The sequence below is a fragment of the Squalius cephalus genome (assembly GCF_949319135.1).
Source record: "Squalius cephalus genome assembly, chromosome: 8".
In the NCBI taxonomy this organism is placed as follows: domain Eukaryota; kingdom Metazoa; phylum Chordata; class Actinopteri; order Cypriniformes; family Leuciscidae; genus Squalius; species Squalius cephalus.
Genome location: NC_137129.1, coordinates 39070752 through 39142840, shown reverse-complemented (window position 1 = coordinate 39142840; position 72089 = coordinate 39070752). Strand labels below are relative to the sequence as shown.

The 72089-nt window shown below is 38.0% G+C and overlaps 1 protein-coding gene and 1 long non-coding RNA gene across 3 annotated transcripts; both read right to left on the bottom strand.

Annotated features, from left to right (window-relative positions):
- Positions 1–38311: 38311 nt before the first annotated feature.
- LOC307163623 (vitelline membrane outer layer protein 1 homolog) lies at positions 38312–40245 on the bottom strand. 2 transcript variants are annotated; one of them, XM_079879748.1, is made up of 6 exons: positions 39887–40245; positions 39360–39484; positions 39107–39220; positions 38660–38841; positions 38555–38590; positions 38312–38386 (listed from the first exon to the last, which is right to left on the bottom strand). In XM_079879748.1, exons 1-4 carry the CDS (start codon positions 40025–40027, stop codon positions 38661–38663), a joined length of 561 nt encoding a protein of 186 aa, XP_079735874.1. In that variant the 5' UTR covers positions 40028–40245; the 3' UTR covers positions 38312–38386; positions 38555–38590; position 38660. The 2 variants fall into 2 exon arrangements, with proteins under 2 accessions (XP_079735874.1, XP_079735875.1); XM_079879749.1 differs by lacking the exon at positions 38555–38590 and having other exon boundaries at positions 38315–38386; positions 39887–40059.
- A 28-nt stretch (positions 40246–40273) lies between these two features.
- LOC307163628 lies at positions 40274–61925 on the bottom strand. The gene is made up of 3 exons (XR_013822116.1): positions 61782–61925; positions 47683–47784; positions 40274–40321 (listed from the first exon to the last, which is right to left on the bottom strand). It is a non-coding gene; the product is annotated as an uncharacterized lncRNA (long non-coding RNA).
- Positions 61926–72089: the final 10164 nt, after the last annotated feature.

Below are 72089 nucleotides of genomic sequence, written 5' to 3'. Positions count from 1 at the left end.
CATTGAAATGCAGTTTAGTGTGATAGTGTAATGTTAGACCAAGTAATAAACTGACCTGTGAGTTGTAATTCTGCTCTTGCGTGTAGTTCGGTAGAATGAAATGTCCATATTCCTTTTATATCCGCGGGACTCGCGTCGCGTGTGGAGCTGATAGCTGTCTCTTAGCAATCCCGAACTGCTTCATATCACAGTCATGATAAAAACATCGATGTATTTACTCATCCATAAACATTATTAGATCGGTCGGCTTGACGTTGACGACAAGATCCATAATTCTTCGCAAATGTTGCGTCATCAAACTACACCTTTGTTATTGTAAGAGGTTAGCGACCCCTGGTGGCGAAAAAAATTGCATACTGTACGTTTAAGTTGATTTAGGATTCTTATCCTATCTTACAAGATTTCATCTTATCTGTAGTTAGGAAATCTTAAACCCCTCCATCGAGTTCGGTAATCAACTCTCAGGTCTGTTACCAGGCTAACAGCTGCTGTGAAGTAAAATTAAAAACTGGAGAATGGAGAAACAAAATAAGTGGTGCTTTTCATTAAGTAAAGTTTTGGAAAAGGCAAAGCCTAATCCTTTTATTTCAGAGTCTGTCATTATTTTTCAGAGTTTTGTCGTCAAAGTGCAGCACATAATTTGGGTGTTCACAAAGTCTTTCATCTTGTATCATTAATAAATGTGACACCATTCTCAGACAGGACTATTATTATGTGATTTTTATAGTTGGCTTTCAAATAATTTTGAAGTTAGGACACCATTGGGGTTGTCCTAAAGTTAAGACAGTTTTTAGGATTTTTTTGTGGAGTTGGGCTTCTGTAATGCCATTTTCCTATCTGTAGTAAAGTTAAGATTATGCACTAAAATAAATGTCATTTTGGAATAGCTTTTGACCTTAAATGAGGTCCTAACTGAAATTACCATGGTTACCAAATAGATAAGATATGATTCTTAAGTTAGGATCTTTCTGTAATGCGCCCCCAGAGCAACATTATGACAGAGCACAATGAATAAGAGGTATAAATGATAAGGAGACATCAGTCACTAAGACAGAGAATTCATGAGTCTTCATGAGTCAGATTTTCGCTCACCCTCTGCAATTCCTTCTTAAACAATTCCAGAACAGTTTCCATACCAGATGGAAAAAGTGAGTGTACTCTCCACCCCACACCAGTAAAAAAGCTAACACAACCGGAGTGCTGAGACCAGCCCTTTTCAACCTCCTAAGAAAATAAAGGCGTCGTTGGGCCTTTGCTGGCTGTGTTGATGACCTATGTTAAATCACTGAAAATGTGTATCCCAAGATACTTGAAAATGAAGACCATTTCCACATCTGCTCCTCCGATGAAGAAGGGAGAGGGGGTGTATCCTCTCCTCCTGAAGTCCACGACCATTACCTTCGTCTTCCCACATTAATGCAGAGGTTGTTTGCTCTGCACCAGTCTTCAAGTTCTCGTTGTTGTGGGATATCGATCCTACCACAGCCGTATCATCAGCAAACTTCACAATATGACTGCCCGAATATTTGCTGTCATATGTTAATAGCGTGTACAGCTCAGGACACATCCCTGGGGGGAGCTGATGTTAAGGATGATAGACGAAGATGAAATGCCATGGACTTTGACAGTCTGTGGCCTGTTCGATAAAAAGTTAAAAATGTCATACTGTAATGTCATTATTTTACTTATTATACTCAAATCTATTTTAAGGCTAATAATAATAATATGCTACTGTATAGAATAAAACTGCCATATACTGTATATTGAACTATTACATCTGTCCTAATATTACGCTTATATTTCATGCAATTTATACTGTACTGTAGTTGTACAATTTTCATCCACCATGTCACATAATTGTCAAACGGTTGTATGAAATATAATAAAACATTATGCATATTTCATGTACATTAAATTATATTATATTAGGGACATCTCTACAATTATTAACCTTGAAAAACAAACAAAAACAATGCTTGACACACATGAGTTTTCACAATTCCTAATTAATAGGAACAACCTTTTCAAAGTTTTCCGTACGTTATCGCTCCCGTTTATTTGTTTATAGAGCGGTCTTGCCCTGATCAATATGGTGGACTCGTTGACGTATCGCAGCAATGGTCAAAGGAGGCCAATGGGACGTCTATGTATTTATTAAGTCTATGGTAACAACATTGCGAGCACGTAGACAGTGACATTTCCATAGTAGAAATGCGACGTGCCACAGACATTGCCACAATGTACAGTAAATGTGTTTGCTGGGAGGTTGCATCATGTATACTGTGCAAGCTTTTGAATGTTTGTCTGAGGTGAGACATGCAGTTATTCTTGTGGATATGTCACTAGGCATTGTTTAGTGCCAGGTTTGCTGCTAGCACCAGTTTAAGTTGCATCAAGTTTGTATTTTTTTTTTTTTTTTTATTACTTTATGTGGAATGCACCTTGTGAAATGCAGATTGTAAAATAAACCGCAGCTGACTTTGGGAAAACTACTCCATTGTACTGAGCCTTCTTAAATTCTCCCATGCATGCCTCTCGACAACATTCTACATGACACTGGCCACGTTGTAATTACTTTTTTGTTATTGTTAATTTTGCTTATCTTAAGTAGAGTTTACTAAATAACATTTGTGAAATTGAATTAAATAATATGCGTGCAAAAACGTGCAAAATTAAGAAAATTTTACTTATTGTTTTTTTGTTTTGTTTTTCAGGGAAGGCCTGAATTAAAACTTCTTTGCAACCATTGAGGACATTTTAGAAATCAAAATGTTAAGCTGGAAAAATCATGAAACCCTTTTTACTTCCATAACGCACCATATTTCTGAGTTAAACTGAATGAAAGGCAGGAATTTCTGCATCTGCAAATGATTTATTCGTTTAGAAAACACTTTTATCCAAAGTTACTTAGAAATGAGTGACCTAACAAACATTTTGTTATAAGAATTAACAATATTTGCAGCACGTAATGCCAAGTCTCAAGTATAAGCTAGATTATAAGATAAAGCAGAAGTTAAATGCAGAGAAGAGAATTATAGGAAGTTTAGTTGATTATGGTTTTGGTTTAGTTTTCTCAAGAAATGTAACTTCAGCATTGTTTGAGAGCTGTTTTTATGTTGACCTTTTATAGTTTAATTCTCTGCTCTGAACCATGTGTGTCTTACATCTGATCTCACTGTTAAAATGGGTCAAATATGGGCAAACACAGCTGTTGGGTTAAATGTTGTACATTTAAGGACATCTTCAGATCTCACTCATATGATGAAAAGGCATCATGTCTCAGACTAAAAGGCTTCAGTCATTGGACAAAACAGCTTCGTGCCTCAGAGTGAAACAAAGTTGTAAAACAAAGTTGGAAGTATATGCAGGGTAATACAATGTTAGTGAACATCCTGACACCGTCCACGCTGCTGAAAGCTGCATTTATCAAGTGTAGCGTTAGTTCTGGCAGGTCACGTTAGTCAAGCTCGCATCAGCTGATCCACGGGAATATGAAGCCTATCACCCTATTCATATATAAGCTCCTTCAGTATTATCAGCAGCTATCGCGTTTCTCAGGAGCTGATTACCCTCCTCCATCCCCAGCTCCTCCTCTCGCCCAGTCAGGATTTGGCATTCTGATTCCCCTTGAATCAGAATAAATTCTCGAATTATGTTGTACTTTAAAATATTGAATTAAATATATTTGCAAACATTCATGTTGGTTCTGTTCTGTTTACCCCTAGGGGGGTTATTGCTGCTCTCCCTGCTCTTGTCCATGCTAGGATGCATGGATGCACAGGGAGTTCTCGCCCAGAACGGAATCATACCGCTAATCCAAACTGTATGCTAACTGTCAATCGTATTTGACGGTAGTGGTCCTGACAGAACTCTAAATATGAGCACACAACAAAAATGACTGCAGTTCAGAAAGCATCTGATCGTAGTTAGTGATGTGGATATATTCGCACCAGCTCTGCAATTCAGCACTCCAGTCTATTCACGTCACGTTTTATTTTAGGTAATTTATTATACACGTGTGTGTGTGTGTGTGTGTGTGTGTGTGTGTGTTAATGTAGAATCTATAGCTATATATATGATCCCTTGGCAATGTTCTGTATGTAGGCTAATTGTCATTCAAGAACAAAAAAAAAAGCAGAGAAAGAGAGAGACCGAAGTTATGTACTTGATATTTTATTCTTAGTTTTAATTAAATAGCCTAACAGTTACACTGGTCAGCAGAAATAAACCAGTTTCCCCAGTAACATACACAAAACAACAACAACAGGTCTCGAAAGATTTGCCAACATAAAAGCTAGCTAGTAGCAATAGTCCTAAAATATACACAGTGGTACGGTTGCATTTTTTTAACACAACAGTTGGGTTTGTCCATCTTTGACCCCAATTTTGGGCTAAAACTACCCTGCATTTTTTAGAGTGCTATAAGATTTGTGTGCTATAGCTAAAGGAATACTGTAAATGTAATGTGTGCTACTCTTTTGAGGCCATATTATAGGTTTGTGTGAAAAACAGAATGGAATTAAATCACTAATAATCTGATAATTTAGCATTTTTAGACCATGCAACTTTTGCCTGTTCTGTCACTTTGTATTTCTCTGTTCTTTTCTCCACAATACTTCCCTAATGAAATGTCTTCTATCTGCTTTATTGAAGGCTCTAGTATGATACATTGCTTGTGAAGTTCATAATTTGTAATTTACTTTAATGATAAAAGAGTGTAAATGTTTAATAGTCTGATATTGTTATGATTGTGTGAGACATCTGAAGGGATGAAAACAGGGAAAAGTCTTGTAGAAACATAAAGAACAACACAGCAGGGTCTGTAGTCTTTATATACCATTATGTTATATTATGTTACAGAAAACTAAAAATCTGCTGAATCGTTTTCAATTATTTCAGTCTTTTTACAGCCCTAACATTGAGGTCTAGGTTTAACAAAACAAAGCAAAGTTGGTTTGTTCACCCTAAGATGAAAATGCTCATTATTTACTCACCCTGGTGTTGTTATAATGCAGTATATTGTTCTTTCTTTTTCAGACCACAAAATATATATGTATTTTTTTAAATGTTCAGCTCCTGCTCGTCTATCTATATGGCAGTGAATAATTACCAGCATCAAGCTTTAAAAAAAAGATACAAAAGTATCTCAGAATGATCCTATGCAGCATGTGTCATGTATGAACTTATATACTATACATATACTGAAGTGCAATATCATCCAATCCACAATGTGGCTTGAAATTATGTTGAAATTTATTTTAGAAAGTTTCAAAATCTGCTGCAGCAAAATCTAAATGCCAACAATATGAGATTTTATGCTTAATGTTGGGGTTGTAAATCAATATTAATCAGCCTCATTCTTCACTTTTGGAGAACACAAACATATAATTATACCTTATTTTTTAGAGGTAGTCAAACATGTAGTTGCCCAATTTGTTAGTCAGCATCATAACTTCATTACTTAGTCTGTATTAATAAGGATGACATTGAATGTGGCTTCCTTATTCTGAACAAACTCGAGCAGCACTGAAGTCTCAGCGGACACGTCTTCTGTCAGGCTCATGAAATGGATTCAGTCTATGAAAATACTGATTTCACACTTTCACCAGTTGCTTCGGGTGAAAACTGCTCTCAACACGAAGGTAAGGGTGGGATGTTTTCAGTATGCATTCATTTCTATTTTAATGATTTAGCACTAGTAATGGTGTATAAGGTTTTTTTTTATTTTATTTTATTAACAATTACACATTTGGCGGGTGCTTTTGTCCAAAGCAACATCAAGTTATACATTTTATCCATTCACACGTTCCCTGGGAATCAAACGCTGTCAACACTGTCATTTAAATAAAAAAGCTAAGTCTAAGTCATGATGATATCAACACCAACCATGCTGAAAAATCCAGCATAAACTAGCATGGGTTCCTGGTATAGTGCTGGTTTATGCTGGTTTATGCTGGTTTGGCTGGTGGACTAACATATTCATTCTGTTCTCAAGTAAAATGGAGCTGGTGAAGCTGGTTTATCAGCATGGTCTTGTAGGGTAGAGTGTGATTAGGTCGCAGTCTTTATGAAAGCAGTGTTTTGGGGAGAAGCATTGTGTCAGGGTCCTGCCCCGACAGACTTGTCTGTTTTCCATTACGAAAAAGAAGTTTATTCAAGTGTTCTATTAGTATACTTCTTTTAAACTAAAAATAAAAAGTATACTTTCAGTCTACTTTTTATATACTTCTCAGAAATATACTTCAAATTGCACTTAAGTATACTTGACTTATACTGACAGAAAAGTCTAAGTATATTTGGCCTATACTTGTTGATCGAGATATACTTAAAAGTATAATTAAGTATTCTAAGTATTCTTGGCTTGTACTTGTGTTTACTATTTTGATTGAGTAGCTTATTAAATACTTTTTTAAAAAACATAATATTACATACCGTCTTATAAACTAACATGTTCAGCTTTATATAGTAACAAACTTTCGGGTGGAATAGCTTATAGAGTAAATAAAATTGTAATGTTGCGGAGGAAGACAGACGAAGACGAGGATCTAAATGCAGGGTGATTTAATAAAGTAACACAAAACAGAGAACACAGAGCTCAAAGAACAAAAGAACAAAACCTTGGGAATCACAGAAAGATACAACCATTACACGTACAACAACTACGGCAAGACGGGAGGCCAGGGCGAAGCAGGCGAAGCAGGCAGTGCAGGCGGCCAGGGCGAAGCAGGCGGCCAGGGCGGAGCAGGCTGTGCAGGCGGCCAGGGCGGAGCAGGCAGTGCAGGCGGCCAGGGCGGATCAGGCAGTGCAGGCGGCCAGGGAGGAGACGACCCTTCAGGCGCCCAGGGAGGAGACGACCCTTCAGGCGGCCAGGGCGGATCAGGCAGTGCAGGCGGCCAGGGAGGAGACGACCCTTCAGGCGCCCAGGGAGGAGACGACCCTTCAGGCGGCCAGGGCGGATCAGGCAGTGCAGGCGCCCAGGGAGGAGACGACCCTTCAGGCGCCCAGGGAGGAGACAACCCTTCAGGCGGCCAGGGCGGAGACAACCCTTCAGACAGCCAGGGCGGAGACAACCCTTCAGGCGTGGAGTCGGCCATCTCGTCCGAAGACACAGGCGTGGAGTCGGCCATCTTGTCCGAAGACACAGGCGTGTAGTCGCCCATCTTGTCCGAAGACACAACCGTGGGGTCGGCCATTTTGTCCGAAGACACAACCGTGGGGTCGGCCATCTTGTCCGAAGACACAGGCGTGGAGTCGGCCATCTTGTCCGAAGACACAGGCGTGGAGTCGGCCATCTTGTCCGAAGACACAGGCGTGGAGTCGGCCATCTTGTCCGAAGACACAGGCGTGGAGTCGGCCATCTTGTCCGAAGACACAGGCGTGGACGGCGTGGTGTACACAGTCTCTGGCTCTGGCTGGGCAGGACTGACATGAAGCTCTGGCTCTGGCTCGGCAGGACTGACGTGAAGCTCTGGCTCTGGCTCGGCAGGACTGACGTGAAGCTCTGGCTCAGGATCAGCACGCTCTGAGCTTGACGGGACCAGCGGCGGCGAGGGCTTTGAGCTGGGTAGGACCAGCGGCGAAGAGGACTCTGAGCTGGTTAGGACCAGCGATGAAGAGGGCTCTGAACTGGACGGAACCAGTGGCGAAGAGGGCTCTGAGCAGGGCAGGACCAGCGGCGAAGAGGGCTCTGAGCTGGGCAGGACCAGCGGCGAAGAGGGCTCTGAGCTGGACGGAACCAGCGATGAAGAGGGCTCTGAGCTGGGCAGGACCAGCGGCGAAGAGGGCTCTGAGCTGGACGGAACCAGCGATGAAGAGGGCTCTGAACTGGACCGGACCAGCGGTGAAGAGGACTCTGAACTGGACGGAACCAGCGATGAAGAGGGCTCTGAACTGGACGGGACCAGCGGTGAAGAGGGCTCTGTGCTGCCGTGAAGTGCAAGCTCGGCTGGACTGGTGTGAAGCTCTGGATCGGCAGAAGTGACGTGAACAGTCTCTGGATCAGCAGACGCGACGTGAACAGTCTCTGGATCAGCAGTCTCGGCGGAACGAGATTCTGGCATGGGGGCCTGGGGAATTGAGAGCGCTGAGACCAGTGAAAATCTCGGGATATCGGCTGCTCGGGCAGATGTCAGTGGCAGATCAGCCAGCTTGGACACCAGTCCTCTCCACCCTCGGACGGGTCCAGTGGACGCAATTGTGCTGGCTGATGGTGCGATCTGCGGTTGACCACGCTCCATGGCCGACGGAGCTTCTGCTGTACAGCCCCCCCCCAAAAAAAGTCTTAAGGGTGAATCCTCCTCCACTTCGTCCACGGTGAAGGGAGATCCACACAACCGCAGAGCCAGATTTATATATTGGGCCAGGGTCCAGCCAGGATATTCTTCCATCATCATTTGGGCAATGTTCTCGTCCAGCCCGCTCCAAAAAAGGTCCATAAGCTGGGATTCATCTAATGGTGCTAGATGACAGCAAGTCAAAAACTTCTCCACATACCCTTCAATAGGCTGACCGTCCTGAAAAACGGAGCATAGCACCTTTAAAGGATCCTCTTTACCTCCTGCTAGATCCATATTTAGGTCAGTTGTTCTGTAATGTTGCGGAGGAAGACAGACGAAGACGAGGATCTAAACGCAGGGTGATTTAATAAAGTAACACAAAACAGAGAACACAGAACTCAAAGAACAAAAGAACAAAACCTTGGGAATCACAGAAAGATACAACCATTACACGTACAACAACTGACAAAGTAACAAGTGAAACACAAGGGCTATAAATACACTGGGACCAACAAGCTAAACAAGATAACAAGGGGGTGTGGCTAATTAGAAACACCTGGGAAGACTAATAAACTAGAAAACTACAGAGGACTACAAAACATGGCACAGAACAGGAAATAAGTCCACACAAGACAAGGGGAACACAAGACAAGAATCATGACAAAAATAAGCATGGAAAATAAGTTTATTCAAGTTTTCTATTAGTATACTTCTTTTCATCTAAAAAGAACAAGTCTACATTTTATATACTTCTCAAAAATATACTTAATTACACTTAAGTGTACTTGACTTATACTGAGAGAAAAGTCCGAGTCCAAGTCCAACTTTTCCCCACCATTGACTGAATTTTCCAGCTATCCATGTTTTCACTGGTATACGGTAGGGGGCGCTATGACACATCTTCTAGTACAGAATCTCTGGATCAAAACACAGGAGAAGAAGAAGCTGAACCATGTGATAGAAGATTGCTCACTCAAATGTAAAATAATGTGATCATCAAACATTAACACTACCCAACCCAAAACATCCCATACACACACACACACACAAAAAATATATATAATAAAAAAATTATAGATATATATAATGAAAAACAAAAATCAAATCTCCAATGAAGGTACAGTCTCAACAAAGGAGATAATAGGATTCCACACTTTATAAAATGAGTCAACAGAGTCCCTGATGGAGTGTTTAATTTTTTCCAGGTGTAGAAAGGACATTAAGTCTTTCAGCCAAGAAGAATTAGAAGGGGGGCATGAAGATTTCCAATGCAACAATATTCGTCTTCTGGCTACCAATGAAGCAAAAGCAATAATATCAGCATGACGTTTGTTGTACAAGCCATCAACTGGTGTTATTCCAAAAATTGCAATTATTGGACAGGGTTTCACAGAGACATTGAGAGCCTTTGACAGTGTATCAAAAAAAGAAGACCAGTATGAATACAATTTAGGACAGGTATAAAATGTATGAGTGTGATCTGCTGGGGAGAGCGAACATCTATTGCACCTATCATCTTCTATTAAAGAAAGTTTCTTCAATTTAGCTTTGGTGAAGTGAATTCTGTGAACAACTTTAAACTGAATAAGATTCAAGCGAACACAAATGCAGACAGAGTTAATTTTAGCTAGAGCATTATTCCACAGCTCCACGTCAAGCTCCAGACCCAGCTCACTCTCCCAGGTTCCCTTGAGTGCAAAGAGAGGAGGGAATTGCGAAGATCGTAACAAGCCATAGATCGAGGAGATATGGCTATGCGATTTCGGGAGAGACATTATATTTTCAATTAAAGTTTTCATTGGCTGGTGAGGGAAGGTATTAAAGTGTGTTTTAGCAAAGTCACGCAATTGAAAGTAGCGGAACAAATTGAATCTAGATATTTTGAATCTACTCATCAAGTCGTTGAATGACGCAAATACATGATCATCAAGAAACAAATCATGAAATAGAACAAGGCCCTTCTCTCTGAGCTGGGCAAAAGTTGAATCTAAAGTAGAAGGAACAAAAAGATGGTTACCGCAAATAGGCATTAAGGTGGACAATGACGACAAAACTGTTTCCAAATTTTGAGTGATGAGAGCACAAATGGATTGGTGGTGTATTTAGAAGGCCGTTTCAAATTGGGATCCAAAACTAATGCCGATAATGAGGATGATAAGCAGGAGTTAGCTTCTATTATATACCAATCAATATTCTGAGAATTACACCATGCATATAATTTCTGAATATTAGCTGCCCAATAATAGAAAAGAAAATTTGGAAGAGCGAGACCCCCATCCTGTTTGGTTCTTTGAAGAGTTGACTTGTTTACACGCGGAGGCTTACCAGCCCAAATGTATGTGGATATAATGGAATCGAATGATTTAAAAAAAGATTTAGGAAGAAAAACAGGAATATTCTGAAATAAAAAAAGTATTCTTGGTAGAATATTCATTTTAATTGATTCAATCCTGCCTACTAGAGAAAGTGGAAGATTGTTCCAACGCTGAAGATCTACTTTAATGCGGTCCATTAATTTAGTAAAATTTTCTTTGCGCAATGACTTGAATGAATTTGAAATATGAACCCCTAGATAACGGAAACCTGTAGAGGACATGTGAAAAGGGAGCATAGCTGGAGGAATTTGTTTCGCCAAATCATCTATGGGAAAACACTCACTTTTAGCAAAATTCAACTTATAACCTGAAATTAATCCGAACTCATTCAGAAGGTACATTATATTATCTATGCAGTTTAGAGGGTCTGAGACATATAACAGGAGGTCGTCTGCATACAGTGATACACGATGCTCCCTTCCTCCTCTATAAATACCTGAAAACACTGAAGACGATTTTAATGCTATAGAGAGAGGCTCTATAGCTAAGGCAAAGAGGAGAGGCGAAAGTGTGCATCCCTGACGGGTGCCACGAGAAAGAGAGAAATAAGGGGACGTTTCAGAATTCGTTTTCACACAAGCTGATGGAGTGGAATATAATAGACGAATCAATGATATTATTTTAGGTCCAAACCCAAATTTTTGTAAAACCATGAATAAATAATCCCACTCCACCCGGTCAAAAGCCTTCTCCGCATCTAGCGAGATAACCATTTCTGGCTTTGATGACTTAGATGGAGTAAAGACAACATTTAGGAGTCTACGTATATTAGAAGACAACTGACGACCAAGTATAAAGCCAGTTTGATCATCTGATATAATTGACTGGAGATGAGCTTCCAAGCGTTTGGCCAATACTTTAGCTAGTAATTTAATGTCATTATTAATTAGGCTAATAGGTCTGTAACTGCCACAAAGTTTAGCATCTTTGTCTTTCTTTAATATTAAGGAAATCAAAACTTGGTTTAAGGATGATGATAGGAAGCCTTGATCTAGGGAGTGATTGTACAAATCTAATAATAAGGGGGATAATTGAATGGAAAACTTTTTTAAAAATTCAGCAGGAAAGCCGTCAGGACCAGGAGCTTTATTATTTTTCATGGTTAGGATACAGGAGGCTATCTCTTCCAGGCTAATAGGCTCGTCGAGGCTGTTGGCTATATCAGGACTAATCTTAGGTATCTCTAATTGGGAGAGGAAAGACTGAATAGCAGCAATGTCTACGTTAGCTTCTGATTTGTAAAGATTAGAATAGAAAGAAGAAAACTCTGAGTTTATTTTAACCGGATCATTAATAAGGTTATTTGAGGAGTCATACACCTGTGTGATTAACTGAGAAGCAGTTTGATGTCTGAGCTGAGATGCTAACAGACGGCCAGCTCTATCGCCATGTTCATAGTAGGTTGCTCTTGTGCGTTTTAGCAGAAACTCTGCCTTGTTGGTTGTCAATAAGTCAAATTCAGTTTGTAATTTTAGCCGTTGTGTCTCTAAAACAGGGTTTGGTGACCTAGCATTTAGCCTATCTATCTCTAAGATTTTATCAACGAGTTTCTGTTGTTTTAATTTCCTAGCTTTAGTCCAATATGCATTAAAGGAAATTATCCTCCCACGTATAAAAGCTTTAAATGTCTCCCATAGAAGCGATGGCGAAACCAAATCTGATTTGTTGGTTTCCAAGAAAAAATCTATGTTCTTAGAAATATAATCGCAAAATTCTTTATCAGCTAACAACCCAGTATTGAGCTTCCAGCCTCCAGCATGTCTACACAAGTTTTGTGGGAAAGAGAGGTCTAAAATGTGTGGGGCATGGTCTGAGATAATTATCGCTGAATATTCTGTAGATTTAACTTGAGATAAGAGAGCCTTGTCAATATAAAAATAATCAATACGTGAATAAACACGATGAACATTTGAAAAAAAAGAAAACTCTTTTGCAGTTGGATTAAGAAAGCGCCAAGGGTCTACGCATCCCATCTGATCTGCTAGAGATGAGAAGGATCTAGACATTGACGTAGGAGCTGATGACTTGGGCTGTGAGCGGTCCAAACTTGGGTTGATTGTGCAATTAAGATCCCCACCTAAAATAATGTGATGGGTATCCAGATTTGGAAGATGGGAAAAGAGCGAGGTCATAAAAGCAGGGTTATCAAAGTTAGGGGCATAAACGCTAACTAATATAACAGGTGTTTGGTACAAAATTCCGGATACTATTACGTAGCGCCCATCAGGATCAGATATTACGTGGGACAAACTTTATACGTTTGTGTATTACAATTGCGGTGCCTCTAGATTTACTATTAAAGTTTGAATGAAAAACCTGACCAATCCATGGTTTACGTAGTCTTACATGATCACTAACCCTGAGGTGAGTCTCCTGTAAAAAAACAATATCCGAAGACAGGCTCTTTAAGTGTGAGAACACCCTTGACCGTTTAATTTGACCACCTAGACCCCTAACATTCCAAGTAACAAATTTGACATTATGACCAGCCAACCCCTCTATGTTCACTTTAGGACTAATCATTTGTTATTGTGAGGATAAAAGAGAGAAAAAAAGTCTGAGACGAATAAATAAAAGGTGTGGAAAGGGGGAGAAAGAAAAAAACAAAAACAAAACAAAACAAAACAAAGGAAACTTATACTTACAACTCTGATGCTCGTCTTTTTTAACATGACGAGTAGCCAGAACAACGATTCACACAACCGATTAACCACGTAGAACTGTCAACTCCTGAAAGTTAGATATACACCTAAAGCAGCTATCAAGTCTTAGATATCTGCCGAGAAACAATATATATATATATAAATAAATAATAATAAAAAATAAACAAACAAATAGATGATAAAAAAACATTAGATTAAAAAAAAAAAAAGTTAAAGTTGGCAAGTTATATAAGCGATCCGCCACAAGACGGCATTACCAACATGGATCAGGTGGTATGACATTTAAAATCATCAACCGAATAACTTGTGCAGTCCATAAAATATATAATTTGGAGATGCGTGAATAACAACTAAATAAAGCAGACAAATGCACTCGTAGTGAGGCAGACTAATTTTCCTTCAAGGGCAAGGCTAATCGAAAGTACAGTGAGAGCTTAATGCTGTCCTTAAATTATTACAGCAGCTTGTACTTGTTGAATTTACCATCCCAATTCGGACACGGGTATAGTCCACGATCTAATTAGGAAAGTTTTGATGGTAAAACGACTCCGCTGCCTCAGGGGAATCAAAGATCCGTTCCACGCCGTTACGACTCACTCGAAGGCGAGCAGGTATAGCATTCCAAAGCGCACTCCTTTCTGATAAAGTAGGCTCTTGACCTTGTTGAAAGCCGCTCGTTTCTTCGCCACCTCGGCGCTGAAGTCCTCGTACATCTTGATTTTGTGGCCCTTGTAAGACATGTCTTTGTGGGATTTAGCCCAACTCATGACAGTTTCCTTCACGATGTATCGATGAAATCTGATAATCAGCGGACGTGGAGATTCCTCTGCGCGAGGTCTGGGTCGCAGGCTACGGTGGGCGCGATCCAGCTCAGGTGGTTCTGTAAGGGAGTCACCGAGGAGTTCAGAAAGCAGGTTAGTCATGAACTCTCTTGCGTTTTTTCCCTCAAGGCCCTCAGGAAGGCCTACCACTCGTATGTTATGGCGCTTCGAGCGAGAAATCAGATCTTCTACGCTAGCTTTGAGCGCCGTGTTTTCCTTTTCCATTGTCGTCAGTTTTGATTGAACAGCGCTTACATCATGCTCGAGCTGAGCTATTCGGTCGCTATGGTCTGAGAGACCCGATTCCATCTCGCTTATGGTCACTGCCTGTGTTGTCAAGGTCGTACCGATCGATTCAATTGAAGATCGAATTGGTTCCAGAGAACTATTTAGAAGTGCAACAAACTCCCCGGTCATGTCTTTTCTGAATCTTTCAAGCTCTTTGACTAGAGATTTGATTGTGAGATGTGCAGGTACGGGCTTGTTTTCCGCCATTTTGCTACTTTCTTGAGAGGCCTGTGCATGTTGAACTTGAGACTGTTGTTTACCTCCCGTCCTCGTAGACTTGCTCATTTTAAGTGAAATATTCCGAAGGCGGAATTTTTCAAACATACAAAAAGGATTAAATGAATACGAAGTGCTGATAAAATAGGGTGTATTCTGAAGAGATTACATGAAATAATGCGGAGCTTCGACACCGTGCGTCTCAACACCACATTACCAAACCGGAAGTCCTAGTCGTGACATTGATTTTATACAACAGTTTCAACAAACGAAAGGTTTTAATATTAAGAGATGTTAATTTTAAACAGTATTGTCAGTATTTTTTGCAACAAAATAATAGCTCCAACGAAAGCCGCAGCAGTGTTGGTGAACGAGTCTGCAGCTTTGAACAAATCGTGAGAGTCAGTGATTCATTCATAATTACAGCCACTTGCTTGATCATTACTGAATGAATGAATGACTCCATGACTCACTCATGAAGACTGTGACTTGACGCCACCTACTGGTGGTTTTAATTTAAAATTTAAAGGGGTGGTTGATTATGATTTCACTTTTCTAACTTTAATTAGTGTGTAATGTTGCTGTTTGAGCATAAACAACATCTGCAAAGTTACAAAGCTCAAAGTTCAAAGCAAAGGGAGATATTTTCTTTTAAATAAATTGCTTTTTTGAGGACTACAGCAAAAAGGGCTGGTAGGGTGGGACATCAGGCGGACCTTTCACAAGAGGGGATTCTGACTGCGCAAGGTCAAGAGGCGGACGCGATCGCTGATCACTTCTGGGTGAGATTGCGAGACCTCAGTTTACTAAAATCTCTGCGAGTTTGCATGTGTTATTATAGTTTATGAACTGTTTTGATTTCTATAATTGCATCTAGAAAGGTAAAAGCATCAATGGCATTGATAAAAGCAATCTTTGGAAGTGCAACTGGTTTCTAAATGGACGATTTGGAGAAGAGAGCGCACAGTTTTGGGTGCGCCTTTGTGCGTTTGCGTATATACTGTATAATCTTACTGCATTACAGCATTTACAATGTTTATACACATTTTTTGATATAGTTATTGTTAGTTTGAAATGTGAAAGCACAGCAACCAATCTGATAAACTATTATTTGAAAATAAATGTCAAACGTTTTGTAGCCTATATGGCAAGGATGATTGCACAAAAGTTGCATAAGTTGGTCATTTCAATAAATCTACATTTTGATATTGTGAAATGGATATTATTACAGTGCAGAAACTATGTATAAACAGTGATTTCTTCGTTTCAGGTTCTGTTGAAAATGTAAGATTGGCACTGTGGGCACTGTTGGCACAGCTGGCATCAGATCACCAGGAGGCTGTTATTACAGGGGGGTTATTACAGCTCAGACAACATATACTTAAAGGGATACTTCACCTCTGGAAAGATGAATGTGTATTTAAAATGGGTCATTTATATAGAAGAAATGTGAAATTATTTTTGAATTTGGAGCTTTCAAGACTGAGAAAAGCCAGAAAATGTATTTTTGGCTTATGTGGATGAAAGACAACAACTCCCAGAATGCACTTGCTTCGCTGCCCTAGGAGGCCACTCCTAAGCCACACCTACCGGTAAGAGAGTGTAGTAAACAACAAGGCTAGGCTACTAGTGAGTCTCCATGACGAGTCTTCTCTGCCCGGGATTTCGAGATCGTCCAAAACGGTGTGAGGCCAGTGGCGTGATTACTGATGACCGACACTGAGACGCACCAGTCTCGTATCTCTCATGGAGGATGTCGTAGAAATTTTAAACTCTATATTAAACTAACCATGTTTCTAAAATCTAACCTTATTTAACATCTAATACGGGACCATGATGTATTGTACGAAATCAATGGAAAACTTGTACTTTGAGTATGTGTGTAAAAATAACATAGTTTTGGGAAATGAAACTAGACAGTCTGTTAGAATCTTGTGATTAACAGATGATGTAATCACAAGATCAGAGTTTGCTTTACCTAGTAACAGAGGGGTTTTGTCATGATACCACACACAGGAAACAGGGGATCCAATCGCAGTATGTTTATTAGGGAAAATCCGTACTCACAACTAGTCCAGGCAGGGGTCAAAATCCATAAAGCAATCCAAACAAGAGACAAAACAAGAACAGGCAAGACAGAGCGGAAAACAGACCTCAAAATGACGAATAACAAGGACTCTGTAACAATCACTAAAACAGACAGGGTATAAATACACACAGAACTAACAATTATGATGGGGAACAGCTGGGTACAATGAACAGTGATGAGTGCAGACAAGGATTGTGGGAAATGTAGTTCCTAATGAGAATGACACCGTGGGGGAAGGGGACCTCTAGTGGACACCAGGGAACATAACACAACACGATGACATAACCCCCCCCCCCCCCCCCCTCTACGGAGCGGCTACCAGATGCTCCAAGACTAGACACAAACAAAACAAGAGTCCAGGCGGGGGGTGGAATGGTGGAGGATCATGGGGTGGGATGGGGGCCAGGCCCATGGAGGGGAACAGGAACAGGGGGAACAGCTTAGCCGGCAACCAGAACCAAACAGGCAGTCCATCGGGCGGCCAAGGCGGAGACCTCCCCTCGCACGGCCAGGGTGAAGAAGACAATCCATCGGGCGGCCAGGGCGGAGACTTTCCCTCGGGAGGCCAGGGAGGAGACGACCCTTCGGGTGTCCATGGCGGAGACGACCCGAACAGTCTCTGGATCGGCAGACGTGACATGAACAGTCTCTGGATCGGCAGACGTGACGTTAACAGTCTCTGGATCGGCAGACGTGACGTGAACAGTCTCTGGATCGGCAGACGTGTCAGGTCGCTGGAGTGGCGCCGGCAGGCCGGGCAGCTTGGGCAAGGCCGGCAGGGCGAGCAGCTTGGGCGGGGCTGGCAGGGCGAGCAGCTCGGGCTGGGCCGGCAGAGCAGGGCGCCTGAGCGGCGCGTCAGGGATGGCAGTCACCTCCGGAATGGTCTCTGGGTTAGGAACCACCGGACAAGTCGTTGAGGAGGGGTTTCTCTTCCTCCTCCGTCTCGGGACCACCGGAACTGGGACCACCGGAACTGGGACCACCGGAACAGGGACCACCGGAACTGAGACCACCGGAACCGTGACGGAGGGCGTCTTCCTTCTCCTCCTCCGTGTTCGAGAGCGAGTGGATGCTGCTGTCTTCCGCGGAATCTACCGGGAACGCAGCACTCTGCTCAGTGAGACGATCCCACCAATTGAAACATTCAAATAAGGTCATCTGAGGCTCCGCCTCTGGTTCTTTGGGGAGACTGGAGGTCTTACCCCTCCTCCGCTGTTTCTGATGTGCAGGTTCTGGGCTGGACGGAAACCACGGCGAACAGAGCTTTAGGCTGGGCGGAATCAGCGGCGGATGGGGCTCTGGGCTGGACATCCAGTGGCCAGAGTGGAGAGTGGTGTCCGGATTCCTCTCGACCACCTCCAATACTGCGGCCTCCACGGGTCCAGCAAAATTTGACCAACTGGGTCCCCTCGAAAAATTGTCCTCTCTCCCGCTCGGTGGCTGGAGAAGAGACACTGGCGAACATACTGTGTTGTCTTTGACGGAGTCCTTCTGTCACGATACCACACACAGGAAACAGGGGATCCAATCGCAGTATGTTTATTAGGGAAAATTCGTACTCACAACTAGTCCAGGCAGGGGTCAAAATCCATAAAGCAGACAAAACAAGAGACAAAACAAGAGACAAAACAAGAGACAAAACAAGAGACAAAACAAGAACAGGCAAGACAGAGCGGAAAACAGACCTCAAAGTGGCGTGACAAATAACAAGGACTATAACAAACACTAAAATAGACAGGGTATAAATACACACAGAACTAACAATCATGATGGGGAACAATCATGATGGGGAACAGCTGGGTACAATGAACAGTGATGAGTGCAGACAAGGATTGTGGGAAATGTAGTTCCTAATGAGAATGACACCGTGGGGGAAGGGGACCTCTAGTGGACACCAGGGAACATAACACAACACTGTGACAGGTTTGCATATGAAGAACCAATCAAATAGTGGGGAAATTATGTAATGCAGCCTGACAATTATGCCATACCTCTATACTATAAAAACTGTTGTATATGTACAGTATTTTACGGTGGGATTCTCAATGGAAATTGTCTGAGATCCTCCGGCCTTGCTTCTTGGGAGAGATTCCCTGAGAACTGCTCGGGAAGATCTCCTGGCCGTGATTAAAGCATTTAAAGGACATTTGCAAGTCTGTTTGTCAATTTATTCCTGCGCAGGAAGCTAGTTTAGGAAGCTAGTTTAGGAAGCTAGTTCAGGAAGTAAGTTAGTTTATAGGAACAAGTTAGACTAGGTGAGATATCCAAGTGAGGACGTCGCCAGGAGACAAGACTATGGTACCCAAGCGGGGACGTCGCCAGGAGACGAGACCCAGGTACAGAGTTGGGTGTCCATTTGGAGACACCCCAGATAGTTAGGTTCAGGGAAAATGGTTCACTACAAGGAGCGGGAATTTTCTTAGCAATGTTAAAATGCACATCAACCGATCACTTATTTAGCGTTCATGTAAACACTACATTCAGATTCACCAATCGGAATGAATTCAGTTAGATTGAAACAAAAGGTGTGCATGTAAACAATGAATGCCGACTGCAGAAAGCAAAAGCCGAATCCCAGACATTTTGGACGATCTTGATGGTCGGACATCTCCAGGAAAAAGAGGATGGTAACCCATACTACTCAGCTTTCTCCTACTACTCTCAGCTTTCTCCTACTACTCTCAGCTTTCTCCACAGAACAAGAGCCTGCTAGCTTAGCTTCCAAAAAAAGATGGCTGACACTATGTGTACATTCTGTGAGTGAGATCCCACCCTCTATGGGCGGGTTGAAAACATGCGGGACAGCCCCTACTACTGGCTGTAGTCTTTAGCCTCTGACCAAAAAATCCTCCGATGACGTAAAATGACGATTTTGACGTCATCTGAAGATTTTTTCCAGACAAAAAATACATAAATCTCTTGTCTCAGGGGGATATGAGGGTGGAAAGCACGGTAATTCGAAAATACTATAGGTTTTCTACTAATACAAAGCTTAATGCTAAATCCTGAAGTATCCCTTTAAATGTTTATAACTTTTAGCACTGTTTTATGAAACTGCAAAGGGTTTCCTGTAAAATGACACCAAAATTGTCTATTTTGACCAAAAAAAAAAAAAAAAAAAAGTAGACTTTTCAATTTGGGTAGGCAAATCCAGGCGGAAATCCCCAAAAATGGTCCAGAATCTTCACTTTGTTTTTACCATCATTGCATATTTCTCTATTGATTTTTTTTATTTTATTTATTATTTAAAGCATTATTTATTTTATAAAGGTATTTGTAAAGGTAAAAAATGCACTGGAAAATCGATTTAAGGGGGCAAATATTGTCAAAGGTGAGACTGAGGAGTGGGGGTACGCAGAAGGATGTTAAAAGCCTTAGAGGGCACGCCAGTCTAAAAAGTTTGAGAACCACTGATCTATATGATATCCATTTAAACAACATAGACTAATATATATATATAGACTGAAATTGCAAAATGGCCTTAAACTATATTAAATTGTGAGCGAGACTTATCAGCAATGAACAGGGTAAGTGATTTTAAACCATATTGCTAGAAATCACAATTTGAAAATTGTCAGTTAATTTTCTCTTGAGCTATCTTACAAAATGGTTATGCAAGTTTGTTTCTATTTCATATCAAAACTGACATGTGAAATAAACTTCAAGGAGAGCACCTTGCCTCATGCTTAAGGATTAGTATAAACGGACCTTCCCCGAAACTATCAGGCAGGCCTTAGAAAGTTTTTTTTTTTTTTCAAAGCAGAGGATAATTCATTGCTCAGACAGAAACTGTCAACTTTGTAAATGGTTTTGGAAATCTGAAGATTTCATTATGAAAATATTTGTTCATGGCATGCTTGTGTGAATATGAATTCATGCATAATATGAATTCCTACAGTATTTCTAAATTATTTGTTAATGATATTGAGTATTTTCTGTAATAAACAGAGTTCATAAACCTTTGTTTGACTAGTTTATTCTGAACCCACTCAATAAGCGCCGCGTCGCTCCACACCGCCCTGCCCACCACAAGTAAATTCTAAACCTATGGGAAACACTGGTTTGATATGTCATTTTTCATGAAGGTTTGCAGGCTGAAAGGTTCTGTTATTATCTTTGTTTTTACAAAACATTTACTGCTAATAATATTATGATGTGGAGACATTTCCCCAAAATAGGGAATACCAGGACAACACACACACACACACACACACACACACACACACACACACACACACACACACACACACACACACCAGTGGTCACACTGCTATAGCTGAAAAAAGTAAACTAGGCATGTTTAACAAGATTTCATCTTTAATATGAATTAGTCTGTCTGAATTTTTCATAGTTTTTACTTGTATACTTAAGTTGCATTTATTTGGTGCTTTGTTCAATCTCAAACCATTATTTTATTTTTATTGTAAAGATGTCTGCACAGAAGTTAACTGTAATCTGTGCAAACATTAAATTTAGCTTAAATTAAACGTCTTGCTTTGGTCTACACTGGAAGTGTTCTGTTTGCTCTGCTAAACTATAATTACTAAAACTAAAACTGAAGCTAAATAAATAAAAACTAAATAGAAATGTGTTTACAAAATAAAAACTAAACTAAAACTAACAAAACCATTAATGAAACTTACTAAAACTAAAACTAAACTGAAATTTAAAGCAAAATTGAAAATGATATTAAAATAAAAACTAATTTAAAAATGCAAAACCATAATAACCTTGGTGTAGATAGATAGATAGATAGATAGATAGATAGATAGATAGATAGATAGATAGATAGATAGATAATGTAGAAAAAGTCACAAAATCTTGCTGAGATGAAGGGAACCATGTTATTTTAACTAAGGAATAGTCAATCGGGATCATATTAACCACACACACAATATGAGGGTTAAATGATAAGAGTTGATTCCCAGGGAACACATGAATGGATAAAATGTATACCTTGAATGTAATGTAAGCCGCTTTGGACAAAAACATCTGACAAATGTGTAATTGTTGAATGAACATAAAAAAATAAAAAAAAATAATAAAAAACCTTACACTGTAACTGCAGTGCTAAATCTTAGAAATAGAAATTCTAATGAATACTGATGATATCCCCAGCCTTACCTGTGTATTGAGATCGGTTTTCATCTGAAGAAACTGTTGAAAGTTTGAAATCAGAATTTTCATAGATTGAATCCATTTCATGAGCCTGACAGAAGACGTGTCCACTGAGACTTCAGTGCTGCTCGAGTTTGTTCAGAATAAGGAAGTCACATAAAATGTCATTCATATTTATACAGACAGGAAATAATGAAGTAATGAGTTGGAAAAAAACAGATCTAGCAACTAATATTTAGACAGCCGAAACGTTTGTATTAGTTTTTATCTCCTGCTTCAACTTAATACATTTTAGAGTGCAGAACACTTACAACTTTTGATTATAGATATATAGGTCTTGGCACCTAATTAGAAGAGAGAAGTGTGCATTGATCTGGATAATTAAAGGATTAAAAGGGATTCAAGAGAATAAAGAAATAAGATTGGTAAAAAGGTCTCAGTCTAATTGTAGTTATGAAGAAGCTTGCATGACCCCTCCCGTTTGTACAGAGACTCATTATTTTTAAATGAAATAGAAATAGAATTTTGATGGAAAAAAAAAAAAAAAAAAACATTTGAAAGTGAGGGGACATTTCTTTTTTGCTGAGACTATATCATACTAACTTATTCCCAAGGTTGTATTTAAGAAGGTTCCTGGAGTAACTTTTAAGGTTTTTATTTTTGAAAACTGACTTAATCTGTGAATGTTATTTTAGCCTTCAAAAAAAAATTTAAATACTTTTTTAAAAAATAGATTTTAGAATATATTTAATAATACTGAAAAATTATAATAATATTATTATAGTTAATATTATTATCAAGTATTACAACAAATTCTCACTGAAGATGTAAACAAATCATATATGTGATTCAGTGATTTTGAACTGGATATATGAGAATGTGCCAGCTTGCAGTTTAAAACATTAGTGCTTGTTTTATTCATACCACATCTCTAAATAAGTGTATTTATAGAAATCTTATATATTCATTTAAAAGAGACTTATACAATTGTATCTTCATTTTAAATGGACAGCAATATATTTAATCATGTCTGGCACCTTGACATATATGTTTTCAGTATTAATGGTATATCAGTGTATAATACAGTTCATTTGAACTGGTTCTATGCATTTATTTCCATTCAAAGTGATGAAAATGTAATGAATTAAACCGCTGCAGCTTCACACACAAATCTTTTCTTAGAGAGAAAGTAATATTTTCTTTCTTTGAATTAGAGAATTTAGTCCAGATATCAGGCTCTCTGACATTCTCTCGCTTTATCCGGGATCTGCAGAACCAAAAAACAAACTACAACTAGTATTGGTTGTTTTTCCATGCAAAGGTTGTATTTTAAACATGAATTAAGCTCTTACTCTGCTGAATCATTTAGTGGCTGTTGTTCACCCAGACCCAGTGTCCCTCAGTGTCCAAATCATTAAGACCAATCCAGTGCGTCACTTTAACTTTAGAGGAAAGAAAATACAGATGGAGTAAAAATGAACAGTTTTAATAGTGAGATCAGATGTAAGACACTTGTGGTTCAGAGCAGAGAATTATACTATTTAAGGTCAACATTAAAACAGCTTTCAAACAATGCTGAAGTTTCACTTCTAGAGAAAACTAAACCACAATCATAATCAGCTGAACTTCCTATAATTCTCTTCTCTGCATTTAACTTCTGCTTTATCTTATAATGCAGTATACTTGAGACTTGGCATTATGTACTGCAAATATTGTTAATTCTTATAATAAAATGTTTGTTAGGTCACTCATTTGGACAACTTTGGACAAAAGTGTTTTCTAAATGTATAAATCATTTGCAGATGCAAAAATTCTTGCCTTTCATTCAGTTTCACTCAGAAATGCTGCGTTATGAAAGTAAAAACGGTTTCATTTTTAATGTCGAATATTTAGTAATGTTTAGCATATTTAGTTTAGCAACATTTTGATTGCTAAAATGTCATCAATGGTTGCAAAGAAGTCTTAATGCAGGCCTATAAAGAAAATATCTATTTGTTGTCCGTCTCATTATACAATCTTTAACTGTAGAATATGAAATCAAGTGTAATAAGGATGCATTACACGTAGTATAAATATATACATTATTAAAATTAAATGTTCCCAAAGAGGGTTTTGACGGTGATGTAAGCATTTTTCTTCTCCAAAGAACTTTCAGTGATCCAGTTTTTTCTTAGTTTGAAAAACAATTGACCTTTTTCTCACCAGCGTTAAAAAAAAAGAAAGTTGCCAGCCACCGCCAGCATTTTTGATCATTTCATGGCCCCAGAATATTTTGTTGTATGAATATCTGAACATGCAATATATCACAAGAAACAGACCCGCTGCTTTAAAAAAACAGAACAAACAAAACCCCAAAACGTTTTATTCTAGCTTCATGGATTTTTTATTTATTTATTTATTTATTTATTTATTTATCAGCAATTGAATGTGGGTAAGTTTCATTAAAAAAAAAGCAACATTTTGAGCAAAAGTCTGAGAAAAAAGTGTTTGGAGTGGAAGAGATGGAGTCCATCAACACCCTCAAAGCTTCACAGTGCTAAAGCTCATCCTGGTTCAACATTTCATTCAGGACCTTTGGCAGTTTTGATTTATATGCTGTTTATTGTTATTGATCACATTATATTACATATGCATCTGATTACATATGCTATCACTTGTTTCTGCATCATCTTCACTTGTCTTTTTATCAGGAGATTAATTCCTCTTTCAGAAGATGTCCATAGCGCCCAAACCATATTACAGTGCAAACACAGAAAGCTGAAAATTTCAATGTCTGGGAAAGAGTTAATAATTTTAATAACCTCCACTATAAATAACCTTTTGCACAATGTAAAGGTTTCATGGATGTTTTATGTAAGATTTTTTTTTTTTTTTTTTTTTTTTACCGTCAACGTATGAAAAGAAACTTACACAAATGAGACCTTGAATCCAGTGGACGGCACAAAGTGCACAACCTGTGTTGTTTTTTGGGAAAGAACTGGGAAACCATGCTGTCTGTGAAGTGCATCAAACTGGTCTTTGTAATTTACATCCAAAACAAAGAAGCACAGTGAAGATCAGATACTGGTGCAGCCTAGACTTTTATGCTATTTACATTCTCTACACAAATCAGAATTAAAATTTTCTGGTTGCTGTATATTTACCTCACCTGAGGCATTGTGGCCCTGATCAGACACAGACACATTGAAATCTGAATTTAAAAAAGCAACAGATGCAACACAAATAAGCAGATATCAAAAGCTCACATTTAGGTATGAAAGAAGAGTTTATAAGTAAAATAGTGACGTGCATCATGTGTTAGAAGCACCACCAGCGTACAGACGCCTCTGAGAGCAAAGACAAGACAGACACTAAACTATCAGAGGTGAAGACTATTCAGAGCAACTTCTTTATTGAGGGATATTTTAAATAAAAGATGTTTACATAGTCTAAAAGACAAAAAAAAAAAAGATGCTGAATTTATAAAAATGACCCCGTTCAGAAGTTTATGTATTGATTCTTAATACTGTGTCGTTACCTGGATGATCCACAATGGTTGTGATGTTTTATGATGGTTGTTAATGAGACCTTTGTTTGTTCTGAGCAGTTCTTCAGAAATCCTCTTGCAAATTCTTGCTTCTTTTGCATATTTGAACCCTTCCAGCAGTGACTGACTGTGTGGTTTTGAGATCCATCTTTTCACACTGAGGACAATTGAGAGACTCATATGCAAGTATTACAAAAGGTTCAAACAACACTATTGCTCCAGAAGGAAACACAGTGCATTATTTGTATATAATAATTAAAAAAAATTGTTTAGAGGAGAGCAGAGAGAGAATAGACAGACTGTTTTCTCTTCTTAAGGGATTGGTAGAAATACAATTTTGGTTATGTAAATACAAATTTGTAAATGAAACAAAATCGTTCTATAAACATTATTTATTTTTATGCAAGATATAATTTGTAAATGAAATAAAAATAAATTATTCTGTATATTTATTTTTTTCATGTCAATTAATTTAATGAAAACAAAATCAATTGATCTATACATTTTTACTTACTGTGCTTTTAACAACTATTTATAATTAGTTATTATTATTTCAGTTTCGCTATCAGAGACTCTGCTGCCGAACACTTTTGAGAGATGCACAGACGGGTAATTCACACACGCTTCATAACGCCTCGGTATAACTTCATAACACTGTAAAAAAATGTATGTGCTTAAAAAATGGTAACAATATTACACGTGATATGTTTGATTAGTTTCGGCTTGATCTTTTTTCATGGAATCTACCTGAATAAATCATGTAAAATCCCCTATTTTTTTTAGAATGTGTTTCATATTTTCAGTGAAGCTTTATTATTTTAAGTTTCTCATAATTCTATAAATCAAAGATGACCTATTTCAATTTGACTTCGAGTTATATTGTATAAATACAAGACTGCATACTAGCATAGCAACAATCTTTACTGTATCTAGCAAATTATTGCTCAATGAACAAAGCAACATGCTTCAAAGAATTTATACACGCAGTTATTCACAACCTAATAACGATGGAAACGATCAAAACTTCAACATAATAGAAACTCTTTCAAATGTCAAATAAAACTGAACATTAAACATTAACAGATGTTTCCCTTTACTCAAAAACACATAAAATAACGCTTAATTTCAATATTTACTCTCCATTTCCAGCCATGTGGAAAGCATGCTGGGAACTAACAATGGTGTCTCTAAATAAAACAGCATAATTTAACTAATTATCTTAAAATAAATAGGAAGCCGTTTTCCCTGTATTTTATCAGCTTAATCAGTTCCTCAGTTCAAACCTCAAATATATTTCCTTAAAAAAATAAAAATTAAAAAAAAAAAATAATAGGAAAATGTATCTCTTGGTTAGTGAAATGTTCTCAATATTTTCTATACAACACTAAACCACAATTTTCTTAATAAAATATTCACAATATTTTAACTTATCACCTTTATTTTTTTAATGAAAAATTTAAATTATATAATAAATGAAAAGACCCATGATTCATTTTTTGCAGTGTGTAACCTTCGTTCTCTTCCAGTCGGTCACGTTCCCTTTCAGTAGCCTAATGTAAAAATAATTATTGAAAAATAATGTAAAAATAAGTAGGGACTTTTGTTCCTATTAATTTAATAACATTTTGAACTATAATGGTTTTTGTCACATCAAACATTTTGGTGATCATAAATTATTTTCAGAAATGTGCAGACCTACTATGTACTGAAGCAACACAATTAACGAACACTTAAGCGCACGCTTTGGCAGAATTCCAATAGTATCAATAGCGATTTTTTTTTTTTTTTTGTTTGTTTGTTTGTTTTTAATTTATCAATCAAAATGGAAAAATGTGTTGTCAGAGGAGAAAAGCAAAATGAGGAACATACCAATGAAGGAACACATTGCAAACTATAAGAGTCGTAGCATTAGCAGCAAAGGCAATGCTACGTAATTACTGCAGCAAAGTTAATTACTGCTTCCTGCTTAGCTACGGTTCGGACACTCTTGCTTACTGCTCCGCATTTTGCTATATCGCCCTTATATTTTATCTCCTAATTTTAACTTCAGCAAATCAGCACAGTGCTAAATCACTTGGCATCAACTATAAACTTTTGTGACTGGAAGATTACTACAAAAGTGGATTTCCTATCCGACCAGACTCCCACTGCAATCAGCTTACATTCCGGAGAAGGGAAAACACAGCTGCCTACATTCAAAAGGATAAGAAAGAAAATGCCTCTTCTAGTTTAAGAATCTACTTGCTGCACAAACTGCCAAAGACTTTTACAGAGGATTGCAGTTCTTGAAACAAAGTTACTTGCGGGTCTACCAAACCAGATGGAACATACAACAAAGCTTTGTCATGGACGCCCTCAGCATACAGTTTCCTACCACCGCCTATACATCTTGAGAACAGATATGAAGTACTAATGAATGTAGATGAGGAATCCCCAAACGAGATGAATGTGATTGAACACAGACCGAGTCAGCCAGTAGCTAAAACTGATGGTAACTGGCGCTCAAGGTCGAGCAGACAGCGGCTCTCAGCTCAGAGAGCAGCCGAGCACAGGACTCTGATAGTGGGGGACAACATAATCAGAAACATTAGCAGCAAGGATACAACTACATGCTGCTTTCCACAAGCAACAATTTCTCATGTAAAAAGGGAACTTCAGAACATTCTGATGAAACATAAGACTGCAAATCGACTTATCATTCATGTCATTCACTTCAATTAACTTTTTGAAACAATTAGAAAACTGAAAGTTCAGACGTTCATCAGTGGACCAATTCCAGCAAGAGGAACAAATCGGTTTTCACGGTTGCTTGGGCTTAATGCTTGGCTGCAAAAAACATGCAACTTAAAACGAGTAAACTTGACAACTTCAGTCTTTTCTGAAGTCAGAGACAACTGTTTCATCAGGATGGCCTCCACCCAAACAAACTTGGTGCAAGAGTGCTAAAGGACAACATTTACTTCTCCCTCCATCATCCTTCAGGAGTGCGTGCCAATCCACTCAACCTGAATGTCACAAGCACACCTGGAAAGAGTATAAATGAACACAGGACTTCACTTCGGCACCTGAATGGATATGCGGTTGACATGGCACACAAGGACAATGATACCACCACGAGCCACAATAACCTCTGCTCACGGACACAATCTCAGCTGAGCCCTGCCCACAGAGCTCACCACAGACATACTGTGACGGAGTAGAAGTGCTTGAAGTTTCAGCACCCAAGGACGACTCTCTTAGCCTGGTTAAAACCAGACCATTCTCAGTAGTAACTGAGTTATGGTCTGGCAAAGCTCCATAGACAAATCATTTCCAAAGGGGCGTCACCAACGGACGTCGCTCAATCAGAGCGATCGTCATCATGTAAAGCCATATGCTGCGTCCCAATTCGCCTAAGTTACACTACGCCATAAAAGTATGTACTCTTTTTGTGAAGAAAAGGTATTTACTTTTGAATGTGTAGCAAAAAAGTAGGCAAGCTTTGGGACATACTTCTTCGTCATCTTTATCGGACGGATCTGTCGCGTGCATCCTGTCACTTAAACTGCCCTGTCAATCATCGTGTCACAGTTAAAATCCTCTATTAAATCTAATTTAATTTCCTACTGTTTCGGAGAGAAATGTAGTAGCACGTTCATCTGCCAGTGGGTCTTTCATGGATTGACCTCATGTGTTTGCAATTTGAATATAATAATGCATTTAAAAATTTAACGGACGTCGCTGAAATGCCTCTGGGCTCAATTGGATAGACCTAAAACCAATCAGAGCGATCGTCATCGTGTAAAGCCCGCCCCAACGTTTCTGATTGGTGCCTCGATTTCTCGGCCATGGAAATGGGTTTGAATGAGCTCTTTGCCAGACTACTTATCGAGCAAATCTGAATTTGCCGGAAGTTGTCTGGGTTTGCAGGCTACGACTCTCTGGAAACCAGCCAGGAAAACCAGGACAACACATCACAGCCTCCGGTAACACCAGAGCAACAGCCCCTCTTCACCAGACACATTATTCCTTTCTCCAGCTTCCCCACTTCTGAGCGTCTCTGAGAAATTGGAGGAACTGCTGTATGCTGGAAATAAGAGGCCCCAGATATCAACCAAAAAGGGATGAAAGCCTGCGGGCCCAGCTCGTCTTGCGAGAGCTCTTCGGCCTCTGCCACAACGCCAGGTTCCACACCCTCCTCCATCTGCTCTAGGTGAACCAAAAACAACTGATACCAGCACTCAGAGATATGTGTCGGGTCCCCGCTATGATAACAGTAACTTTCTCAAATGTTTACAGAACAAGCTGGAAGCCAGTTCCTGTATCTTTCTCTATTTCTGTTATGTTACATGCTAGAAAGTCTTCTCGAGCCGTACAGCAAACCAGTCTAATCTGCTGCCTATTCCATGTCCAACTAAGACTGCTGTGGGGGAAAAAAATAAAAATGTCAAGTTAGCACATTGAACATCCAATCACTTCAAAATAAATCACTTCTAGTCAACGACTTAACCACAAACAACCTGGATTTTATGCTTCTAAATGAAACGTGGCTAGAAGACAGCTGCAGTGCAACAGTCTTCATGAAACAGCCCCTCCTAACTTTACTTTTATGAGTGTCTGCAGAGCGGGTAGGATAGGTGGGGGTGTAGCTGCTCAATTAAAGATGTCTATCAATGTAAGGAAGAATCATTTGGGAATTACCGTCTTTCGATTATCTGGGTATTGTGTTAAAAGGTTCTCCACGCATTTTACTTATTATTTACAGGACTCCAAAATACTTTACAGAACTGTTATCAACAATTTCCTCAGACTTTGACTGTTTTGCTATTGCTGGGGATTTTAATATTCACATAGATAATGCAGAAACAAATATGGCAAAAGAAATCATAACAGTTTTGATCTGACTCAACATGTACACGGACCCACACACAATTGTGAACACACTCTAGATGTACTTATCAGTAAGGGTCTAAACATTTCATCGATTGTTATTAAGGATGTAGCACTGTCTGGTCATTTCTGTATTTTCTTTGATATATTGATCTCTCCTACTACTGAAGCTATATCTGTGTCTCTCAAGAAGAGATGCTTAACCCTCTGGGGTCGGCAAACGCGCCGGCGCGTAATAGACATACCAGCAAAATAGACTTAAAATACTCCATCATTTATGGTCATACAGACTTAAGAAATATGAAAAAATAAACTGTACAATATCTACTTTTTTATGTGTCCACTTACAATCGAAAATAAACAGGGTGTGCTTTCTCCCTCTCCTAACTTTTTTTATGGAGCACGTCTCTAAACTTAAACAAAACTCAGCGAATACTATTTACCCAGGCATGAGCAATATATCTTTATAATCATTTAAGTGTCTACTATTAAATTATCTAATTATCTAATGGAAAATGTACCACAGAAGTGCTGGTTTAGTTTCATTTCGAGCAGCAACGGATCCAACTGAGGATTGTGAATAGTAAGTTCTTTATTCTTAAGAGCTTTGTTCTAATCGCAATATGGAATAGTGTCTGTAAATCGCAAAAAGACTGTTTAAATTTGAATCGCCTTTCTGTGTGTGAATGAATCAACGGCACAAATTCGCGCTGATGTTTACAGGCACTTACATTAGTAAACATGTTATTTTTACATGAACACATCTACTAGTTTAGCTTTTACCAAACTATATTGCTATACTGAGAGGAGTAAAAATCGACTGAAATGTTGAAATAAAATGTATTTGTATGAGCAACGTATTAAACTGCAAATTAACATTTATATGCCCTAATATATAATAAAAACGATATGTTACAGACGAAATATGAAAGATAACATTTCGTTGACTAGTTTTGGATAGATTATAAAGTTTTTGCTGTAAAATAGTAGTCTGGTTAACGTCAGACCTCTTTCTCATTGAGACGTGGTCTGGGAACCACATGTTTATTTTCTCGTATTTGAAGAGTGGTTTACGAATGCTCAGAGCTGTTTATTGGGCGCTATGAATGTCTATCAAATGTGCCTGTACATAGCTCATAGCCAATCGTTTCAATTATACCATGTAGAGCGACAGAAATTTGACGAGGAAGAAGATGGCTAAAGAAGACTACTACTTAGAACACTATCTAAGGCTGCATCGAAAGACAATACATCAATGGAAAGCTTATTTATTCAGCTTTCAGATGATGCATACATCTCAATTTAAAAAAATTGACCCATGTGACTGGGTTTGTGGTCCAGGGTCACATATTATGTGTGTTTATTAAGAATGCATTGCAACACAGAGAATATTAGACCAACTTTAAAACACATGTCAGGCAGTTTCTTACAGGTTTACTTGCATTCACATTTCCTCAACTACACAACAGTGATTGCAAGGAAACCACTGATAAAGGAAACGATCAGTTAGAAGATCATTCTGTCACCATTCATTCACTGTCATGTCGTTTCAAACCCATGTATTTTTGTTCAAGAGATTACAGGCAGTGTTTAAGTGTCATAAATGTATTTTCACACAATTCAACTTCTGAAGTCATAGGGTTAGGAAGAAATAAACACACAGAACACACTCGGTTAGCAAAAGAATCAGTGCTTATCAATATTATTGTTCCAGCAAGTGATCAAGACAAAACTAAATGATTGTGCAAGTCATTGACCTGAACATAAACACACTTTAAACACTGATTGGGTTGAAAGCTGCTCATCGCCAGTAAAAGCAAGTAACAGCTTTGCTTGATAGTTCAGTTACTTTTAAACTTTCATGAGGTTTTAGATACTGTGAGGCAGAAATTGAACCTTTAAGCATATATGATCCATGAAGCATCTGTGTGTGTAGCACAATAACAATCTTTGATTTCTGATTCATAACTGCTTCTTGATATTCGCTGCAGGAGTATGTTTACAATCTGTCCCATCATCCTCTGCTCTGGCCTTCCTCTCGTTCATGTCGTCCACGGGTGTTTTCAGTCTGTCCAGATGATGAAGAGCTCTGAGAAAACAGACAAAAGAACAACAATGAACAGCAACAGACGAGAGCAACGCTGCTTTACTGAGATCACATGACTCTCCTGACCTCTGTAACGACTCGTCGCTTCCCATCATGGCAGTTTCTTCTGTTTCCTCCTGAGGATGCTTATGAAAAATCACAAAACAGAAAGAAATAAAATGAGTAAGAGCTCAGTTCAGTTCTCATATAAATGCAGGCAGATCAATAATATTGTTGAATATTAAATGTCCCCAACTTAGCAAGCCAAGAGCCAATGGCGACAAAGGTGAAAAAGGCGACAGTGGCAAGGAACCAAAACTCCATCAGTGACAGAATGGAGAATAAAAAAACCCTTGGGGTTAATATCACATCCGGCTGACTACACCATGTGTTGTGGTTGTGTCTAGGTCCTTCATCTGATCTGGATGCGGCCTGGATCCGGCTGACTACATCCTGTGTTGTGGTCGTGTCTAGGCACAGGTCCTCCATCTGATCTGGATACGGCTGATTACATCTTGTGTTGTGGTCGTGTCTAGGCACAGGTGCTCCATCTGATCTGGATCCTGAAGCCTCAAAACACTAATGACGGATTTAATGACGTATCAGTGTCCAAAGAGGCAATCAACTCTTCTGTCGTTTACCACAGAAGTTAGATTCTAATCTTCTTAATTAACGCAAGTTCCAAGTTTACGAAATCCTTCTCAAGGCCTTGCATTTGCAAGCTGGATGCATCTTCATGACCTTGAACTCCACAATAAATTCAACCAAGATCGCTGATTAGAACATTATGAATAGGAGTTGGTTGCAATGAGGAGAAAAGGCTCTAAATACAGCAGTCTTTGTTTTATTAACAAAAAGATACTCAGAAACAGGACAACTAACTTAAAACGCAAAGTAGAACTGACACTGAACTTAAAAAAAAAAAAAAAAGGGAAAAACCTGTGACAACTTAAACCATTTGTAACTTACCTAGGAGACTAACTGAAACAGAAAACTGAGGCACAGACCTGAAACACCCATCCAAACATAAAAACTAAGATATAACATAACTGCTTCTTAATTCTGGCAATCTTCTCAAATATTAAAGTATTAAAATAAGGTTTGAATTTGTTTTGCATCAAATCATTTTCTGAATACACAACATTGTGCCATTTTAGCTAAAAAAACAAACAAAAAAAAAACATATGGATATAATTATATCTTTAGAAAGGCAAAAAATGTAGGGTAACCAGATTGACAATTACACTTTAATTTAATGTACACTGTAAAAAATTGCTGTAGTTTTTACAGCGAAATTCTACAGAAAATTATTGTTTTCTAACTCTACAAGTTATTACTGTAATTTGCAATGCATTATGGGTCAAAAGGAGTATTACAGTTGTTAACAGTAAACTTCCCTATCAACTGTAAATTAATTTACAGGTATGAAGTGTTGTCACTGTAGCTCATATGTTTTTACAACAATTTACTGTGATGTGGCATTATGGGATTGCGCGCGCTGCATTCAGGTTTGAAAACTGAAGAGCAAGCAGCAGCAAGAACAGCAGAAGATAAAAGTCAATATTCAATCAATTTTTGGTAAGTTCTCTTAAATTTATATTCATAAATATGAAAATCAAATGTATAATGCCTACCTGTAATGACGTTTAAGCGATTCATATATTTTGAACAGAATTAATCATTTTAATTTTAATAAATTTAGGCCTATGTCAGATGTAGTGAATTGTATTGACTTTAAGTTAACAACTGCGTGTTATCAGGATATTTAGTGTGTTGTAAACGTACTCTATTCCAATTACATTACGTTTATTTAGTAAAGAATTGTGACGTTGACTTTAAATTTCTTGTTTCAGGCGAGACGAGAATCGTGAAAGAGCGAGCGCGCCATCTGCTTTCAGGTGGTGAGAGACGAACCTGTTATAAAAGGTAAAAACATCGCATGTCATGCTAATATAGACGAATGCAGCAGTTTGTGCAGTTTCTTGCAGTTTTCTTCGCCTTTGCGATTGAGAGTAGAGCATTTGCAGTTTGGCAGACACGACATATTGACTGAAGTGCACTGGTGAGACAAAACTACTGTACATTAATAACGTTAAGTTACGTGTAGATTGCTTTGCTGACGAAAAACATTAGAATGTATGATATTAACGTCGTTGGATGCTGCGATTTTCTCATTTATTTCACCAGTTTGGATTTTTGTTTTTATTGAGAGCATGTTAAACCAGTGTTAACAAAAGCCTGCTGCGTCATTACTAAATTGAACGTAACGTAATTTGCAGCGAACAATGATGAAGGAATGCATCCGTCGAAATTGGCAAAAGATTTTATATTTTAATTTATTTTCAATTGTGTTCAAATTTCCCATAATGTGCAGATTGCTTTGCTGACGAAAAACATTAGAATATATGATTTTAAAATCGTTGGATGCTGCGATTTTCTCATTTATTTCACCAGTTTGGATTTTTTTGAGAGCGTGTAAAAGGCCTGCTGCGTCATAACTAAATTGAACGTAATTTGCAGTGAACAATGATGAAGGAATGCATCCGTCGAAATTGGCAAAATATTTTATATTTTAATTTATTTCACTGTGTTCAAAGTTCCCACAATTATCGTTTTCTCACTTTAACTTGAACCTAAATCTAAATGAGAGATGTATCACTGTAAACTGTGTCAACATGAGAGAGCAATACTATTGCTATTGCTATTAAAAATGCTATTGCATTTTTTATTTCTTGTAACTTAGGTGTTGGCAACAGCGGCTAATGGGGAAAAAAATTCAACACTTCCAGACTCTCTGATTGTCTTAGGTAATGTACAATGTTCCAAAATCTTTCAATTATTAAATGAACTTTGCCTGTTGTATTTTAGCTTGTATTTTTTATGTTGCTTAAATTTATTTATTTTAGGTGAAATTCTCACTGCAACCCAGTGGATGCTGAGTATTGAGGGTCAAGTGGTTGTGAATCCACACCCAAACTTTGTGGCTGGATTTGCTGCATTGTTTGCGTCATACTACAACTTCAATCTGGTGTTCCAGCACGAGACATCCTGCACACTTGAATTTGTTCAAAGGTAACAATTTACTTAAATATAAATGTGTATACGACGTTAACACTACTTAAAGAAATAGGTCATCCAAAATGTTTAATTTTGTAATTTACTTATCTTCATGTTGTTCCAAACATGAATTTCTGTCTTCTGTTGAACATAAAAGAAAATATTTTAAAGGGGACATATCATGCTAAATGCACTTTTTTAGCCCTTAAATGCATTTTGTTGTATATTTGGAGTGTTTAGAAGTACAGAAAAGATGAAATTATTCTCTTCAGGTGCTTCGTTGATATCTTTATATTCTGTTTTGGCCTTATTTTTCAACCTGTTCCGATTTTTCTGTTATCTATGACGTTTTTTGAACTATAACGTCTATTTTTTGAACTATAACGTTTTTGAACTATGCCAAATAAGGACATTGACTTCCAGCAATCCGCCATTATTATTTCTCGCTGCAATTTTGTAGTCCAAGCTAAAAGATACAGAAGTTACGAGAGGGTAAGTTAAAATGTTCGGTTGTTGGATGTAGTAACCCACACGCTTCATTACACCGTCTAATGTAGATGAACTGCCGCGCTTGTGACAGGGCGCATGTTTAACTGAAAGAACGAGCAGAGAGAGAGAGAGAGACCCGGTCGCGCGCGCTCACTCTCTCTCTTCAGAGAGGCGAAAATGTAAACAAGACTTCACCGTCTCCAAACTAGACGCTGTCTTGCTCTCTCTCCCTCGCACATACTAATCAAAATAAATCGACACGGTGGTAAAAGGTCGGAAGACCAAAGTTTCATGTGTAAATACAGTAACACACCATTGCGATACATCCATATGAAGACGTTCTGCAGGTTCGTCATCTTCATTTTCATCTTGCTCCGGCTCCGACTCTGGCTCGAACATGTAAGGCTGGCTGGACAAGTCTTCCGTTGTTGACATTTTGTTAATAACGTGTGAATAAAAAGTTTATGTGCCGCTAGATAATCCTATCTCTGCTATCAAAGTACAAAAATGGCCGAACGGGGTGGAGTTGAACCTCTGCAACCTGGAGAGGGGGCGGGGTATGAAGTGTCTCAATTGTATTTAAAGAGACCGCACCAAAACGAGTTGCTCTCAGACGCACATCAGAAAAGGGGCCTGTGGAGCTATAATAAAGAGGAATTCAGACCCAAGCATTGCAGTTCCGCTTTATGTAGACTATAAATGTATGATTTATATGTAAAAAGGAACAATTTAAAAGCATGATATGTCTCCTTTAAAGAATGTGGGTAACCAAATACTTTCTGGACACATTGATAGCATGGAGAAAGAAAAAAACATGTCAATGTCAATGGGGACTAAAACTGTTTGGTTACACATTCTTTGCAATATCCTCTTTTGTGTTCATCAGAAGAAAGAAACTCATACAGGTTTGAAACAACTTGAGGATGAGTAAATGATGACAAATGTAGGGTGAACTAACCCTTTATAATACATTAGTAGTAAAAATAAAATGCTTATTGTAAAGTGGTATTTTTTAAATTAACATTTTATTGAACAACTTTCATTAAATTCTGCACACGATCCTAAAGCTTCTGCTTGTGTTTTTCTGACTGATTTTTCTGCAGATGTTTTGTTGGAATCAACCCTGCACTGGCACCAAGACAGCCACAACAAAAGTAAAAAAAAAAAAGTGGAAAGACCTCAGAGAACTGGAACAACACAGTCAATCCTCATGTGTGTACTCTTCTCAGAAGGCTTATGGACTTTGAGTGGTTAAGCATGTAAGTTAACATGCATCAACCACAACTACAGGAAGAGATGTCAATAAAATGACAATTGCTTTGAGGAATGTTACATTCGAATTTTTTTTAAAATTTTTTTCTAAAATCTTGTTCAATAAGATCGTTCACTGCCAAAAAGTGGTCAACTTACATGAACAAAATGTAAAAAATTACTTGTAAAATCTAAATAAAAAAAAAACTAAAGGGATAGTTCACCCAAAAATGAAAATTCTGTCATCATTTACTCATCCTTCTGTTGTTCCAAACCTGTGTGAGTTTCTTTCTTCTGTTGAACACAAAAGATGATATTTTGAAGAATGTTGGTAATCAAACAGTTGATGGTAGCCATTGACTTTCTATAGTAGGAAAGAAAAATATGGAAGTCAATGGCTACTGTCAACTGTCTGATTTAAAAAAAAAAAAAAAAAATTTAAAAGAAGAAAGAAACTCATATTGCTTTAAAGTCTCAAGAGTTTCAAGATATTTGGGTACTGTGATTGTATTTTCTGAAAGTTGAAAAACTTGAAAAATTGTTGTTACCAGTGAATGTCTTGCAGTAATTTGCAAATTAAATATTTTTCTTACAACAGCTTTGACTTTGTTTTTTGTTTGTTTTTAAATGTTTTTTTTAATGCATTTACATCAATATAATGCTAAATTATAGAGTATTGTCTACTGTTAAAATAATTATTTACAGCATTTTGAAAGTAAAAATGGTTACAGCAACATTCTGGCTTTTGGGGCATTTACAGGATTTTATTGGCAACTTTAGTTGCCAGGTAAATTCTGTAATTTATGGTAATTACAAAAAATTGCTGTAATGTATAATACAAGATGAATTTTATTATCCTGTAAAAAAGCAATAATATACTGTATTCCACAAACAACAATTTACTGTAAACTGCTTAACAGTATAATACTGTAATCCATTTTACAGCAACTAAAAGCTATTTTACAGGATTTTATTGGCAACTTTTTTGCCAGTAAATTCCTGTAAATTCTACAGTATTTTTTTTACAGTGTAGTGTTCCTGTAGATTACGCTGGTCATTCTCAGGGAATGAATGAACGAATAAGACAATTTAGTGCAGATGGTCTAAAGTGACTCATTTAGCATTCAATGTAGAGAACGATCTGATGTAAAGTGTTGTGCAAAACAATGCAAAACTACAAGGTTCTGTTTAGGAAGTCTTTATTGCTGGTATTTGACAACCATTTCAGCAGAAGTTCAGGAGTCGTCAGAAGAATCAATAACCTACAAGAAAGAATAAAATAATTTCAACACCAATAAAAGGCGGGATGTAAATGTCCCGATCATCTGGTTAGACTTTAGTTTGTGATAGTGACCAGCTGACTTTGCATTATCCTTAAAAAAGAAAAGAAAAACAAGTACGTTTATCATAGTATGATGATCAATAATTACCATCCATTTGGTCTTCTTGCCATCATCCTCCTACACCTGAAAGAATAAACACATTTAGTTGATCTGCAGTGTGTCAGTCTGAGTTTTTGATTGCGATCACATCACCTTAATCACAGCAGAACATGCGCACGTCATTGAGAGCGGTGTCGTCTCCACTTCCCTGTGGCGGTTCTACCCGGGTCTGTATGCCGCAGATTCCTTTTCCAAGACACTTTGGACTCCATTTGCCCCAGTTGCCCCGGTTTGTGCCATTACCCTCCAGCACATCACCTCCAGTGCAGGTGAACCTGGAAACAATTCAGATGTGACAATATTATAATAAAATATCTAATTGTGCTGTTGGATTGAATGTCAGTCACATGATCACCAGCAGCCGACGGCCTAATCACTGCAATCACGAACAGCAGCACGACAGAGTGTGAAATTAACTAAACTATTGATGGGGGAAAACTGAGTCCTTAAATAGTAAAATAAAACCTTGATGGGTAAGAAATGGTGTAAGAGGTATACACTGGTGCTATAAGTTATAACATCTCTTACCCACACACTCACCTGATGTTGTTTGCGGCTGTATCATCTCCATTTCCTTGGGGAGATTCAACTCTCAGCTGGAAAGATTTCAAGACTCCAGAATGACACCATTGGATATCAGTCCACTCACCCCAGCTGAAGAAACACACAGATGTTGCCTGATCAAATCAATCATTGTCCAAAAAAAAAAAAAAAAAAAAAAAAAAAAAACCTCAATTTATTTATCTAGCTCAAACACTTAATGCAAGAATTGTTAATAATTTGAGTCCATTACTTTCCTACGTCGGACTCAATTGTGGTGTTCTCCTGTGAGTCTGATGGTCCTTTGGACAGATCGACACAGTGAAGACGAATCCCATTGAGCGCTGTGGCATCACCAGCACCAATTGGTCTTTGCACCTTAAAACAATTTATGCATTTGGCAGACGCTTTCATCCAAAGCAACTTACATTGCATTTCAAGGTACACATTTACATTCTGATCAGTTCTTGCGCTCCCTGGGAATTGAACCCATGACATTGGAATTGCAAGCACCAACGCTCTACTGTTTGAATGACAGGAAAGCAATGACACATCACAAAACAACAACAAGACAATCTTCCATTTGAAAAAGTAAATAACCCAACACTTAGAAACATTTATCTTCATGCTCTTCAGTATTACACAGACACTTAAATCTTAAGCAGGTGCAGTTCCCTGGAGTAACCTGGAATTAAGTGACATACAGCAACTCCACAGTTTTGAACCTTTGAAGCGCTCTTCCACCCCATATTAGCAAAATAGAGTAAATGCCCAACTTACCTTCAGACTAAACCCTGAAGCGAACGTTCCACTTGGACACATGTCCTTAAACCCCCAAATTCCCCACGTCCTTCCATTTGACACCGTCAGCTGACATGCGTAAGCTTGGCCATTGCTGCATTCAGGACTTTCTGCAGACATAACGCTCACATCACATGCTCAATAATGGCTAGAAGTGATGCATTGCTACAGCACTGGCCTGAATACTGATAGTAGATTAATTTTAGATAAACAATCTGCTGAGAATGACAAAGGAGAGATAATACCATCACATTCTCAAGTTTATTAAGGACGAAGACAATCATTTAGTAATTTCTCTTTACAAACTGTTAATGAAGTGTTGTAGACCTACTGGGTATACTACTAGGCCTAATATATTTTACTCACTTGTGCTGTTGGTTTCCTGGGCAGACAGTTGCATTAAAACATTGACATCTGATTAGAGAAAAACAATTGCAGATGTATTTAGAATTCAGAAACCCCTGTTTTTAGCAAAACTGTAGGCTGTTAAGTGAACTGCAGCCAGCAAATACACGATTTCCTCTCAATAATCAGTGGTGAGAAGCAGCAGTTAAGAAAGCATCTGATTATAGCAATGTGGATATATTTGCAATAATTTAAAGCCTTTTGTCCCTTGGTCGAACATTATTAATGTTTGAGCTTATTTAGAGATATCAGCCGGATGGCTTAGTGCAGGCGCTAATGGATCCTATGATGCATCATAAATTACCCCACTAATAATGCCCAGAATGGTACCAAACTTCTACAGTAGTACAAATAGGTTCTCTACTCATAAAACAAAGCATTGGAAAGTTTGTAAGTACATCAGGAGTTTATTTATATAACACTTACCTGACGGCTTAGGCTACCGCTAACCCGGACATCGAGGTCACTTCTTTTATTCTATTCTATTCACTTCTATTATTTTTTTCCATAGTGTTGACAACTTAGTGTTAACTAATAATTGTTGCAAACTGATACTACCCACAAAAGTGCATTCCTGGAACTGGCCGTCGTTACACTACCTCCTGATGCTTCGCTTTCTGCCAGGACTTTTACATGCTTTTCCCAAATAATGGAAGTGCAGGTGCATTTTCCTTATCTAGGGCTGTCACTTACGATTAACGAGTAATCGGATCATATTTTTTTATAATAAAAGTGAATACTTTTTAAAATGACTTTAAATACATATATAATAACAACAATGAAGCAATAATAATTGGTTTACATAAAGTATCAAAAACAGTTATTTTATGGTTTTATTGAACAACACTGAAAAAAAAAAAAAAAATTAATACAAGCAAACGACTTTTAAATGTACTGTCATAAACAGAAGAGAACAGATGAGGCAATTAGTAAGTATAAAGCTTTATTCCAGGAGAGAATGAAGAAGAGTGGGGAGGCGACACAGGTGAGTCAACAGGCAAATGATGATCTGGTGTAAACGGCTGGTGTTTCTCTGTGCAGGTGAAGACTTGTGATGGTGGCGGACAAACAGGAGAACACAATAGGATACACGTAACAGATGATGGCAGACAAAAGACGGATCAGGTAGGCTGGTTCAGGTGAGTACAAGTAGGGTCTATAGAGCTTGTCATGGACAAGACCAGTCAATGAGGTGAAGGGAATGACGGTTTATACATGGTGTGTTGATGAGGGCGTGCAGGTGCAGGTGATCAGAACTCGGGTGATTGAGAACGAGTCGGCGGAGTGTGGTAATCTGGTGCTAATGGCTGGAGTGATGTGCTGTGTCTCAATTCGCCTACTTGTGCTACGCCCTTTAAAGTATTTACTCTTTTTGTGAAGAAAAAGTACTGTAGCAGAAAGTAGACAAGCTTTGGGACACACTACCACGTCATCTTTAACGGTTGCTCCTGACACAGTAAACTGGCCTGTCAATCATCTTGTCAAAGATACAATCCTCCACATTTAATTAAATTTAATTTCCTACCGTATTGGAGAGAAATGCAGTAGCACGTTGATCTGCTGTTGGGGATATTTCATGCGAGACTATCATCATATTAATGCATAATGATGCATTTAAACGTTAATGGCCAAACGGATCTTCATAAAAGTCCACATTGTTATTGCATATATATAACACTGAATATTTTTTTTTTTTATCAGGTTAAACTTTGATTAGTCACTCAAACCTTTATCCAAACCTCCCACCGTCGTCGTGCACATCAGCCATGTTTTGTAGTTTTTTACCACTTTTTACTCATGTTGTAGTTCCTCCAAAGCACAATGGGTTGTTGTGGGCAATATTAGCCTTCAAATTGTGCAGGGATCCACACTTCGAAAATCAACTGGAAATAGTAGACCATCTGGGGACTTCTGGCATACACTTTTCAACATACTATGCTTTGGGACACACTTATTTTAATCTCACCTACTGTTTAGGATGGATAGTATGGACATTGAGACGCAGGGATGGTGTTGTTAAATCCGTGATGGATTATAAAATCTGCCAGCGTCCAGGGGCCCGTTCTTCATACGTCGCTAACTCACTTAGCTGGATTTGATTGTTGGCGATTTGGCATGATCTTGGATTGTTTGGTTCTTCAACGCTCATCCTGGACTTGCTGTCATAGCAACATGTGCGCAAACTTAAACCTGCTCGGGAGCAGGCTTATTTCATGTTAACAGGATTAGATCCCGGCTTCATAAGCGGAGCTGATACGGGAAGTCCAGCGCAGCGCGATAGTGCACTTTCTGAGATATATTTTTTTTTCTCGTGATTCGTGAGATTGTCATGAAGCCATTATAACATTTTAATGACAAATTAAATGTGTACCACTGTAGTTGAGGTCAAGAAAAACATTCATGACACAGTTATAATGGCCTCATGACAGCCAATGTCAAAACCAATCACCTGAAAGTTTAATGTAATGTTAACCCATAAAGCTAAGTGGTTTCTTAAGTTTGGTAGTTAATCTGCTATGTCATGTTTATGACAATTTATGTTGTCTTGGTAATGTCAAGTTGTCATGACAAAGACACTGACATGTTATGATGTATTGGTTTATGTCAAGTTGTCATAACAAAGACATCTCAAACTATGTCATATTTGCATTAAAAATGTCATAATTGAGCGAATGACACTTAATGACAGTTGTCATAAACATGCATAAGACCTCCTTCATATTTATGACATCTGCCATGTCATGATTATGAAGGTGTCATGTCAGTCTTATGCACACCCCTTCAAGTAAAGTGTTACCTAAAGTTCTTTATGCACTTGCAGGTAGGCTAGTTCCTCCATATGACAGTTATCTGAGAGGGTTTATTCTCTGTCCAGTGCAATGGAAACAAATGGACATTACAAAGTTTTATACTTTCTTTCCTTTGGAAAGTTAGAAAATACCCACTTAGGCTACTGCACATATTTCAGCCACCACTTTCTTGGGAACAGATGTGTTGGTGTTGTGTAAAAGTGCACAAAAGAGGAAAACACAATGTCATTACAATGAACTACAACTCGGGAAAAATGTGATCAATAACTCATGGCAAAATATTTTTACATTAACATAAGTTTATCAGTTTTCACTTTCACAACTCAAAGCAATTCATCATTACTCAAGATTTAACAGTTGAAATGACTATACAGCCTTAATTTAATGCAGCAAAAATTATTTTACAGTGTAGGCTACTAAGATCTTTTCTAATTTTTTGCTCAGCCTTTTTCTTGGTTGCTTTTATAAACAGAACACCATTTATTTAACAGTGCCTTTTATAAAAGAGACGATAATGTAACTAAAAATTACCATTATGTAGAATATTTTTGTACTTCACTTTTATTTGTTCCCATGTTCTAGTATGGTGACTCGACATTACAATGAACAAAGTAATTATGCAATAAAAAAAAATACAAAAATATAGGCTAATAAGTGATAAAAACATCTAACATGGCCACTTCTAACAGATTTAAATTGTCTGCTACTTTTTGCCAACCCTCTCTCCTGGCTTTTGCAGACTTTGAGGTGTTCCCTGGCGTTTTGATTAAACATTAAAATTCCGAATAAACTTCGACTATTAGTTCTTGCTCTGCTGAGGAGAAAAACTGTGCAAGCTCTTTGGCCACGCTGAACAGCCAATAGCAGCGTTGCTGATCAATGTGTCATGGTGTAGAAGGAGAGAACCCAATCGCAGACCACTTGCAGACATTTCAAGGGTTTATTACTACACAAAACAGAAAACAAAACCCACGAGGGGGCAAAACAGGACTGAGGGTAGAACACTTAGGCTAAGACAAGACTATAAACAAAGACTAAATACTGACTAGACAGGAAACAAACTCACAATTCTTCATATAAACAGGAATCAGACAAAGTACTCACAAGACTGTATAACATGCAATGTTACACACACTATGTTTGACAATGAACCGACACAGGACAGAAAACAAGAGGGATTAAATAGGGAAGCTAATGATGAGGGCAACAGGTGAAACTAATACGGTAATGATTACAAAACGAGGATAACAAGGGGGGGGGGGGGGGGGGGGTTACATGACGAGACAACGAAAGCACATGGCCAAACAAATGGCCATGTGCTGCACATGAAACATGGGCCTGTCATGATTCTGCCGCAAGACAAGAGAAAAATCAAGAACAAGATGGCAGAATCATGACAGAACCCCTCCCTTAAGGAGCGGCTACCAGACGCTCCCTAAGGGAAACTAAACACGAGACATAACAGACTGTGACAAGGACACAAACCAACAAAACATGACGAATAACACTAATGGAAAACATGAAAAAACAAATCACAGGGTTAGGGTGTAAAATCAAAAACAATAAACAAGGCAGAGGAGGTGGGGGAAACACAAAGTCCTTGGGGGGCAGTCCAGGGTGGATGGGAGGACTGGGGGGAAACACAAAGTCCTTAGGGGGCAGTCCAGGGTGGATGGGAGGACTGGGGGTCTTGGGCCTCCGTGACGAGGACTGAGGACAGGGAATCCGGGGGGACTTGACTGGAGACGCATGAGGGGATGACCTGGGGGAAACAGTAGGCAGCTTGACAGGGGAGACAGGAGGCGACACAACAGGAGATAAGACTGCGGGTGACGGTGGAACAGAAACAAAAACAGAGCTCCCCGAAGACGGCACAGTATTAACGCTCCCCATCACAGAATCGGGGAGATTGTCGTCAGCAGCTGACTGCGGTACGGTGCTCACGGCAGCTGACTGCGGTACGGTGCTCACGGCAGCTGACTGGGGTACGGCGCTCACGGCAGCTGACTGGGGTACGGCGCTCACGGCAGCTGACTGGGGTACGGCGCTCTTAGACTCAGGACAAGACATGACGGGGACTTCCAGAATTTGTACCAGACGTTTCAAGTACTCAGACATTGTCTCGGCAGCGACGAGGACAGGCATCTTTTGCGAAGCAGAAACCGACTGTAAGACAGCTTCAGCAGCTGAATCAGCCGCTGCTCTCTCTGCAGCACTTACGACTGCAGACTCGGGAACAGCACTTGCAGTAGCGGGCTCTGGAACAGCGCTTGCAGTAGCGGGCTCTGGAACAGCGCTTGCAGTAGCGGGCTCTGGAACAGCCTGAGATGAAGAACGAGAGGCTCCCTTTCTCCTCTTCTTTCTCCTTGGCCGCGGAGCAGATGCCATGGACGGACTGGTGACAGGAGAGGGAGGTGAAGCAGGAACCGTTACAGGAACTGGGGAGCCCAGCGCAGGCGAGGAGGACTCCGGGCAGGAAGACTCCGATGCTGACTCCCACGACGGGTGCCTTCCACGCTTACCATGAAGATTTATGGACGTGGAAGGAGTCTCAGGAGTCGCGGCAGGACTGGGTTGGTCCCCAAGTGTAGCGACGGCTAGCAAACGACCCTCAGGGATCACAGGAAGCTTGGCAGAAGGTGGAGAGGACAACCACCATTGTTCCCGGAGCTCCGACTGCCACTTGAGAAGAGACACTCTGTCTGCTGGGTTCAATGTTGGTCGGTTCATTCTGTCATGGTGTAGAAGGAGAGAACCCAATCGCAGACCACTTGCAGACATTTCAAGGGTTTATTACTACACAAAACAGAAAACAAAACCCACGAGGGGGCAAAACAGGACTGAGGGTAGAACACTTAGGCTAAGACAAGACTATAAACAAAGACTAAATACTGACTAAACAGGAAACAAACTCACAATTCTTCATATAAACAGGAATCAGACAAAAGTACTCACAAGACTGTATAACATGCAATGTTACACACACTATGTTTGACAATGAACCGACACAGGACAGAAAACAAGAGGGATTAAATAGGGAAGCTAATGATGAGGGCAACAGGTGAAACTAATACGGTAATGATTACAAAACGAGGATAACAAGGGGGGGAGGGGGGGAGGGGGGGAGGGGAGGGGGGGGGGGCAGCACATGGCCAAACAAATGGCCATGTGCTGCACATGAAACATGGGCCTGTCATGATTCTGCCGCAAGACAAGAGAAAATCAAGAACAAGATGGCAGAATCATGACACAATGTTTCTACTATATCGATACATATCCCCTTTTAACCAGCGCATGAACGCGCAATTATCTCAGATAACTCAATCCAGCGATACTAATCATATCCGGCAAGTGTGTTCGAAGAACCGAGTTAGCCAGATCATGATTTGCACGATGATATCATCTTGGATGTGTCATTTGATCTCGGATGTAATAAGCAACGTACGAAGAACGGGCCCCTGGTGATTGTTGTTACACTTTACAGCAAGATCAAATACTTGTTTCTTATTGGCCAAACAATATTTAATTCAAGTTCATTTTTACTATTTGACGACTTCTTTATGATAGAAATGCTAGTCACTGTAATTTCTTGAACAAGAACATGTGGACATCAAAACATGCAAACTCAGGGCGAGGGTTTAAACCTTTATTTTAAACAACAGTTCACATATTTAGAATAAATACAGATAAATATAGATACTGATGTTTTCTCATGTGTTAGCATAGGTTTATAAATAATAGCACTATGATATGCTATATTATGATTGTTTTAATATACAGTATTGAGCGGCCTTAGAAAATGATCTAATAATGCGGTTCATGGATTATAGTTCAGGGAATGCACCATTTTATTAATAAACAAAGTGTAATGTTCACCAGCTGGAGTGTCCTTGATACCCACCAGAGGGCACTCCACACCAGACTATCATGTTTCACTCACAAACGACATTTCCCAGAACTCACTGCCCGGACTCATCATCACTGATTGCATTCACCTGTGTCTCATCACCCTGTTAGTCTCAGCCTATTTATACCATGTTCACTCATTCACTCACTGTAAAGTTTTGTATGTCACACTTGTATGCAATTCCGAGCATTCTCCTTGGTTTCATGTTGCTTAGTTTTTTTCTTGGTTGGTTTCTTGCCATGTTCCCTGGATTACTCTTTTGCTTCTGATATTTGTTTGTTTGTACTGCCCTCCTGTGCTTGACCCTCTGCTTGTGTTTGATTATGATTCTGGATTACGCCTTAAAATAAAGCTGCATTTGGATCTCACGTCCGTGTCTTGGAGCAGTTTCATGACACAAAGCAAACAATTAAACATTAATAAACAAAGCAACCAATTAAAAATGAGAGGTTGTTTTAGTACAGTCCATGAAAGTCTGTTTGTTCCTCAAGGTAATTTTTTTAGCAGATTTATATCTGTCAAGTGTTAACAATTGCAACCCACAAGAAATCAATCAGTAAGCTGTACCATAACTCTTGTACAAGTGTATAACTGCCTTAAATGTGGCTGTTATCATCAGAGCAAAGCTCAAATAGAGCAAGAATTATACTCACACATGATCCCCAGAACACTCAGACCTCCAAGAGCCAAAACAAGAGAGACACCGAGGACGATCAGAAGAACATTAGTCCGCTTTGAGGAAGTAACTTGATTCCCTGTGATTAGAAATCAAATGTGATGACTGAATTGCAGCATGATTCAATAGTGCTAAAGTGATTATTTTGTTAATTGGCAGAATAGTTTGGCTTGAAAACATTCACAGATCCTTTTAACATTAAAACAAACATTGTTATTTTTCTGTATTTAAAAAAGGCTGAATAAGCAATCTTTATTAGGCCTGGGGGGCACCTAAAACAAATTATTATAATATATTTTTGGCCACAATTATATATATATATATATATATACACACACACACACACACACATACATGTATTGTCAGTGCTTGTCATTTTCTGCACTCTATTCAGGTTTTTGACAGAGGGCGGAGCTTCAAGAGCTTGTGTGTGTTAGCAGCTCTGATTACCTCACACAGACAAGCTCTAAAATGTCAGAAACTGTTCTGCCTTTTATATTTAAACTGGAGTCAGACAATGACAGAGAGAAGATGTGACAACATGTAGAATGCAACAGGACGTTTCTGAATGGTCAGTTGATGAATTTACAGTATGTTGCTGATGTGGAGTTAACTATCTTCAATTAGCATATTCTGTCATGATAATCTATAAAATCGCTTGTATGGGAACTGTTGTAAGATGCCTACAGAGTGACTTGCTATTGCATTTGTGTTCCATACTGTATTGCATGTGAAAGACGGATGCAACAGCTTGAGCAGACTCACAAATGTTCTCAACTCTTCATCTTCTCAACATGGATGGCATGTTCCCGGGGGTGGGGTTTATGTAAAATTTAGGGTTAGTGATGTCACTAACCCAGGAGAAATGTTGTGTAGTCCCTACCAGCCGTTTGTTGTAGTCGTTAAAAAAACGATTTCTTAAAAAGCAAATATCTTCCTTTGCTTTGAACTTTGCCCTGCGCCCTGCCAGTCTAAGGACTCAAATACACAAGGGTAGTTCTGAGCCGGGTTGATGCAGGAACTGCGCATGATGACCGACCGTGATCAAGTCACAGCACAGGCATCTGGTTGGACGATGTCCACCATGGTGGCCCAGAAATACCCCTGGCTAAATATTGTAGGGGTGTGAGTTGTCGACAAAACACACTTTCTCGATGCTCCCATCTCACAAGGTGGCCTTTTTAGCGACGCTGCTGAGGAGTGTGCCCAGCAGTTCTTGGCAGTCCAGAAGCAGGCTCAGGCTATCAAGTGCCCACACCGAAATGCTACCAGGCCATCGTGAGCTGCCCCTCAGTTTGCTCGTCGCCAAGGGCGTCTGTTCCAATGCAAAAAAAATCAAGCGTTCGGCATGGCCAGCTCAGCCGTAACGTCAAGCCTCCGCAGGAAGAGGACACTACCCGTCTCAGCTGCTAATCCTCTAAGCAGTCGGTGAAACACCACCCCTGAGACGGGTGACCTGGATTCAAACTCTCCGATACAAAAACATACTCTGTGTGAATTCTGTTAAATGTTGAGCACAGCATACAAATATCCACACTATTGCAAATGTGACATTGATTTTATACAACAGTTTCAACAAACGAAAGGTTTTAATATTAAGAGATGTTAATTTTAAACAGTATTGACAGTATTTTTTTGCAACAAAATAATAGCTCCAACGAAAGCCGCAGCAGTGTTGGTGAACGAATCTGCAGCTTTGAACAAATCATAAGAGTCAATGATTCATTCATAATTACAGCCACTTGCTTGATCATTACTGAATGAATGACTCGATGACTCACTCATGAAGACTGTGACTTGCCGCCACCTACTGGTGGTTTTAATTTAAAATTTAAAGGGGTGGTTGATTATGATTTCACTTTTCTAACTTTTCTTCTTATTTTAGTGTGTAATGTTGCTGTTTGAGCATAAACAACATCTGCAAAGTTACAAAGTTCAAAGCAAAGGGGGATATTTTCTTTTAAAGAAATTGCTTTTTAAAGGGATAGTTCACTTTGAAATTAAATTTTGGTATGTTTTAGCTTACCTCAAGGGCATCCAAAATGTAGGTGTCTTTTTTTCCGCAATCATTTTATCTCATTGACAAATGTATAATTATTATACATTGTGGAAAAACTGATAAAACTAGTTACAAAAATGATCTTAGACAATACTTGAGTGGCATAAGTTATTCTGTTTTTAAATAACAGCTGTATATAGAGATGTGGTGTAAATGACATTTGTTCATTGCAGGTCGGAAAAAATGTAAAATATTAACAATTTCTCTTGTAATCTAAGTTTGTCCTCTTACAGACCTTAAAACTAGACAAATTATTTAAACTTATGAGACTGTGTTATGTGACTTTTGAACAAGTTTTTTTTTTTTATTCAACTTCACAAGCCTAAAAGTGCCCCTAGTTGAAGAAACGCCCATAAATACTGTTCGTTTTCTCACACAAACCGCTCGTTTGGTGTCTTAGGCCATCAATGTGTACTTACGATGGGGAACTGTTTAATTTGGACGATGGGGAATTGTTTTAATTTGGACTCTGTGCATGCTCTTTGAGACAGTGTCCATAGACCTGCATCAAATGACTGAGAGACAAGAACGGTTTGACCTAAAAATATCAAAATTGAAACTACTGCGGAAAAAAAAGACACCTACATCTTGGATGCCCTTGAGGTAAGCTAAAACATACCAAAATTTAATTTCAAAGTGAACTATCCCTTTAAGGACTACAACAAAAATGGCTGGTAGGGACTAAACAAGCTTCCTCTAAAATTGACATTGACCCCGCCCCCGGGAACGCTATTTTTTAGATTATCAGGACAGAATACGCTAACCAATGACTAGAAGATAACTACACATAGGCTACATAAATTCATCAATTTCAACCATTCAGAAATGTCTTGTTGCATTCTACATGTTGTCACTTCTTCTTGAGTCTCTCCAACATTGTCTGACTCCGGTTTGTACATAACAGGTTAAAAGTTTTTGAAATTCTCAGTGCATGTCTGTGTGAGGGAAAAGGACACAAGATCTTGACGCTCTGCCTGTGTGCTAGGAGCAGCAGCTCATTTGCATTTAAAGGGACATGCACAAAAACTGTGCGTTTTTGCTCAACCTCAAAAAGTGACAATTTTAACATGCTATAAAAAATATATCTGTGGGGTATTTTGAGCTAAAACGTCACATACACACTCTGGGGACATCAGATACTTATTTTACATCTTGTGAAAAGGGCAAACATGCGACGTCAGATAGACATTCAGATCAGGTCTGTATAACGTCCGTCGGTTCAGACCCAAAGGGGTCCCTAGTCAGACGTTCAGATATTAAACCAGTTTTGCACGTCCACAGACGTCCAAAAGAGTCCCTAGTCAGACGTTCAGATTTTGAACCTGTTTTGCACGTCCACCGACGTCCAAAAGAGTCCCTAGTCTAGTTAAGAAAGATACCGAATCACAGTGGTTTGACAGCAAACATGCGACGTCAGATCAGTTCAGACCCACAGTGGTTTGACACATGTCCAAATTTCGACAATGAGGTTGTTGTCACATCCCTCTCGGATACTCCTCAGAAGCCAGCTGCTAAAAAAACTAAACGCGCAGAATCTAACATTAGTGGAAACGGAAATGACAATGTCTTGGCGGCTATTCGTGAGCTTGATTCAAAATTAGACAAAACGTTCCAGAAGATTTCGGTGAGTGAAACTACCACCGAGGCAACTTCCAAACAAGGCAAAAGTCTAACAGTGACGGTGCAACAGCTTATGTTGGATGTTGGCGTGCATAAAGAGGCTCTCGATCATCTGGAATCTGAGGTCCACGCTCTGAGAAAGGAAAACAAATCACTGAAAGCAAGTGTACAGGAGTGTTGACGTTACAGTTGGCGATGGTTTCTAAAGTTGCACGGCGTTGCGGAAAAAGACAATGAGGATGTCCGAAGTGTGGTCCTCAACATCTTAGGGAAGATTGCTCCTGGACTGGAGTCGGAGACAGGCTACAGGACAGTGTCGATATCGTTCATCGTCTGGGTCCGAAGCGGACGGATGGAAAGACCAGATCGATCATAATTCTCTTCTCACAGCGACGCATTCGTGACATCATTTGAAGTGCTGCTAAAGGTTGCAAGTTTCTAACTGACAATAAACTGCGTCTCTCTGAGCCGATGTCTCCTGAAGATAGAGCAGCGCGGGACAAGCTGTGGCCTCTTGTGAAGAAGGCAAGGGAGGAGGTCAAGAAGGTAACCTTTCGCAACTCATTTGATTTGATTGATGGGAAACAAATCTTCTATTCTGAATCTGATGTCGTGTAAACTAAGCTGCTGCTTGCACTTGTTACTTTTCTCATGCAAAAATCGAAAAGATGAAACTTGACTAACAATATAAACTGTGCAAAAACTGTAGGTTAGGGTTTGTTAGGGAACCTAACAAATATGAAGGTAACTATTTTTGTCCTTCTTTAATTATTGTTACCTTTACTATTAATCTCCTTATTTATTTATCACCTCGATAACGATGTGCTTTGGTTATTATCCACCTCTCCCTTTACATTCTGGTAGCTAAGTCTAAAGGAAGTTCTATTTTTGTTATTTTTTTCTTATTTTGTTTAGGGGTTCTTGTTATGGAGTATTCATTAAACTCCTTGTCGGTTGTAACTTTAAATGTTAGAGGTTTGCGGGACAATCTGAAAAGAAAAGCAATTTTTTTGTTTTGTAAAAGAAGTGCAGCTGATCTTATCTTTCTTCAAGAAATTCATTCAGGGGAAACAGATGTTAAATTTTGGAGAACGCAATGGGGAAACTCAATTTTCTTTAGCCATGGCAGCAGCCACTCGGCTGGGACTGCTATAATGTTACATAGATTTAAAGAGACTTTCACGAGTTCACACTTACAAATAAGTTGGATAGATTAAATTGGTAACCGTATTTGGCGTGCTGTCTGGGGAGAGGGCTCTGATCTTGGTAATTGGCCCGAACACAGAGTACCCCCCCCCCCCCCCAATTGTCGACAATTGGCGGTCTATTACTCTGTTAACATTATAAAATGTTAGCCTCTGTTTATGCTAAAATATTAAGTACTGGTCTAAATAACATTATTTCAGAATCTCAGTCAGGAGTCATGAAAGGCCGTCACATATCTAATAATATAAGGTTAGTATTAGATGTGCTGGATTATTCTAATTTAATTCATTCAGATGGTCTCATACTTTTTCTTGACTTTCAAAAAGCTTTTGATTCCATAGAAAACACAAATTTCTTTTTCGCACTCTAGAGTTATTTGGATTCGGTAAATCATTTATTGATACTGTAACCATGTTTTATAGAGATATTAACAGCTCAGTGATTGTTAACTTTGATACGTCCAAAAGGTTTGACATCCATCGTGGAGTCAGACAGGGCTGTCCAATCTCCCTGTTTTTATTCTTTTTAGCCACTGAACTACTTTGTCTTTTTAGAATTAACCAAAATGAAAGTTTGATAGGAATTTCTATATTTGATCGTGAGTTTAAAATTGCACAGTTAGCTGACGACACAACACTATTCTTGGAGGAAAAAAAAATGCTAATGTTACCTAATTACCTAATGCTCTGGAATTGGTGGAACAATTTTCATGTGCTTCGGGTCTAAAACTTAACATTTCGAAATGTGAAATTATCTCAATTCATGATATAGATGAGACATCATTGGAGGGGATCCCAGTTAAAAACTGTGTAAAATATCTAGGTACAGTATCCATATCACTAAAAATCCAGTTACCAGACATCTTTTAAACTTTTCTGATAAAATGACAAAAACTAAAAACGTCGTTAACATCTTTAACGTCCTTTTATCTAAGGTGGAAGGGCTCTCTCGCTTTGTATACCCTGCTCTCTCTCTGTTTATCAATGATAAAGCTATAAGGAAAATTAACAAAATATTTTTGGATTTCATTTGGAAAAATAGGCCTCACAAATTGAAAAGAGAAGTACTCTCTAATTCCAGAGGTGAAGGTGGATTTTGCTGATACTATAAACACCTTTAAAGTAAACTGGCTGAAAAGATGCCTTGTGAATCCAGTGTCGTTATGGTTTTTGATTCTGAATAATATCTTCAACAAACTCGGTGGCATGTCTTTCCTATTAAAGTGTAACTTTTTACCTACCCATTTCCTTATCTAACTTTCATCAGCAATGACTTCTCTCGTGGAAATTGTGTTTTATCCATAGCTTTTCCCCCCACAAAGTTATCCTTTGGAATAACGTGGATATAACCGTTAGAAATAAATCTCTCTTTTTTCCTAGATGGTTTAACAATAATTTTATTTGCATTCTGTCTTTGATGATTCTGGTCATATTATAACTTATAAGCAATTTTTGAATCTCCATAACTTTCCAGTTCCACCAAAGGAATATAATACCTTGATAAAAGCTATCCCAGCAGGTTTAATTCAATTAATTAAAAATCACCTTAACTTCAGTAAAGGTAATAGAGTGTTTATCCAGCTTTACGCTTGGGCGAGATAGATTTTTTAGATCGAAAATGCAACAACAGACATATTCGCACAATTTTTCAAATGAAGAGAAAGATTACTCCAAGGGGTAAATTCTATTGGGGATCCCTTGTAACAAACGTAATTTGGAGAAAGGCCTGACTTTTAAATTTTGTGTATCCAACAAAGTTAAGGAAATTCATTATAAAATCCTTCAGAAAATCTATCCTGTTATCTCATTCATCTCTAAATATTCTGATATTGATGAGACTTGCTCTTTTTGTGGTTTTGTTGAGGAAACTGTCACCCATTTATTTTGTGGGTGTAATGTAAGCAATAGATTGTGGGCTGAATTAAGTGCTTTTGTTTTTGGCCCTACAAATGTGACCCACACCTTCATTCTCAAAGACGTTATTATGAAAACCCAAAGCTGATGTCCCTTGAACATGTTGTTAATTTCCTTATCTTGTATGCAAAATTCTTCATCCACAAGCAAAAATGGCTTAAGTCTCCTTTGAGCTTCCCTCTTTTTCTTGCTGACAGTAATTATTTTATTTCATCCCTTAGACTTATAGATAACAACAATATAATTGTATGTATAATTAATGTGCTGTATGCAAATCCAGGATATTTATTTATTTATTTATTTTCTTATCATTGTTTGTTCATTGAGATGCAACCTTGCTTCACTTCTGAATTACTGAGCTTGTAATTATGTGTAAGTTCTGCAATATACTTACAACATGCTATTTTTACATGAACATATCTACTATAGTTTAGCTTTTCCCTAACTATATTGCAATACTGAGATGAGTAAAAATCGACTGAAATATGTTAATGAAATATGTTATATGTTTAAATAAAATGCAACGTTTTAAACTTATTAAACTGCAAATTAACATATGCCCTATATTAATGTATCATAAACATATGTTAGAGACGAAATATGAATGTTTAGACAATACTAATGAATCCTTAACTTTGAAATACGTATGATAAAATGTATGCTTTTTACAAAGAAAGATTACACTTGGAATAGTTAAAATTGTAATTGTTGTTGAATTACATGTGGAAACTTTAATAAAATAGCAAAACATATATTTACAAGGTAGATGTAAACAAAATCTTAATAGGTCAATATACGCCTTCTCATTAAATTATTTATTATTGTGTTTTATTAGTGACGAATTTGGGGAGAGGATAAATATTCCAAACCTTTCTGAAAATACAGTATATGATAATTAACTGCACAATTACTAGAAATGTTTACCTTGGATATTATACAACTTGCATGCATAAAAATTTGTTTAACTTTAAACCAAGTCTGTAGAATGGCCCATTTATATATATATATTTCTTGTCAGCCGTCTTCTTAGGTGTGTCTAGCTAAAATGATTTCTGAAATGCTCTTAGAGCTAAACTTTAGGAGTCCTACAATTAGGACTGACACACCCATTATAGGTGTTATCAATAATTTAGTTGTTGTTGCTGGTTTGAGTCGAGAAATACACATTTCAGGATTATCACTAATCTGTGTGTGCATTTTCCATGCAAGTTGACTCATGAAACCATTTGTTTATTATATCGCAATCGCATATCTCAATCGCAATATTGACCTCAATAATCGCAATATGACATTTCCCCCAAATCGTGCAGCCCTAGCCAAAAGTATATAGATCTATTTGCACTGACTGCTCAGTACAGCAGAGGCAGGAGCTCCGCACTAGGGTTGCTCGAGTTATATGGGCACACTGCTTGCTACAAGAGCTATATCCACTATTACGAACAATAACATTTGACAAATTTTGTCTTTCAGATTATGAAAGTGTTCAAACGTCAATCTCAAGATACTCTGGGAGGTCTTTTTTCTCAGAGCAGAGCTATCAAATGGTCACCTCTAAGAGGTTTGTTTAATCGATTCCAGAAAACAACAGTGTCCCAAGCCCCCATCTCTTTAATCCACTCTTGACACTCTCACCCATGCTACAGTTCCTGTAGATTACCACACACATGTAATTTCTAAATGCATGAATTTGTTTCTTCATGCTCTTTACCAACCGGCTGATGGCACAATTCAATATGAAGGGGAAGTGGAAGAAGCAGAAACTGCCTCTGGAGACGACTAAAACTTTTGAAGCAATTAAAGGTCTGGCCAAAACCAGAAAAGGAATCTGGCCTTGAATCTGAATTTAAATGGCAACTGAATGTTCAATAAAGCTTGACTAAGAGACAAATGATGTTAGTATTATTATAATAAAATTATACCCAATTGGATTTTTTAAACTGGTAACCTACTGAACAAACTTTTTAAAAAAAATTGCAAATTGAAAAGCATATGCAACATGTATAAAGTTTAAAAACACAATTAACTAATTTCTTTGCTTTTATACTTTAAATAGATCTCCAGTTTAACAGACTTTTTTTTTTTTTTCATTGTTCTATTTTAATAAATTAAAAGCACTCAGATAGACAAAAGTGAGGGTAAGCATTAATTAAGACACATCATTAAGACAAAGTTATTCATTCAAGGGCTGTGAAGTACTTTCTCTTTGCCTTTTGTTTGATTCACATTAATGGTGCAATCATCAGAAGGTTTACAGTGAATGCAGATCATATAACACCATTCTCCCCTTTTCTCCAAACTATTTACACCAATTTAAGATATGAACTGTGTTTAAGTGAATACTCTCCAATCCAGTCATTTGACATATTTTGTTGTGTATTTGATGGTTAAACGCGCACACGAAGCCTAAAGTATAATTTGCTTGTCTAGTTGCGGTCGGTTTTGGTGCGCACACACATAAGCCGCCTTGAAGTTGGAAACAGCGTCCCTTGCTCGGATTATTGTGCTTTAAATAGCTCTTCTTATTATCAAACACGTCAACGCAATTTAGCAACAGTAGAGACTGCATTTTACAACAACTCTCTTCTGCATTGCAAATTTAAAAAATGCATCATAGACAGATGATTTCATATTATCTCATATAGAAACGGCTGGCAAAGATAGAATTTGCAAGATAACATCTATTTATCATTAATAAATAGTAAGTGCATTTTCTCAATTTCTCCAGTACCGACAGCAGAACTGATAGCGTTGGAGCAGGATACTTGTCTTACCTCTTTCTAAACTCATCTACAAAGAATCTATTTGCTAAAATGGAAGTTATAGTATCCAAAAGCATTACATTTGGGCTGTGCCTGAGACATTTTATTATATGCAGTCTCTCTCAATTCATGATTGCTATCTTAAATATCTTTTCACCCAAGGCCACTGTCTATTGCAGTCTTACACCTTCCTATACAGCGATGCGAGTTTACAGAACCCATTCATGTGCAATGCAGTTTCAAAGGGATTTTTTTGAAGTGCTTCAAAGGGCTCTGCACCATCCCAGCTGAGGAATGGGGTCTTATAACGAAACGATAGGTCTTTAAAAAAAAAAAAAAAAAAAAAAAATGTATATACTTTTTAACCACAATTGTTCGTCTTGTGCTGGTCTGCGACGTGCCAGGCATTACGTATCACGTTGGAAAGGTCACGCTGGACGTAGGCAGAAGTACCGCCCCATTGTTTACAAAGCGAACTTACGAAGACTAATACAAACCATTTTAAACAATAAACTGACACAAAGCCATAAATATGTCATTCAACATACAATAAAATTTGAACAATCCTCCTCCTCCACGCTTGTAAACAATGGGGTATAAAAATATTGTATGTATTATATTTATAAATTTTTTGTTTTTGTTCAACTCTTGCAGCTTCAGTCATGAAATGGGATAAAGAAGCAACAGAGGCAACAATCAAGCATCATACAGCAGAACATCTTAAACGTGCCGTGGAGGACATACAGGGGTGGAAAGTAATGAGGAATTTTACACGAGTACTGTAAGGCATAGTGTGTTTATTTCTAGTTTAGGGGACTTTATATCTCTCTTCCCCTTCCCAACCACCCTCCCCCCAATTTTGGTCTGGAGTAATTTTTTTTTTTTTTTGTTCACTTGGCAGTGCCGTGTAACCATTAGAATTGTTTTATTTATCAGCCTGTTAATATTTTGCTGAAAACCTCATTAAAGATGTCATTTATTGTCAAAAATATTGTCATTTCAATCTATTTTTTTTTTTTTTTTTTTTTTGTCGTCATTAATAATCAGATGTCACTTATTTCCAATTGCAAAAATATAAGGCTACTAAAATGGATTTGTTTTAGACAGGTGCATCAAAGGGATAGGTATTCATTTATTATTTACAATTTTAAAGCAGGAGTTCTGCACACTGCTTTTACTATGACTAGAATGAGTTTTATTGAATACCATGTGCTCATCCAACCTTGGAACAAAAGCCTGTTTGATGACCCAAACATGGTTTAATAAAGCTAATAGTAAGACAAGATTGAACTCTGGCCTCATTAACAATTCAAATAATACAGTTGGTTTGTGACATCTGAAATCAGTTCAAGAAATGCATCTTAAAAACTTTTATGAATGTCCTTTAGACGTCTGTAAGTGACGTTGAAATGACGTTGTGAAAACTTTCATTTAGAACCCTGTAAAGATGTCACTTGGACATCAGTAATGAACATTTAAAAGACGTTTAAAAAAGACGTCAGCTCAGCTCAGCATATACTTAAATGTTTATCAATTTTAGCACTGTTTTATGAAACTGCAAAGGGTTTCCTGTAAAATGTCACACATATATATATATAATATATATATATACACAGTGCAATGCATAAGTTAATACACCCATGCTAAAGTTGACTAAAAAGAGGAATAAAAAATCATATTTTGGAAATTGAACTTAATGCCTTAATTTAAAAAATTAGGAAAAATCCAACATTTTAGGACACCAATTTTCTTTGTGAATGAATAATGTATCGTAAATAAATAAATGTTCTTCCTTAAAATACATGGTGCATAAGTGTGTACACCCCTATGTTAAATTCCCATAGAGGCAGGCAGATTTTTATTTTTATTTTTAAGTATTTTTTTATTTATTAATTTTTAGGATACTATGCATCCTGATAAAGTTCCCTTGGCCTTTGGAATTAAAATAGCCCCACATCATCACATAGCATTCACCATACCTAGAGATTGGCATGGGGTACTTTCCATAAGATCATCTCTCAATGCAAATCAAACTAGCTATTAGGCTAACTGAAATAAAACCATGCCAATCTCTAGGTATGGTGAAGGCTATGTGATGATGTGGGGCTATTTTAATTCTAAAGGCCAAGGGAACTTTATCAGGATGCATAGTATCCTAAAAATTAATGTAAAAAAAATACTTAAAAATAAAAATCTGCCTGCCTCTATGGGAATTTAACATAGGGGTGTCCAGACTTATGCACCATGTATTTTAAGGAAGAACATTTATTTATTTACGATACATTATTCATTCACAAAGAAAATTGGTGTCCTAAAAGGTTGGATTTTTCCTAATTTTTTAAATTAAGGCATTAAGTTCAATTTCCAAAATATGATTTTTTATTCCTCTTTTTAGTCAACTTTAGCATGGGTGTATTAACTTATGCATTGCACTGTATATATATGTGGAAATGGGAGGCTTTTCAATTTGGGTAGGCAAATCCAGGCGGAAATCCCCAAAAATGGTCCAGAAGCTTAACATGTTAACTTTGTTTTTTATTGCATATTTCTCTATTGAATTTTTTATTTTTTTTATTTAAAGCATTATTTATTTTATAAAGGTATTTGTAAAGGTAAAAAATGCACTGGAAAATCGATTTAAGGGGGCAAATATTGTCAAAGGTGAGACTGAAGAGTGGGGGTACGCAGAAGGATGTTAAAAGCCTTAGAGGGCAAACGTTTGAGAACCAATGATCTATATGATATCCATTTAAACTATATAGACTAAACAGTATATAGACTGAAATCGCAAAATGACCTTAAACTATATTAAATTGTGAGCGAGACTTATCAGCAATGAACCGGGTTAGTTTTAAACCATATTGCTAAAAAGCACAATTTGAAAATTGTCAGTTAATTTTCTCTTGTGCTATCTTACAAAATGGTTATGCATGTTTGTTTCTACTTCATATCAAAACTGACATGTGAAATAAACTTCAAGGAGAGCACCTTGCCTCATGCTTAAGGATTAGTATAAACGGACCTACCCCTGAAGCTATCAGGCAGGCCTTGAAAAGTTTTTTTTTTTCAAAGCAGAGGAAAATTCATTGCTCAGACAGAAACTGTGAATGCATGAATTTATGCATAATATGAATTCCTAGTATTTCTAAATTATTTGTTAATTATATTGAGTATTTTCTGTAATAAACAGAGTTCATAAATCTTTGTTTGACTAGTTTATTCTGAACCCACTCAATAAGCGCCGCGTCGCGCCACACCGCCCTGCCCACCACAAGTAAATTCTCAACCTATGGGAAACACTGGTTTGATATGTCATTTTTCATGAAGGTTGACAGGCTGAAAGGTTATGTTAAATCTTTGTTTTTACAAAACATTTACTGCTAATAATATTATGATCCATGTGGAGACATTTCCCCAAAATAGGGAATACCAGAACAACACACACACACACACACACACACACACACACACACACACACACACACACACACACACACACACACACACACACGTTTCATAGTTTTTACTTGTATACTTTTAAGTTGCATTTATTTGGTGCTTTGTTCAATCTCAAACCATTATTTTAGTTGTATTATTAAGATGTCTGCGCAGAAGTTAACTGTAATCTGTGCAAACATTACATTTAGCTTAAATTAAATGTCTTGCTTTGGTCTACACTGGAAGTGTTCTGTTTGCTCTGCTAAACTATAATTACTAAAACTAAAACTGAAGCTAAATAAATAAAAACTAAATAGAAATGTGTTTACAAAATAAAAGCTAAACTAAAACTAACAAAACCATTAATGAAATTTACTAAAAATAAAACTAAACTGAAATTTAAAGCAAAATTGAAAATGATATTAAATTAAAAACTAAATTAAAAATGCAAAACCATAACCTTGGTGTGTATAGATAGATAATGTAGAAAAAGTCACAAAATCTTGCTGAGATGAAGGGAACCATGTTATTTTAACTAAGGAATAGTCGATCGGGATCATATTGACTCCACACACAATATGAGGGTTAAATGATAGAGTTGATTCCCAGGGAACACACGAATAGATAAAATGTATTGATTGTAATGTAAGCCGCTTTGGACAAAAACATCTGACAAATGTGTAACTGTTGAATGAACCAAAAAAAAAAAAAAAACGTATTTACTTTTTAAATTTACTTTCATATCTCCAAAACAAGTTTTGTTCAATAAATGCAGCAGCAGATGCTGAATATGTCTTCTGTATTCTTGGTGGGGGGAGGGTCTAACTGTGCATGTGCAGTATGAGTGTCATTATCACTCTAGCTTGTTTCTGATTGGAGAAAAATGACATGTTGCAACCATCCCCTGTTGCAACCATCCCCTGTTGCAACTGTCCCGGTCTCCCAGTAACTGCAGTGAAAAAAAAAGAAAAAAAAACAAAGAAAAAAAACCCTGCAGTGCTATATATATATATATATATATATAATATAAAAGAAATTCTAAGGGATAATGAAATAATACTGATGATATTCCCAGCCTTACCTTTGTATTGAGAGAGTTTTTCATCTGAAGAAACTGTTGAAAGATTGAAATCAGTATTTTCATAGACTGAATCCATTTCATGAGCCTGACAGAAGACGTGTCCGCTGAGACTTCAGTGCTGCTCGAGTTTGTTCAGAATAAGGAAGTCACATAAAATGTCATTCACATTTATACAGACAGGAAATAATGAAGTAATGAGTCTGAAAAAACAGATCTAGCAACTAATATTTAGACAGCCGAAACGTTTGTATTAGTTTTTATCTCCTGCTTTAACTTAATACATTTTAGAGTGCAGAAACGTACAACTTTTGATTATAGATATATAGGTCTTGGCAACTAATTAGCTGGAAGAGAGAAGTGAGTGCATTGATCTGAATAATTAAAGGATTAAAAGGGATTCAAGAGAAGAAAGAAGTAAGGTAAAAAGTTGGTAAAAATTGTAGTTATGAAGAAGCTTGCATGACCCCTCCGGATTGTTCAGTGACTCATTATTTGGAAATGAAATATAGAAATTTGATGGGGGGAAAAAAGCATTTGAAAGTGAGGGGACATTTCTATTTTTTTGTTGTTGCTGAGACTATCATACTAACTTATTCCCAAAGTTGTATTTAAGAAGGTTCCTGAGTAACATTTAATGTTTTTATTTTTGAAAACTTACTTAATGTGTGAATATGTTATTTTAGCCTTCAAAATTAATTTTAAAATACTTTTTTAAAAATAGATTTTAGAATATAGTTAATAATACTGAAACATAATACCGAAGTGCACAAATATTACATCAAATTATCACTGAAGATAACATAAAAAGTAAACAAATCATATATTTGATTCATTGATTCTGAACTGGATATATGAGAATGTGCCAGCTTGCAGTTTAAAACATTAGTGCTTAATTGTTTTATTCATACCACATCTCTAAATAAGTGTCTTTAGAGAAATCTTATATATTCATTTAAAAGAGAATACAATTGTATCTTCATTTTAAATGGACAGCAATATATTTAATCATGTCTGGCACCTTGACATATGTTTTCAGTATTAATGGTATACTGTATCAGTGAATAATACACTGATATACCATTAATACTGAAAACATATATGTCATTTAACTCCATTCGGAAATAAATGCATAGAACCAGTTCATTTGAAATACACTGTGTATTACAAAAAAAATTTCCATTCAAAGTGATGAGTTATCAGGCTCTCTGACATTCTCTCGCTTTATCCAGAATCTGCAGAACCAAAAAAACAAACTACAACTAGTATTGGTTGTTTTTCCATGCAAAGGTTGTATTTTAAACATGAATGAAGCTCTTACTCTGCTGAATCATTTAGTGGCTGTTGTTCACCCAGACCCAGTGTCCCTCAGTGTCCAAATCATTAAGACCAATCCAGTGTGTCACTTTAACTTTAGAGGAAAGAATATACAGATGGAGTAAAACTTAACAGTTTTAATAGTGAGATCAGATGTAAGACACATGTGGTCCAGAGCAGAGAATTATACTATTAAGGTCAACATAAAAACAGCTCTCAAACAATGCTGAAGTCACACTTCTTCTAAGAGAAAACTAAACCACAACCACAATCAAATGAACTTCCTTCTCTACTCTGCATTTAACTTCTGCTTTATCTTATAATGTAGTTTATACTTGAGACTTGGCATAATGTACTGCAAATAATTCTTATAATAAAATGTTTGTTAGGTCACTCATTTGTAAGTAACTTTGGATAAAAGTGTTTTCTAAATGAAAAAATCATTTGCAGATGCAAAAATTCCTCCCTTTCATTCAGTTTAACTCAGAAAAATCCTGCGTTATGGAAGTGTGGTGGCAAACAATTTTACATCACTGAATAAGAGACACACATGAATATCAATTGTCTTTAAAGAATATTTATTCCTTTGCAAGGAAAGGTCAGCAGTCATACAGTCATACAAAGTGCCAGCAGAGTGTGACGGTGAAGGGAAGGCATCCTTCCTCCTTTAGCTGACTCCCTCTGTCATCAGAGTGACTAAATGAACAACATGTCCCATAAAAAACAACAACATTTTGAGCAAAAAGCTGAGAAAAACCTGTTTTTGTCAAATATTACCTCTGGATCGGATTCAGAACGATGATCAAAACACAGATGGAGAATAAATCGAGTCCATCAACATTCACAAAACTCCACAGTCCTAAAGCTCGTCCTGGGTCGACATTTCATTCAGTAACATTAGGCAGTTTTGATTTATTTACTGTTTAATGTTGATGATTGCATTATTTACATATGCTATCACTTGTTTCTGCTTTATCTTCACTTGTCTTTTTATCAGGAGATTAATTCCTCTTTCAGAAGATGTGTCATAGCGCCCCCTAGTGTATAAATTATAATTTGTAAATGAAATAAAATAAATTGTTCTGTTTATTTATGTTTGTCATGTGATTTGTAAATGAAAAAAATAAAATTGTTCTATACATTTATACTTATAGTACTTTTTACAACTATTTACAAGAGTTAGTATTTCAGTTTCACTATTATAGTAGATATGCTGCTGCCGAACAATGTTGAGTGACTATAGGACGGGTAATGCATACATGCTTGATAACACCTCGGTTATGTATGTAACCCTTCTTCCCTTTCAGTCGGTCGCGTTCGACGTCATGTTGATATATCAACGAATTGGGATCTCAATTTGTCGGCTCAAGCCTTCGTTTTAAGCTCTAAAATTATGTTTTGGAATTAGCAACAGCGCGTTTTAAGGACAAAAACCTGACAAATGTCTTGAAATAGCCTACATCATCTGAACAGTGTTTTGAGGCGTGGTAACTGTAGTATAAGCGGAATAATTCACTCAGGGGTGTTGTATTATTGAAAAGTAATGTAAAAATAATTATTGAAAAATAATGTAAAGATAATTAGGGACTTTTTTCCCCCTATTAATTTAATGGTATTCGTCAATTATTCCTTTCTTATTCCCACAATTCTTTTGAACTCTGTCTCGTCTTCTGTCCAAACACACCATTGTTACCGGCCTCAGACTATAGGGGATATGTGGGCTCGCAGCAAAGGACACACAGGCAGTGAAGCACTGTGTACCTGTGAAACAAGAAAAGAGACCCTTTTGTCTTTTGGCACATCAGTTTACTTCTGAGATCACACCCGGGAGAAAGCTACCCTTACGAAGAAGAAGTTTATTCAAGTGTGCTATTAGTATACTTTGTTTAAACTAAAAATAAGAAAGTATACTTTCAGTCTACTTTTTATGTACTTCTCAGAAATATACTTCAAATTGCACTTTAGTACACTTGACTTATACTGACAGAAAAGTCTAAGTATATTTGGCCTATACTTGTACTCAGTCTTTTGATCGAGATTTAATTAAAAGTTTAATTATTCAAAGTATACTTGGCTTGTAGTTGTGTTAACTCTTTTGATTGAGTAGCCTATTAAAGATACTTTTTTTACATAGTTTTTCACATACAGTCTTATGAAACTTACATTGTTTGAAAATATTGATAAAAATATTGATATAAAACAGATATGTTTCTAATTCTGTGTATCTGAATTTTTGTTTAGGCTAGTCCACTGGTAGTGTATAGGAATTTACTTTAATTCTACTTTACTCTTTCCCCACAATTGACTGAATTTTCCAGCTATCCATGTTTTCACTGGTATACGGTAGGGGGCGCTATGACACATCTTCGACTACAGAATCTCCTGATCAAAACACAGGAGAAGAAGAAGCTGAAACAAGTGATAGAAGATTGCTCACTCAAATGTAAAATAATGTGATCATCAAACATTAAACAGCTTGTAAATCAAAACTGCTTAATGTTTCCAAATGAAATGAAGCGTAACCCATGAAGTAAAAACGACTGTGAAGCTTTGGGGGTTTTGGACTCGATCTACTCCATCTGTGTTTTGATCACGTTTCTGAATCTGATCAAGGCGTAGTCTTTGACAAAAATTAAATTTTCTCATCTTTTTTGTTTAAAATGATGCCTTTATTTATGAAACTTACCGACATTCAAGTGTTGATAAAAAAGGATGCATGAATCTAATAAAATGTTTTTAAAATTAAAGTAAAGTTAAAGGTATTTTTCAAGTATAAAAAAATAACATTTGAACATAGTAGTATAGGCCTGCAAGTGCTAAAATTATATATAAATAGTAAACTATAAGTATAATGTTAAGTTCACTTAAAGAAAACTTGTATAAAACTACTAAACTAGTAGTTTACTGAGAGTTCATTAAAAGAAAACTACTAGTATACCCATAAGTTCACTTGCAGTACAAATGAGAAACGTAATTATGAACTAGTTGTGCATTTAAAGTTTACTACTGTTACACTTATAGTACACTTAAACATATACCAAAAGTGGGCCAATTTAGTTCATTACCAGTTAGCCAGTTTAGTTTAGTACTGCGGAATAGCAGTATTAAAATAGTACACTACAAGTTTACTACTAGTACATATTGACATTAGTATACTTACTACATAATGTATACTTTACAAATATACTTGAACATTACTCAAGTATACTTCATAAAATGAACTTGAAGTATACTTCTTTTTCATAAGGGTAGTCTCTACAGTGTGCTTCACAGGAGTGCTCATGCAGAAGGTGTGTTTTCCATGTAAATCAGAGTTTTTGTCCCAACCGGCCGCAACGGCGACACACAATGATTCTATTTTAGAAACGGTTTCTATCTCTGCGACGTCACGGCTAGAACAACAACATAAAGTTTGATCATCTCAGGTACTGTTTATGTGCTTAATTTAATGTTAAAAGCATCTGTGTGAGATTGAATATCATTTTGCATGTATTTTATAGCCGTACTTATCGATTTCGTTGTGAGTGCAGCGAGCTTGCCGAGAGAGCCCGCTGCCCGCCCACACGCTCTTCTGATTGGCTATGATTTTTATTGAGGGTAATGGAAACATTAGCCTGGGGCACGTTGAAGTTCAAAACGGTGCGCAACGTTTTGCTACAGTTGAACGTCATGTTTCCTGGAAACGGCGTGCACCGGTGTGTAAAGGGGTTTGAGATACGTTTTCTCTTGTTTGGTGGGTGTGTCAGAACTGCAGTCCAATCAGCAGCAACATGTATATAAAGCACGCAGTATTAAAGTGAACTCGCACAATGGGTTCAAGGCATAGACTGTAAAAAAATATGGACGTAGTGTCCGTGATGTCACCCGTAGGTTTCTGAAGAGCATTTTTGAAGCCTAAAGTGGGCGGAGCTGGCTGTCGCCATCTTGGCCTTGCGTCACTCCCGGATAACAGAAAAATGGGCAAAGAGGCGGGGCGTGAGTGGAGCTGAGGAGCCTGGCTATCTGAAATCACGCCCACCTTGCTCGACGTGATCGAGTTAGCTCAGGCTGGGGAGGTAATGCTATAACGTTATGCTACTGACAGTACCAAGTCTGCGACTGCACAGGGCCTCGCTCTAAAGTGACAGTTGATGATGTAAAGCCAATTAAAAGTTCCTATTTTTGCCCTTCGAAATATTATAATAGTTAAAAGACATGGCTACAAGTGAGACTGTGTATCGTGATTCTGTACTATTCTGCTATTTGAAAATGTATTATGCAGTAACTTAATATTACTCTGAGAGTGTGTGTGTGACAGTGATTTATGTGCATACATGTCAGTCACTCTTTTTTTATAGTCTATGGTCCGTCAGCGTGGCATCTGGTCAAGTTCGTAGAGAGCTTATTCAGTCCATTTTAAATTCTGATTTTGGCCGCCTCTCAAATGGGTTAAACCATAGATATATTGCCTATGAAGTTCAAGTAAATGCGCTAGAAAATCCACGCTCATTCAAGGATGTGCATTTATTGCATGGACGGAGAAAGCGCCGACGCCTGCAGGATTTCATCTGACGGTACATAAGCATATTATAATCTATCTGTTCCATGAGAGCAGAACGAACGAGCCTTTATTGACGTTTTTAAATCTGAAAACTCCAAAAAGCAACGAAATTGTCAGACATCCATTAGTGCATGTTCACAGAGGAAAACAACTGAAATACAGCGCTGGTTGTTCTCTCGATGTTGTTCTCTTGTCTCTCTCGAATGATACTCGACGACAACGACGGAATCCTAAGCCGTGGGCGAAGTAATGGGTGTATTAAATTGTATGAATAATCCCGAAAAAAAGCACAAAACACGGCAGAAATGGCAAGTTCAGCAGCTAACATTTACTGAGGTGAAGTGACGGCTAGTAACAGCAGACAAACGTCTAGCATTGACATCAGCGGCAATCCACCTGTCACTCAAATGGCCACACCCTTGCAGAACTTTAAATATTAATCAACTAAACGGAAGAGCTATAAAAAAATTCACCCCCCTCACAGTTGTTTTGAAGGGCAAAATTAACTGTATAGACCAAAGCCACATACAGACACCAGGCTGTAAACATGTTTTTTTCTGCTGTAAAGTTGGTAATTTTAACATGGGGGAGATACAGATTTGACTCACTTTTGACACCAGCCTCAAGCGGCCAGTCAATGAATTGCAGTTTAACTCACTTCCGTGTTGGTTTCAAGAGAGAGACGGGGAGGTTGCCGCTTGGTTCAAGGAAAGTAATTTACAAGTGTGTTCAATGCAGCTCGGTATACGCAACAACTGAGGATATTAGAAGACATGTTTGTCGTAAGTTTTATTGTAAAAATATAGGATATCAACATAATGATGTAGTTGTTTATATTTTTAGCTTCATTACAAGTGTATGGCATTTGGTATAGAAATAAACAATGGTAATTAAGTGCTTTTCCTAAAAATGAGAAAGAAAATACAGGGTATTAAAACAGTATGAACTACAAATAAAGGTGTGTTTTAGTCTGAATTAGGTAAGATGTGTGCTTCCATTTCAGTTTCAGCAATCCCTTCACTTGATTGGGATGTTCTCTTTTGTTCTGGGCGGCAAGTGCAGTAACTGTAACATCGGGCATATTTTGTAGTATTAAACACATATTTATACCGACTTCATCAGGCTCCGAAAATTCTTCACAAAGAATGGCCTTCTCAGCTGCCATAGTTGCAACTCTTGCGTCATCAGAACAGTGTGTTCAACGCATCACCGTTTCTGTTTAAAAAACGTTGTGCAACGTTTTGTCGGGGCTGAACGCAGCCCTGGTAATACCAAACTCTGCTACTTCGCTTTGCTTCGTAGACAGAGTCTGGCAAGGCATAATTGAAAAGCGCTTTCTTTCTCGTGGGGGGGGGGGGGGGCGCTTGTCTGAAGTTTAAAATCATTGGTTACCCTAAGCCAATCACATGACGTTTGGTTATGGCGTGTGTTATGCGCATGCTCAGCCGCATCTAACTTCCACTGTAAACACATGTATGATGCGAAAACAAAACCATCGAGCGAAATACCGGAGTGAACATGGCTGTGAACGACTTTTGCAGATTATGTGAAGTAAATCTACGCATCCACGGTACAATCAGCATCTACGTCACGGCTCTCAGCCCGCCCTCTGTTCGTTGATTGGCCGGCTGTTTTGAGGCCGGAGGAAAATGGGGAAAACGGTCGCTATCTCAGACTCTGTACAGAAGCAAAATGAAATTGAGCGAAGTCTGACGTAATCAGACTATGGAAACGTAGCAACTGAGGGCATTTCTTCTCATCAATAGAATTCAATGAGTAGTCTTTGCATACATGTGGTCACGTGGCCTAATAAAAGTTCCCTTTCAGTGTTTTTTTTTCTTTTCTTTTCTTTTCTTCTTGTTCTGTTGAATAGCTTCAAAATCAGATCTGAATGATTTCAGTCCTCAAAGGCTCTTTCAGTCAAAACCTCACTGAACCAAGAAACGTCTCTTTCGATCACAATAATCATGGGTAAGAGCTTATCAGAATTTGAACTGCTTCATTACATTCGCAGTAAAACATTCACAGCATTATGTGCATAAACATTATATTAAACACTTAGCAAACTTTTGTTAGAATTTTATGGAGGAAAATTATATTGTGTAATATTGTTATTGTTCTATCGCCCAACCCTAGAAAAGCACTTTGTGAAGGGATTCAGGTATTCACTTTTGTTTGAAACAATTCAACAAATGGAATCCCCTTCCTTAAGTGTCCTGCAAGGGCGCAAAAACACAGTTTAGAATTTGCCCTTACAAGTCTCCTATGTGAGCATTAATTGTGTTGCACATGCTGCTGCCCATTAAGTGTTCCGAATTAAGTGAAACAGCTCAGTAGGATTTGGATCAGAGCCTTGCCTGTGCAAAAGGTCTGACAGCTGCCCTGAAGCTTAGTAAGCAGAGGTGAAATGTTTCATGCCCTCATGATAACAATTATATTTTAATTTAGAGACTGATTATGAATTAACACATGATAATGACACTGTCACACCACTTGTTTACCCCAAAATGTAAATGCTATAATGAAGAAGAAGTGACACATTTGAATCTCCAGAGAAGCCATGTTCAAAAGTTGGTAAGTTCTGTTCTTATTTCTGTCACTGTACAAATCAGAAGTGATTTGTGCGGGTCTCGAACCCGGGTCTCCGGTATGAGAGTCAAGCGCTCTAACAAGGAGGCTAAAGACTGCAGCCTCTAGCATATATATATCAGCTGGGATCGTGCAGAGCCCTTTGAAGCAACAATTTGGTTACTGTTGAAGTCCATTGTGTGGAGAAAAATCCTGAAATGTTTTCCTCGAAAATCTTTTAATTTCTTTTCCACTGAAGAAAGAAAGACATGAACATCTTGGAAGGCATTGGGGTGAGTAAATGATCAGGAAATTTTCATTTTGATCCTTTAAGATCATAAAAATGACTTCAAGATGGGATATGAAAAGCTGCTTGTGCATTTACATTTATGCATTTGGCAGATGCTTTTATCCAAAGCAACATACATTGCATTCAAGGTAATACATTTTATCAGTTCATGCATTTGCTGGGAATCAAACCCATGACCTTTGTGTTGCTAGCGCCTTGCTTTACTGTTTGAGCTACAGAAAAGCAGTTGTTGTGACAGTTTAGAGATTCTAGGTTTTAAAAATCCAGAAGAAAAAACAAATGTATACATTTTGTTGTAGTTCAGCAATATGTAAACAGTTCACTTTAGAACAGCAACGTAGAGACGAGGTGAGTAGAATGAATTAACTTCTTTATTTTACACTTCTTCACAAACTCATATCAACCATGACTACTCTACTTTTCCTTCCTCTCTTCTTTTCTCTTTTTCTTCTCCGCACTTGAACTCACTAGTGCCCTCTAGTGCAATTACATAGAACACAACATTCCCCCCTTACATAAAGTCAGTAGGTGACTTAGGGTGTACTCACACTAGCCAGTTTGAACCGTGCCCGAGTGCATTTGACCACCAAAGCGCGGTTCGTTTGACTAGTGTGAGTGCTCCGAACCGTGCCCGGGCGCGGCTCGATTAACTGGCCCTGGCCCGCTTGGAAGAGGTGGGCCAGAGCACGGTTCAGTTGGACTCGGGCACGGTTCACATGCAGTGTGAGCGCTAACCGTGCTGGAGCACGGAACAGGATGCGTGACTTCACGGTTTTGCGATGCTCCAAAACCAACATGGCGGGGAAAGGGTCGCTTTGGTCTACGGCAGAGGTGCAAGGCTGTGAGAGGGCTGTGGACCACCATGGACCAAACGACTCAAAGTTATCCACAAAGTAAACAGAGCGATGGACTCCATTGTGTTCAGTGAGAGCGCCGCTCTTCCTGTTTATCCTGAAACCGTCGCACCATAATGACGTAAGCGTGCTCCGGCACGAATGCTGAAACCCTATGTGAGTGCAGGCCAGAGGGGGAGTGGGGAGAGGGGACAATCGTACTCGGGCCCGGTTCATGGCAACCGTGCCTAGTGTGAGTACACCCTTATTCAGTATTTAACCCATAAGGCCGTATGTTTTAAGACATCAGCAATACTATAGTAACACTTCTTAACATTCTGCAGCACTGTAAGTCATTATTTAACCCTCTGGGGACCAAAAACGCGCCCGCGCGTTTTGCTCGTTTTTTTTTTTTAGCAATGAAAATAAACACTAAATGCTCTGTTAATTTTGATCTTTCATTTTCGTGTAATACATCAATCGATCCTGTTCAGTTTCTATTTTTTTTCTGTATACTCACAATAAAAATAAAGTGTTTTGCTTTTTGACAAATAAAGAAAAATTAACATGATGCGATTTCTGCCTTCTCACTGTCAGTAAACTCCCATTTGAAACGCGTTCGAAAATGATCTATAACTCCGCGAAAATTCAGTCAAACAGGCAAACAGACCCACGGGCATAAAGCTTGAGATCGCATCTGTTAAATGAAGTAACTTATATAAAAAACAAATATTCTCATCTTC

What these genes read in the sequence shown, in the direction of transcription:
- LOC307163623 (XM_079879748.1), bottom strand. Translation starts at nt 40,027, where the DNA reads ATGTCTGCAGAAAGTCCTGAATGCAGCAATGGCCAAGCTTACGCATGT. An exon ending in ATTGAGTCCGACGTAGGAAA is followed by an intron (nt 39,221 to 39,359) that starts GTAATGGACTCA and finishes GTGTTTCTTCAG; the next exon opens with CTGGGGTGAGTGGACTGATA. An exon ending in ACAGCCGCAAACAACATCAG is followed by an intron (nt 38,842 to 39,106) that starts GTGAGTGTGTGG and finishes AATTGTTTCCAG; the next exon opens with GTTCACCTGCACTGGAGGTG.